This window comes from Notamacropus eugenii, chromosome 4 (genome assembly GCF_028372415.1).
Source record: "Notamacropus eugenii isolate mMacEug1 chromosome 4, mMacEug1.pri_v2, whole genome shotgun sequence".
In the NCBI taxonomy this organism is placed as follows: domain Eukaryota; kingdom Metazoa; phylum Chordata; class Mammalia; order Diprotodontia; family Macropodidae; genus Notamacropus; species Notamacropus eugenii.
In genome coordinates, this window is record NC_092875.1 from 2,994,687 (window position 1) to 3,066,775 (window position 72,089).

At 40.7% G+C, this 72,089-nt stretch overlaps 2 protein-coding genes across 3 annotated transcripts; one reads left to right on the forward strand and one right to left on the reverse strand.

The window, feature by feature from the left end:
- The first annotated feature begins 234 nt into the window (after positions 1 to 234).
- On the forward strand, positions 235 to 9,892 carry LOC140498797 (uncharacterized). Its single transcript, XM_072599583.1, has 3 exons — positions 235 to 686; positions 812 to 1,105; positions 9,567 to 9,892. Exons 1-3 carry the CDS (start codon positions 644 to 646, stop codon positions 9,890 to 9,892), a joined length of 663 nt encoding a protein of 220 aa, XP_072455684.1. The 5' UTR covers positions 235 to 643.
- Positions 9,893 to 33,325: 23,433 nt separating this feature from the next.
- LOC140502797 (galactoside alpha-(1,2)-fucosyltransferase 2-like) lies at positions 33,326 to 51,430 on the reverse strand. 2 transcript variants are annotated; one of them, XM_072606809.1, is made up of 3 exons: positions 51,337 to 51,430; positions 50,662 to 50,739; positions 33,326 to 38,495 (listed from the first exon to the last, which is right to left on the reverse strand). In XM_072606809.1, exons 2-3 carry the CDS (start codon positions 50,669 to 50,671, stop codon positions 37,486 to 37,488), a joined length of 1,020 nt encoding a protein of 339 aa, XP_072462910.1. In that variant the 5' UTR covers positions 50,672 to 50,739; positions 51,337 to 51,430; the 3' UTR covers positions 33,326 to 37,485. The 2 variants fall into 2 exon arrangements, with proteins under 2 accessions (XP_072462910.1, XP_072462909.1); XM_072606808.1 differs by having other exon boundaries at positions 50,662 to 51,402.
- Positions 51,431 to 72,089: the final 20,659 nt, after the last annotated feature.

The following is a 72,089-nucleotide window of genomic DNA, read 5'->3' on the forward strand; positions in this document are numbered from 1 at the left end:
ACCTGAAAATGGGAGGTAAAGGCAAACTGTTACTGGTGTTTCTATTGACAAGAGATGGTTTGTAAGTGACAGTGGATGGTTCAATTTGGTGACCCAGGTCAGCTTGGATTACTGGGTGATTGCTGAGGACAGTGTCCAGAGTAGGGGGATGGTATCTCAAGGTCAGAGCTCAAAGAGATGGGGTGATGGAACCAGATGGCTTGCACATCCAGATACCTTCTCTAAAGTATCTATATTTGATTGTTTTCCTTAAAAAGAGATGAACTGGGGGCTTGGCTCCAGCAGGGGACGCTGTGGGGATGTTATGGGGCACATGATGGTAGGGCATGATGTAAAGGGAAATCAGAAAACTATAGCAAGAGTTGGCATTGAGAGCTCATGAATGCTTGCTACTCCTGCAGCTGTTTCCTGACTGGGCCCAGTGGGGGAACCTTAGGGGCAGGGTGTAGTTGACCCCACCTAGCACAACACTACCTCTACAGGCAGCAGAGGCCCCAACTCAGGGCCCCAGTGAGTTTAATTTCAAGAGTTATTTGCATGAAGGAATGCTTCAGCCTCCCAGGATGGGGTGAGTGGGGAATAAGAGTGACTGGCAGGAGTCCTGCCCAAGTTCTAGGGCTCCAGGAAGCCAATCATCAACATCATGATCTTGACTCCTCTCTTGATCCTGCTCACTCTCTGCAAAGGTTAGAGACAGGCGTTCTGGGCTCTTGGGGGAGAAAAAAGGGTGAGCTGGGCATGAAGAAGGAGGCCTTGGCAGTGTTTCTTCTCTCTCTGTTTCTAATGTATTTGTCTGTCCTACTGATTTCAGGGACCTTTGCTCAGGCTGTGGTCACTCAGGAGCCATCCCTGACTGTGAACCCAGGAGGAACAGTCACCATGACCTGCAGCTCCAGCACAGGGGCAGTCACCTCTGGGCACTATCCAGATTGGTTACAGCAGAAATCTGGCCAAGGTCCCAGACTACTCATGTATAATACCAATAATCTTGCATCAGGTGTCCCCTCCCGTTTCTCAGGGTCCCTACTTGGGGACAAATATGTCCTCACCATCAAGGGGGCCCAGGCTGAGGATGAGGCTGACTATTACTGTGCATTGTGGTATAGTGATGCTTAGCACAATGAGAGACTCACATGAGGAACTAAGACAAAAACCTCCTCTTGCCCAACCTGTAACCACCTGCAGAAGTTATTTGAGATCTAGCAGATCTATAGCTTTTCGTGAACCTTGGGAGTGTTTCTGCATTCACCCTGAAGTCCTCTTTCCTCAGCCTCAAGTATTCCCTTGGTGAAGACCAGGATTGAGTTCCAGAAGGTGGAGTTCCAGGAGACTAAATATATTTGATCTAAAGAGACTTTCTGCAACCTTCAATTCCCAATACCGTTTGTGTTCTTCCTTCACAACCAGGCCATTAAGTCCTGCCAAAACATAACTGCTGTGACACTTTCCTCAGTATCTTGTTTGAGGTAGATCTCTCCCTTTTCATCATGTATATAAGGGTGACTCTGGCATTTATAATCCTAAAACTACAATGTCACTTGTCTGCCCTCTTTAGGATGAATGACATTCCTTACAGGATAAATCTGTAAGCTCTTTAATAACATTTATTCCAAACTGTGGGAAGCATCGACCTGGGTGGTTCAAGACTCATGAGAGATTTAGAGTTGAGACCCTAGAGGACGGTGATTTAAGAGCTACAACAAGGGAAGCAGGGTGTTCATGTGGAGAAATCACTGGTTGTGGAGTCCATGAGCCTGTCTCTGATGTTTGATACTTGTGAGATTTTTATTGTCACTTAACCTCCCTCTATCTCAGTTTTGTAACCTGTAAAATGAAGCAATTCAACTTCATAACCTCTGAAGTCCCTTAGAGGTGCAGATCTATGATGTTTTATGAACAAAAAAACACAAATATAACAACTGATGGTTCTATAACCCCTTGTAAACACAATCTTCTTAAAGACTCAAAAGAGAACCTTGAAGGGGACATATGATGGGTGGAGGAGTGTTAGGATAGATAGTTAAGGACAACAACATCAGAAGATGCTAAAGTCTAGATGTGTCATCTGGCCTTAAGGACCAGTGTCGGGACCCTCAGTCTTGTCTCTTTCGTTCCAGCTTTCCTATCTACTTCATATTAGATTTTGTCTTTGAAAATACCCTGCCCCTGGGCGTGCTCCCTGCCCTGCAATTGGGATGGCCACTTCATGTCAATCTTTTGAAACAAATTTTTCTAGTTTGAATTGTTGGTATGAGTGTGAAGAGTAAAGGAGATCTTTCCTCCTGCAGTGACCCAAGGAGGTCATTCTAACTGTATCTCAGCAAGTCACTTAATATCTCTCTGACTTAGTTTCCACATCTATGAGATTGGGATAATAACCTACCTGAGAGGGTTGTGGTCAGGATCAGATGAGATAGCTTATGAAAAGCATTCAGAAAACTTTCAGGAAGCACAGAATCCTAGCAAGCATTAAATTATTATTATTATCATTATTAGCCCAAAACTCATCCATTTTTTAATTTATCTCTTTCATCAGTTATTGCTTAATGCCTGTGATCTGCCAGCCTCTGAAAAAAAGTGACAATCTCAATTTAAAAGAGCCTGAAGATAGGGTATCAACAATGTCCGACTGTATCTGAGTACTGTGTGCACTCCCAGGTCCACAGTTTTAAAAGGCATTCCATGAAGAGGAAGTCAATTAGGAGAAGGAGAGATTGGAAACAGTATCACTTAAGAAGCAGTTAGATTGAAAGTTGATTTTTTTGCGTTGTCATTCATAAGGTAAAGATTAGGACAAGAGAGGATTGGCCAGTGGAACCTCCAACCTCAGAGCCTTGTCTAAGGGCTGCCAGACCAGCTTCAAGTGTAGGTTGGGGGGTGGGACTTGGTGCTCAGCTTCTGGAAGTGTGTGATGGTGTATAATGAAAGGCCTTGATCTCCACTTCCGAGGATGCCCAGGTATTTGCCAATGTCCCTTAATGTTCCTGCCTTTGGGCATTTACTCCCATTGATTACTCCCAATTTATCCAGTATATAAAGAATTTGTCCATAGCTTCTTGCATGTTCTCTCCCTCAGTGGGTGAACACCTCAAAAACAGGGACTTCTTGCCTTTCTGTTGATCTCCAGTGCCTCACCAGAACCAGAACTTAATATCTATCTAGTGACTGAAGAATTGACTGGCACCAGTATGTTGACCGTGGGTTGACTTGTTTTGTCTCACACCCAGAGAGAATTTTATTGTCACTTCATGATATTGGTCCTTCTCTGGGAATGCCAGACCCACCAAGGTGAAGGAAGGTTTGACTGAGTAAGCCAGCCGAGCGGGCAAGAATGAGTATTCCTGATGCCAGGGTGTCCACTTGGATCCTTGAAGACCCAGTCAATGACCTCTAGGAGTAAGATCTTGGTTGTATAGGGATAAATCTCATTACCTTGAATCTCTTTCCTTCCCAGAATTTGTCCTCCCTTGGTTTCTAATCTCAGTGCTGGCATTCAGATTGGCAGAATTGGAACAGAATTAACTGATGGATCCTGTCTTCAATACACTAAGACATACATTCTAAGAAAACATTTAACATAATAGACCACCAAAATGGCAGTTTAAAAAATGACTGTGGAAAGCCATCAGGGAGAAGAGAGTCCAGGGCAGTACAGTGGGCTTCTCCTATACTGTCATTTCACCATCATGAAATTTCCCAGTGCCAAAGCAAGAAGCAGCCAGTAGATGAGGGGGGTCACAGAGCCGCCTCCTTACCCAAAAAGGGTAGATCAACAGAAGACAGCTTCCCCCAGCACCTGGAACAGTCACAGGCCAATCTGTCGTTGTCTTCTCAAGATCTACTTCTATTCCTGGGGAGCTGTGATGCTCATTGATACTCACCTCAATTCAGGTGGCTGGAGTTCAGATAATAGACTCCAGTGTTGATGGTATTTTAGTTTGAACCTTCTGCATTCATCACGCCCCCCTTCTCCTGTTCACATCCATTTTCTCTCTCTTTGAGGCATTCTCTCTTCTTAGAGGCAGCTAAGTGATACAGTAGATTGACATCTGGACTTGGAAGCAAGAAGTTCAGATCTGGATTCAAATATTTACTAGCCGTGGTCTTGGGCAAGACTCAACCTTTTTTGCCTCAGTTTGCTCAACTGTCAAATGCAGATAGTACATTGCAGTTGTGAGAATCAAAGGAGATGTTTGGAAATTACTTAGCACAGTGTCTGGCACATAGAAGGCACTATATATGACTGTAAGCAGTTATTATTTTGCTAGAGCTTTATCTTATATTCCAGTCATCTTCAAGGTCAATAAATTGGAAATTAGGCTTCCAGGTGCCTCTTGGGGAGAGGTCACAGTTGCACCACGAACAATGAATCTGGGTTCTGCTAACAACACTGAGAGATGATGAGAAAATTGAATAAACATGGCTAGAAGGACACCAAGTGACCCAGGACACATCTGAACAGGTCTAGCCTGTGAGTGACTAGGTGTTTGGAAATGTCTCCAGGAAATGGGAGGCATGGATGGAGAACTGACTTCGTTATGTATTGTGACCTAGAAATTAGAGAAACCCTTGGAGCTCTTCTTTGAAAAGGTCTTTGTTTGAGCCAGTGGAAAGAGAGATTCAAGAGATTTGGGGGTGTCCTATAGATTTCAGACTTTGACATGCTCCAGTGGAATGTATCTTGTAATGCTCACTTTTGAATTTTGATGAAGTGAATGGAAAATGTACAACAATTTCCTGTCAGTAAGAAACATCAAAGATTTGTGACAGTAATCACTACCCAGTCCTTAGGTCCATTTGGTGCCTAAGTGCTGTAAGGTCTAATGCATGAAACTGACACCACAGACTGATAGAAACTTTTATGAGTAAAATGGAACCAATATAGACAGAGGCATAAGTTTTCAAAGCAAGATAAAATTTTATTAACAGGGCTCTGCCTGCGAATAGAGTTGGTCAATGCCACAGTTCAGCCAAAGATCCCAAAGTGAAGATTCAGCACACAACAAAGAATGATATATGAAGAAATCATATTTTTCTATACAAATCTTTCCAGATTCCTGCTAAAATTCCCTTAAAATATGGGTAATTATTCTGTTTTGTAAATGCCTTTCGTAGTGAAATATATTAAAAGTGGGATTGTTCAGTCATTTTTCAGTCATGTACAACTCCTTGTGACACCATTTGGAATTTTCTTGGCAGGGTTGCTGGAATGGGTTTCCCATTTTCTCCTGCAGCTCATCTTACAATGAGGGAACTGAGGCAAACATGATTAAGTGACTTGGCCAGAGTCACAAAGGTAGCTAACATATGAGGCCAGAATTGAATTTAGGGAAACGAGTTTTTGTGATTCAATGCCCAGTGTTCTATGGACTGTCCCACTTAGCTGCCTCATTCAAGGTGGTACCCAGTCATTTAACAATGACTAACTGATCATCTTTGTATCAATGTCTCCTCATCCATCTGGAGTGATTACTCTTACTCACCTTTCCCCACTGAAAAATGAAATGGTATCTTTTAAAAGTAGTAAGTTTCTTAGTTATCTTGGTGTAGAGAGTCATGTTGGAGGGCATGGAGCTAATTCCAGTTGGTCTATCCTTCTCCCCAAAGTACAAATATTTAAGTTGGAATTTAAGCATAAATTAAATAAAATCATTTCTGTTAAAGGTGAGCTTAAAATGAAGAGTCCTTCATCGCAACTAATATTATTTTCCATGAACAAACAGGCAGCCTATGAGACAAGGCAAGCTGGATGTGGTTAAAAAGAAGATAAACAGATCAGACATCAACATCTTTAGTTTCAGTGAACTTAAATGGATGACAATAGCAAATTTAATTCAGACGATCATGACATGTATTAACCTGGGCAAGAATTCCTCAGAAAGAATGGAGCAGCTCTCATAGCCAATGAAAAAGCAATAAAAGCAGTATTGGGGCATAATCTCAAAAATGACTGAATGATATTTCTCAAATTCAGGGGAAACCATTCAACATCACAGTAGTAGAAATGTTTGCTCCAATCGATGATACCAAAGAGGCCCAAGTAGGTCAGCTTTATTTATGTATTTATTTTTTGATTTTGCCATTCATTTCCACAAAGTTTTGAGTTCCAATTTTCTTCCCTTCTTTCTCTTCCTCCACTCATAATACCTTGCATTCTGATTACCTCAATGTGCCCTCCCTTCTATCACACTCGACTGTTCTCTTATCCCCATCTTCTCCCTTTTCATGTAGGGAAAGATAGATTTCTAAACCTCATTATCTGTATTTCCTATTTCCCAATTATATGCAACAACAATTCTCAACATTCATTTCTAATACTTTGAACTCCAACTTCTCTCCCTTCCTCCCTCCTCACTCATCCCCAATGAGAAGGCAAGCAATTCAGTACTGGTTATATATGTGTTGTTTTGCAAAAGACTTCCATAATAGTCATGTTGTGCAAGACTAACAATTTTTCCCTCCATCCTACACTGTTCCACATTTATTCTCTTCTCTCATTTGACCTTGTCCCCTCTCGAAAGTGTTTACTTCTGATTTCTCCCTTCTCCCATTGCCCTTCCTTCTATCATCTCCTTCACCCCACTTGTCCCCTTCTCCCCTACTTTCCTATAGTGTAAGATACATTTTCTTACCAATTCTAGTGAGCTTGTTATTCCCTCCTTAAGCCATATGTGAAGAGAGTAAGTTTCACTTTTCCCCTCATCTCCTCCCTGTTCTCCTCCATTGGATAAGCTTATTCCTGCCTCTTTTATGAATGATAATTTGCCCCATTCCATTTCTCCCATTTCTCTAAGAGTTATATGTATATATACATACATATATATGTATATATATATGTGTGTGTATATATATAACTGATTCAAATTTCCAAGAATAGAAACATCTTTGCAACCGACAAATCATCAGACAATATGAATAGGTTGTTGTCAGAGGACAAAATGGGACCTATCCATAGCCATGTAAGCAAATCCTCTGAAACAGAGCTGCGAGATACATGACCAGCAATACTCCTGAGAGAAACTTCAACCTCGTTGAAGCAAATCAGGAAATCTTTAACAAACCATATGTGATGTAAATATGTGGCTTTCTATGTATTTATAGGATCTCCAGGTACACTTATGCACAGTTTAGTGGTCCCTGTTTTATTTCTGTTTGATGCCAGTACTTTAAATCACTGTTACTGGGAAACATGCAAATGTATATGTCTCAGATCCCTAAAACTTATCACATTGACAAAGTGGACACATGAGGAAAATGAGGGCTTGTGGGTAATCATCTATGTTAACGTTCTATTGGTGGAACAATGACCTGGTCCAGCCTTTCTGGAAAGCAGTTTGGACCTAAGCTCCAAAACTATGAAAATCTATAAACTTGTTACCTGATCTCAAAGTCCATTGGTACAGGACTGTCTTCTAACTAGTGGAGATTAATGCCTTAAGGTCAACGAAAGAGGAGGAGCACAGACTGGCTGAGAGCAAGAGGCAAGAGCGATTCAGTCTCTTCAATCTCTTTGGCCTCTTCTGGTTCCCAGCTTTGAAAAACATCAGTGAGGCCACACTGTGTTCATGTCACTGAAGGGAGAAAAAGGTTCAGAAGGAGCGAGCATGAGAAGAGCCTGCAGTCCTCATCCCCAGCTTGGGATACTAGGGGCTTCAGAGAGTTTTCCTCTTGAGGAAGATTTGGGACTCTTTTTGATGTTGCTGTGGATTTATTGAACCAAAACTCACAATCTCACTGATTTTGTTTATTGTGGAACGGGGGTCATGTGGGAGATGAAGTCAAGTTTTAGATGTAAACCTTTGAGTTCTCTTTCATCCGTTAATGCAGAGCAGTAAGGTTCAAGAAATAGGCTGAACCTGAAAATCATCCACCCAGGTGAACTATAATTAAGGGAACAGATGGATGGAGTTCTACCCCCTCTCTATCTGAAGAAAGGATATGGGGGCTGGGGAAGCTACTGAGCATCAGAATTAGGAACTAGTATCCCTCAGGTGACCTTAGTAGCCCTCAAGTTAAGTATCATCTGCCTCTCTGGGGATCCACACTGTGAGTGATAGCTGGGTCAGTGCCCTCAGGGCAGGTCTCACCATACTTTTCTATGCCGCCTCCAGGAAGCCTGAGGAGGGCAGAGGTTGGTACCCAGCTCTCATGACTGGAAGGAGCATGTGTAATACACTTGCCACCTTCCATCCAGGCACCTCCCAGGGGGTAAGGCCAGGTTTCTGTCCAGTCTGTAGGTGACATTGGACAAGGGACTTTGTGACAAAGCAGAGGACTGAGTGTGCTGACCTGGCCTCTGTGGAGAGGACAGAAGCCAGGGATTCCAAGGGAAGGACTGGGCAGTTCAGTTCCTTTCTGTGAAGAGGACTGTGTCCAGAGGAGGGGGATGGGATCTCAAGGCTACAGCCCAAAGAGATGAGATCAAGGAACCAAATAATTGACACACTCAGGAACTTAAGTTAGTTGTCCTTGGTGGTTTCCCATTAACAGTTGATGGCTCGGGATTTGGTTCCAGCAAGGGGTGCTGTGGGACTGACATGGGTTCATAATGGCAAGTCATTATCACAGAAGGGAAGTCAAAAAAACATAGCCAGAGATGGCATTGAGTACTCATGAAAACTTACTTCCCCTTTGTCTGGCCTAACTGCTGCGGGCTACCAGGTCCTTCTTACCCAACTCAGGTCTTCAGTGATCAGCTGGATAAACGTAATGAGAGAAGAGACCTCCAGAGTCAAACAGAAGTGTAGGCTTTATTCTGGATACCAGCTACATGTCAGCATGCAGGACGAGTTCTCCCTATAAAGCCCCCTTCTCCTTCAAGAGGAGAGAGGAACCCAACCCCCAGGCTTTCCTGTCCCCATTTAAGCTCTCCCAGCTGCATAGTTCACTTATGGACACCGGGCATACTCTCAGCCCCTTAGCCAATTAACGACAGGTGTGCTCAGACCACGGACCAATCTCAAGGGTGGGATGCTCTCCCCAGCAAGTTCCACTGAGAAGAGGTGGAAAAACAAGAAAGCTCGTGTTTCACTCCTCAATTCCCAGCTGTTCCCTGGGGGGCCTCGTGAGAGCTCTGTGGTTTAGAAGCCCTCACCTTTACCTGACCCAAGACTGTTCACGTGAAAACCGAACTTACACCCCAACACCCCTCCAGCTGTATCCTGGGTGGGCTGAGTGGGGGAATCTCAGGGCCAGGCCATAGTTGGCCCAACCTATCACAACATTGCCTCTACAGCCAGCAGGGGCCCCAACTCAGGGCTGCAATTCATGTGCTTTCAAGGCTTATTTGCATGAAGGAAAGCTCCAACCTCCAAGGATGAGATAGGGTAGGTGTATAAGAGGCATTGGCAGGTGCCCGACCCAAGCTCTGTGGCCCCAGGAAGCATAGCATGGACACCATGGCCTTAGCTCCTCTCTTCATCCTGTTCACTCTCTGCAAAGGTTGGGGACAGACTCTCTGAGCTCATGGGGGAGAAGAAGAGGTGATCTGGGCATGAAGATGGAGGCCTTGATACTGTTGCTTCGGTATCTATTTCTGACCTATGTGTCTGTCCTGTTGGTTTCAGGGATCATTCCTCAGGTTGTTGTGACCCAGGAGCCATCTCTAAGTGTGATCCCAGGAGGAACGGTGACCATGACCTGCAGCTCCAGCACTGGGGCGGTCACCTCTGGACACTATCCACACTGGTTCCAGCAGAAATCTGGCCAACCTCCTAGGATGCTCATTTACAGGACCAACAATCTTATATCAGGGGTCACTGCCCGGTTCTCAGGGTCCCTCCTTGGGAACAAAGCTGCCTTCACCATCGAGGGGGCCCAGGCTGAGGATGAGGCTGACAATTACTGCACCTTGTGGTATAATGGTGCTCTGTACAGCGAGAGACTGACATAAGGAACTGAGACAAAAACATCTTGTTTCTCAGACTGTACCCAACTGCAGAGGTTACTTGAGATCTGTCAGATCTCCAGCTTCTGGTATGGCTTGGGGGTGTTTCCACAATCACCTCAAGGTTCTCTTTCCTCATAGTAAAATATTGCCTTGGTTAAGCCTAGGATTGGTTCGCAACCAGTGGGGTCCCAGAGGCCCAAGCTATTTGATTAAAAGAGACTTTCTTCACCCTTCCACTCCCATTGCCTTTTGTGTTCTTCCTGCACAGCCAGGGGATTAGGTTCTGTCAAAAGACAACTGCTGCAACAAGTTCCCCAACATCTTGTTTGATTTTGTTCTCTCCCTTTTCATCATGTATATAAGGGTGAGCCTGGCATTCACAGTCTTAAAACTAAAAGTGCCACTTGTCTATGTGATAAATGACATTGCTGACAAGAGAATACTGCAGACTCCTTAAGAAAATTTATTCCAAACTGTGGGAGGCACCATCCTGGGTGGCTCAAGACCCCCCATACATTTAGAGCTAAGAGACCCTAGAGTCTGGTGGTGTAAGAGCTACAAGCAGGGCAGCAGAGTGGCCATGTGGAGAAAGCACTGGCTGTGGAGTGCATGGGCTTGGAATATTGTAGTTTATTCTCACTGTACTTCAGATTCTTCACCTATAAAATGAGGCAATTTGACTTCAGGACATCTGAAGTCCCTTTGAGCTGCAGATCTATTATGGCTTGTACAGGAAAATCACAACTATAACAACTCATGGTTATGTAACCTTTTACAAACAGGGACCTATCAGAGAATCACAAGAGATCCTTCTAGAGGACATATGATGGGTGAGGATTAGGAAAGGCTACCAGCTTCAGAAGATGTCAAAGTCTGGGTATGTTATCTGACCTTAGGACCAGTGTCAGGACCCTCAGCCTATTCTCTGTGCAAGAGCTCTATGCAGTCAGTTAAAACTAGAGCTAAGAGTGGCTCACATCTTCAACTTCTTCTTGCAAAATTCAGTCTTAAATTGAAGAAAGTAGGGGAACCACTAGACCATATAGGTTTGATCTAAATGGTATACGTTATGAAGATGAAGCAGAGGTGATGTGTAGATTTAAGGGATTAGATCTATTAGAGTGCCTGAAGAACCCTGGACAAAGATTATAATATTGGACAGGAGGCAATAAGAAAAAATTCCAAGGAAAAAGAAGAGAAAGAAATAAAATGGCTACCTGATGAAACTTTACAAATAACAGGGAAATGAAGATAAGGAAAAGGAATGGGGAAAGGAAAAGGTGCTCCTGAATAAGTGAGGAATTCCAGAGGACAACAGGGAGAGATGAGAAATTTTTCTTAAATAAACAATGCAAAAAAGTAGTAGAAAACAGTAGCATGGGGAAGATAAGACATGTCCTGAAGACAAGTGGAGATATCCAAGGGAAGTTTCTTGAAAAAGTGGGCATGGGGGTGGGGGGGGAAGCCAAGATGGCGCAGTAGAAAGATACACATATGCTAGCCCCAAACCCACAGCCCATAAAATATCTGTAAAGAAGAACTCTCAACAAATTCTGAAGCAGAGGAAGCCACAGAACAACAGAGTGGAGGAGATTTCTGTTCCAGAGAGCCCTGAAAAACTGACACAAAAGGTCTGTCATGCACCAGACCCAGAACGGAACCCAGCCCTGCCTTGGCCACACAGCACCAAGAGGAACAGATCCGAGCAGGCTTCATGGACAGAATCTCCAGCAGCCACGCAGCTCCCTCCACCCACAGGCGCCTAAGGTCAGTGAGAGAATGTTTTTGGCTCGCTGGGAGGGGAGCAGAGTGTCCCCGTGGCTCATGCCCCCTCGGGAGGCAGCAGTGGAGGCAGCAGCCTTGATTCATTGTTGAAGGTATCCACATAAACCCCCTGAGTGAACTGAGCCCCATGTGGTGGCCCTGCCCCCACCTGAGCACCTAAACTTAATCTCACACTGAATAGCAGCCCCACCCCCGCTGAGAGCCCTGAGGCTGGAAAGCAACATTTGAATCTCAGACCCCAAGCACTAGCTGGGCCCATCTGGAGACAAGTTAGGTGTGGAGAGGACACTCAGAAGTCAAGTCGCTGGCTGGGAAAATGCCCAGAAAAGGGGAAAAAAAATAAGACTATAGAAGGTTACTTTCTTGGTGAACAGATATCTCCTCCCTTCCTTTCAGATGAGGAAGAACAATGCATACCATCAGGGAAAGACACAGAAGTCAAGGCTTCTGTATCCCAGCCCACCCAATGGGCTCAGGACATGGAAGAGCTCAAAAAGGATTTTGAAAATCAAGTTAGAGAGGTGGAGGAAAAACTGGGAAGAGAAATGAGAGAGACGCAAGAAAATCATGAAAAACAAGTCAATAGCTTGCTAAAGGAGATCCAAAAAAATGCTGAAGAAATTAACACCTTTAAAAATAGACTAACTCAAATGGCAAAAGTGGTCCAAAAAGCCAGTGAGGAGAAGAATGCTTTAAAGAGCAGAATTAGCCAAATGGAAAAGAAGGTTCAAAAACTCATTGAAGTAAATAGTTCTTTAAAAATTAAAATGGAGCAGATGGAAACTAATGACTTTATGAGAAACCAAGAAATTGCAAAATAGAACAAAAAAAATGAAAAAATAGAAGATAATGTGAAATATCTCATTGGAAAAAACAACTGACCTGGAAAAGAGATCCAGAAGAGACAATTTAAAAATTATGAGACTACCTGAAAGACATGATCAAAAATACAGCCTAGACATCATGAAGTTATCATGAAGCTATCAAGAAAAACTGTCCTTATATTCTGGAACCAGAGGATAAAATAAATATTGAAAGATCTCACCAATCACCTCCTGAAAGAGAAACTCCTAGGAATATTGTAGCCAAATTCCAGAGTTCCCAGGTCAAGGAGAAAATATTGCAAGCAGTCAGAAAGAAACAATTCGAGTAGTGTGGAAACACAATAAGGATAACACAAGATCTAGCAACTTCTACATTAAGGGATAAAAGGGATTGTAGCATGATATTCCAGAAATCAAAGGAACTAGGACTAAAATCAAGAATCACCTACCCAGCAAAACTGAGCATAGTGCTTCAGGGAAAAGAATTGTCATTCAATGAAATAGAGGACTTTTCAAGCATTCTTGATGTAAAGACCAGAGCCGAATAGAAAATTTGACTTTCAAATACAAGAATCAAGAGAAGAATGAAAAGGTAAACAGGAAAGAGAAATTATAAAGGACTTTCAAAAGTTGAACTGTTTACATTCCTACATTGAGAGATAATATTTGTAACTCGAGCCTTTTCTCAGCATTTGGGTAGTTGGAGGTATTATAAACATATAGACAGAGAGCACAGGGTAAGATGAATAGGAAGAGATGATATCTGAAAAAATAAAATTAGGAGATGACAGAGGAATATATTGGGAGGAGAAAGGGAGAAATGGAATGGGGCAAATTATTTCTCATAAAAGAGGCAAAAAAAGGCTTTTTCAATGGAGGGGGAAAGGGGAGAAGGCAAGAGGGAAAAAGTGAAGCTTAGTCTCATCACATTTGACTTAAGAAGAGAATGACAGGCACATACACATAGCTCTGAACCCACAAACCACAGAATGGCTAGAGGGGACCAAGCCAGGGCGAATTCTGCACCCAGAGACCACGGAATATTGGAGCGAGGGAGATTTCTGATCCGGAGAGACCTGCAAACCTCTCGCGAGGGGTCCTTCACGCCGTGGACTGGGCGCCGGGACGGGGAGCAGAGTGCAGCCCTGCCGCAGCCACGACACCGAGAGGAAGAGATTCGAGAGGGCTACGGGGACAGGATCTCCAGCGGCCACGCGGGTCCCCCCCACCCACAGAGGGACCTGCAAACCTCTCGCAAAAGGTCTGTCGCGCTGCAGACGGGGAGCCCAGCCCGGACCTGCGGCGGTGGTGGCAGCCGCGGCTCCGAGAGGTACAGATCTGAGAAGGCTCCAGAGACGAGATCTTCAGCGGCGGCACAAGCCCCCCCCACCAACAGGTGACTGACGGGGGTAGGTGAGAGAGTCTCTTTGGCGGGTTGAGAGGGGAGTGGGGTGCCCCTATGGCTCGGGCCCCCCCAGGAGATAGAAGCTGAGAGGCAGCTGCAGACAGGGGCTCCCCAAACGGGCGGGAGCCTGGATCCATTGTGGAAGGTCTGTGCATAAACCCCCTGAGGGAACTGAGCCAGAGAGGCGGCCCTGCCCCTGACCCCAGCACCTGAACTTAATTTAACACTGAATAGCAGCCCTGCCCCCACCAAAAACCCTAAGGCGGGAAGCAGCATTTGAATGTCTGTCCCCAAACGCTGGCTGGGAGGACCAGGAGGCGAGGTGGGTGTGAGGAGAACATTCAGAGGTCAGGCCACTGGTTGGAGAGAATGCCAAGAAAAGGGAAAAGAAATAAAACTATTGAAGGGTACTTTATCAGAGAAAAGACACTTCCTCCCTTCCTTTCTGATGGGGAGGAACAATGCTTGCCATCAGGCAAAGACACAGAAATCGAGGATTCTGTGTCCCAGCCCACCCAATGGGCTCGGGCCATGGAAGAGCTCAAGAGGAATTTTGAAAATCAAGTTAGAGAGGTGGAGGAAAGACTGGGAAGGGAAATGAGAGGGATGAGGGAGAAGCATGAAAAGCAGATCAGCTCCCTGCTAAAGGAGAACCAAAAAAATCTTGAAGAAATTGGCACCTTGAGAACTAGCCTAACTCAGTTGGCAAGGGAGGTGCAAGGGGCCAATGAGGAGAAGAATGCTTTCAAAAGCAGAATTAACCAAATGGAAAAGGAGATTCAAAAGCTCACTGAAGAAAATAGATCTTTCAAAACTGGAATGGTACGGATGGACGCTAAGGACTTTATGAGAAAGACAGATATCTCAGAACATACCACGCAGATTCGAAAAATGGAAGATAATGTGAAATATCTTATTGGAAAAACAATTGACCTGGAAAATAGAATCAGGAGAGACAATGTAAAAATTCTGGGACTACCTGAAAACCATGATCAAAAGAAGAGCCTAGACATCATCTTCCATGAAATTATCAAGGAAAACTGCCCTGAGATTCTAGAACCAGAAGGCAAAATAAATATTCAAGGAATCCGCAGAACACCGCATGAAAGAGATCCAAAAAGAGAAACTCCTAGGAGCATTGTGGCCAAATTCCAGAATTCCCAGGTGAAAGAGAAAATATTGCAAGCAGCTAGAAAGAAACAATTCAAGTATTGTGGAAATACAATCAGGATAACACAGGATCTGGCAGCTTCAACGTTAAGCAATCAAAGGACTTGGAGTGGGATATTCCAGAAGTCAAAGGAACTAGGACTGAAGCCAAGAATCACCTACCCAGCAAAACTGAGTATAATACTTCAGGAGAAAAATACTTCCTCTTTCAATGAAATAGAGGATTTTCAAATTTTCCTGATGAAAAGACCAGAGCTGGAAAGAAAATTTGACTTTCTAACACAAGAATGAAGAGAACCATGAAAAGGTGAACAGCAAAGAGAAGTCATAAGGGACTTACTAAAGTTGAACTGTTTACATTCCTACATGGAAAGACAATATTTGTAACTCTTGAAACATTTCAGTATCTGGGTACTGGATGGGAGTACACACACGCACACATGCACACACGCACACATACATAGAGACAGAGTGCACAGAGTGAATTGAAGAGGATGGGATCATATCTTAAAAAAAAATGAAATCAAGCAGTGAGAGAGAAATATTGGGAGGAGAAAGGGAGAAGTTATATGGGGCAAATTATCTCTCATAAAAGAGGCAAGCAAAAGACTTGTTAGTGGTGGGATAAAGAGGGGAGGCAAGAGAAAAACATGAGGTCTACTCTCATCACATTCCACTAAAGGAAAGAATATAATGCACACTCATTTTGATAGGAAAACCTATCTCATAATACAGGAGAGTGGGGGACAGGGGCACAAGCAGGGTGGGGGGGAGGATGGAGGGGAGGGCATGGGGAGGAGAATGCAATACGAGGTCGACACTCATGGGGAGGGAAAGGACCATAAGAAAATAGAAGTAAAGGGGGACAGGATAGGATGGAGGGAAATATAGTTAGTCCTATACAACACAACTAGTATGGAAATCATTTGCAAAACTAAACAGATATGGCCTATATTGAATTGCCTGTCTTCCAAGGGGAAGGGGTGGAGAGGGAGGGAGCTAAAGAAGTTGGAACTCAAAGTGTTAGGACCAAATGTAATGTTCTTACCACTGGGTAACATGAAATACAGGTTAAGGGGTCAAGAAAGCTATCTGGCCCTACAGGACAAAAGAGAAGACGAAGACAAGGGCAGGGAGGGAGGATAGAGGAGAGAGCAGATAGGTCACAGGGGCAATTAGAAAGCTCGGGTTTGGGGGGGGGGGGGATAAAAGGGGAGAAAATTTGTAAGCCAAAATTGTGTGAAAATAAATGTTAAAAGTTAAATTAAAAAAAAAACATAACAATCATTTTTTGAAATTTTGAGTTCCAAATTTTCTCCCTCTTTCCCTCACTTCACTCCTCCTTGAGTAGGCAAGCAGTTTGATGTTGATTGCCTGAGTGAAGTCATGCAAAACATATTTCCGTATTATCCATGTTGCAAAAGAAAACACAAATAAAATAAAATAAAAATAAAGTGGGGAAAAAGTAAAAAAAAAAAATAAAGAAGAAGAAGAAGAGAATGACATACACACTCGATTTGGTATGAAAATCTATCTTATACTACAGGAAAGTAGAGGAGAAGTGGATGAGTGGGCTGTGGGGGGATGAGAGAAGGGAGGGCAAATGAGAGGGGGAAGTAATTAGAAGTAAACACTTTTGGGGAGGGACAAGGTCAAAAGAGAGAATAGAAAAAATGGGAGGCAGAATAGAATGGAGGGAAATATATTTAGTCTTCCCCAACATGATTATTATGGAAGTCTTCTGCATAACTACACATATATAGCCTATATTGAATTGCTTGCCTTCTCAGTGGGGATGGGTAGAGAGAGAGGAAGGGAAAGAAATTGAAACTCAATGTTTTAGGAAGGAATGTTGAGAATTGTTTTTCATGCAACTGGGAAATAAGAAATACAAGTAATGGAGTATAGAAATCTATCTTGCCCTACAAGAAAAGAGAGTGGATGGGGATAAGGGAGGAGAGGGGTGTGGTAAAAGGGAGGGTAGATTGGGGGAAGGGTAATCAGAATGCATGGTGTTTTGGGGTTGGGGGAGGGGAGAGATGGGGAGAAAATTTGATACTCAAAATCTTGTGGAAATGAATGTTGAAAATTAAAAATAAATAAATAAATTGGAAAAACAAAGAAAAAAACAACTAAAAAATAGTCATCAATGATCACTACAAAAAAATAAAGAAATTATAATTTGAAATTTTATAGTAAAGATATTATATTTCAGTTGCAATTTTTAGTCTCTAATTGGTTTCTAATGCCATAAATTTCTACCAACCAGGGAACAAATTTTCTTCATTTTTTTGTCTGTCTTTATCTCTGCAATCTCCTACTGACCAGCTTTGTGAAGGCAGAGAAGAAAAAAGAATGTTATTGTTTTCCTTCTTATCTCTCGCTGAAAGTCTAATAGAAAGTTAATGAGAATAAGTCCCTCCTTAATATCACTGATAGCTGGGAGAGTTGTTCTGAGACTTCAACAGTCTTTCCCATCATTATCAGCTTCCTTTATGGGCTGTTTCAAAGCAATTTTTTTGATAGGTGAAGAAGAAATATATTGCCCTTCAAAGTTCTCCAAGGCAAAAAAGATTTTGTGTCTGTTACAGAACTTCTGAAGGAGAAGTCTCATCAAGCCCACCTCACTGCTTGCCAAATACCAGTTTTCCTCATGGGTCATCCCAAGTAAATGAATGTAAAATTTGGGCAACTTGTGGTGTGGGAACAAAAGGAGGTACTGGGGTGGTAGGGGTGGGGGGGGTGGGGCAAGTGGTCCAGAAATCCAAGAAGTCATCTGGGATTGGGGAGGGAGAAGTTTGGTGGTAGGTTTTGATGACAGGGCTGGATAAATCAGAAGATGGTTTCCTGAATCTTTTCTGGGCAAATCCAGGGATCAAAAATGGGGAGGAATGTTCACTTCAAGGATCTGAATACTGAAGCCTTTTCTTATTATCATCTCTAGAGGAGATGATGGAATTAATCTTTGTCTTGGTGGCCTCCTCATACCACAAGAAATAACTCTTCATTTCTCTGGAGTGTTTATCCTCAGTTTCCTGCCCCCGCCCCAGGTGAACAATTTGGTTAGGTCAAATGACCCTTCCTTTGGAAATTACAAGGCCAGATCATCTCAAGTATAAAAATGTCCTTTAGATGAATACCTATTGGCTTATATGCCATATAATTTAAACATTTTAGCTGGGGGCTTCCCTTGGGCTGGCTTAGATTGGTCTGAACTCTTTTTGTAACACTACACGGATTATACATAGAAACAAGACAGACGAGACACAGATAAGTTTCCAGGGTTGCCCTGAAATCAAGGCAGCAGGCCTTACTGCCCTGACTGGGTAAAGATTTCATAGAATACCAGAGGCATTATTGCTAATTCTTTCCCTGTCCGAGGTATCCCATGGCTTAGCTGTCCCTTAATCTTTGCTTTCCATTGACTCTCAGTCAAACTGACCAAGTGGATGTGGTTGTCTTTGGAAGCCTAGTTACAGACCTAGTCCTCAACTTAGAAATCTAAATGAAACTCAGGAAACCCTAACAGGGAATCCTTTCTGGCAGTCCACAGCATTACGGTTGGTAGCCCTTGCTATCCTGACCGCTATTCTCAAGACAGTCTCAGGAGAGCTGCTGTGAATCATAGTGCTAGGACGGCAGGACAAGTGGCTAGTTTATGCCTGAGGAATGTTAATGGGATGGTTAGGGATTCACAGTGCAAGGGGAGACAGACTCAAAACACCCTCAGAGACACAAAGCAGACAGACAAATGAATACTTGTTGGAGAAGTCAATTGGTGAAACACTCAAACCTCTTCTTCAGCTGATCAGGCTGTGGAGACTGTCATTCATGGATCAGGGTGACTAGGCTAGTTCTAATTTACCCAAGCAGCAATCCCATCTGCTTAAAAAAATCAAATAGAAAGAAATTCTACTCACCCAATTCCTGACTCCTATCAGGGGTGCAGGCATCACAACTCCTAAATGATCCAGTGACTCTGTCCACTTGAATCTCACTGCTACCACCAGCTCTGGGTATAACAAGAATAACTAGATCCCAGAGCATCAAAATTGTCTTGGGGTTTGTTGAGTTCGCCAACAAGGGAGCCCTATCTACATGAGTAGAGACTATCCAAAGGAACAAAAGGACAAAAGCTATATGTGCTTAAACCTTAAAGGAGAAGGAAAGCTTCAGGCCAAAGGAGACTGGAAGGGAATATTGCCAGAGCTAGCTGATTAGATAAGATACCTAGAGCTGAATGACCAAGCTGATTTTTGAAATCAGGGAATCTTTGAAGTCTTCCTTAACAGATGTTATAATACAGGATGTCCCTGTGGAAGGGTCATTGGGATGGGGAGTTTGGCAAGGAGGTCCTTTAATGAGTGAACTAATGCTAACACAAGATGGGGCAGTTGTGCTCAGTTCACTGAGATGGAGAAAGTTGTGCTTAGTTTGTGATCCACAGAACTTACAACGGAAAAAAGAAATATAAATAACTAGGTATATACAAGATAGATACAGAGTAGATAGAAATTGCTATCACAGGAAAGGTCACTAGCAGCTCAAGAGACTGGAAAAGGCCTCCTCAGGGATGCCAATAGCTAGTTGATAGAAGGAAAATTATCCAACAAAGAAGACTGAGAAAAAGGGATTGGAGACAGATTGGAGGAGGACCAAGAGAGAACAATGTCACAGAATAGAGGAGATAATGTCTAGAAGAAGAGCCTGCACAACCATGTCAAAAGCTGTAGAGAGATCAAGAAAGATGAGGACTGGGAAGTGACTGAAAAAATTGTGATATATGAATGTAATTGTATAGTATTGTGCTATAAGAAATGATGAGCAGGCAGACTTCAGAAAAACCTAGAAAGACTTATATGAACTGATGCTGAGTGAAGTGAGCAGAGCCAGGAGAACATTGTACACAGTAATAGCAACATTGTTTGATGACTAATTTTGATAAACTTAGCTCTTCTCAACAGTGCAAGGACAAAAGACAACTCCAAAAGACTCATTTTCATGATGGAAAATGCTATCCGCATCCAGAAAAAGAACTATGGAGTCTGAATGCAGATTGAGGCATAATATTTGCTCTCTTTTTTTCTTCTTTCTTGTTCTTTCCATTGATTCGAATTCTCCTTTACAATATGAATAATGCGAAAAATATGTTTAATAGGAATATATATATATATATATATATGTAGTTTATATCAGATTGCATGCCATGTTGGGGAGGAAGGGGGAGGGAAGGGGAGAAAATTAAGAACACAAAATCTTATGGAAATGAATGTTGAAAAATAAAAATTAAATTAATAAAAAAGGATGAGAACTGAGAAAAATCATTGCATTAAATAATTAAGGGATTGTTGGTAACTTTAGAGAGAGAGCAGTTTCAATTGGACAGCAATGACAAGGAGCCAGACTGCAAGAGATTGAGAAGTGAGTTGGAGGAAAGGCAGGGTATATAGACAGCACTTTCGAGGACTTTGCGAAAGAAGGAAGAGACATCAGACAATTTCTGCAGGGGATTTTAAGGCACAGATAGCATAGGCATGCTTATAAGTATCAGAGAATAAAGCCAGTGGATGAGGAAGGATTGAAGATGAGAGAAAGAAGGGAATGATCAAGAAATGATCCCCAATTACAGTGGGAGGATGCAAGAGATGGAGTTAGGGGCACAAATGAAAGGGTCAGTGTTGGCAAAGGGAAGGTCTCTCCCTTTAGAGATGGGAGCAACAGAGGAAAGAGAAAGAATGACCAAGGTTGCTTCCAGCCTTTTAACAGTCCTGAAGATTTGTGTTGCATCCTGGTATCCTCTCCCCCACCATAGACTTTTTCTGTGATTCTGGACAGCTTTCTGCCTCTCTTTGGTCCTTCAGGATCTCCAAGGTTACTTCTACTGTAGGTCTGAGATTCTTTGATTTTGGAGACTTGGGAAGGGAGAAAAGAAAGACAGAGACAAACAGAGAAAGCCACTAGGTGTTCGGAGTCATAGAGTATCAGAATCTCAGATTTGGAAAGTGTCACAGAAGCCATCCAGTCCGCACCTGAAGAATTCTCTTTACATTGTACTCAACAAGAAGTCACTTAGCCTTTTTCCTAAATACCTCCAATATTTATTGGATATTTATTGAATTTTTATTTGAGTAGTTATTAAATTTATTGAGTAGGATAACTATCTTCTTGTTGGGTATGATGTAAAGAGAATTCTTCAGGTGCTACATGTTTAGGCTGGATGGTTTCTAGGATTCCTTCCAAATGTGAGATTTTTACACTCTAGGACTCCAAATATTTGTGACTTGGGTGATCTTCTCATTCTCCCTGCTTTTCTAGAAGAGAATACTCTGGCAAAATTAGTCAATGTGTTTATTGTTGTTCAATTGTGTCCAATTCTTTGTGACCTGTGGACTATAGCATGCCAGGTCCTTATATTCTCCACTATCTCTCAAAGTCTGTCCAACTCAATGTTTATATTTCCCATGGGATCATGTATCAATCTCATCTTCTGCCATCCCACTTTCCTTTTGTCTTCAGTCTTTCCAGGATCTTTTCCAATGAATCCCATCTCCTCATCATGTAGCCAAAGTATTTAAGCTTTACCTTTGATATTTGATCTTCCAATGAATAGTCTGAATTAATTTCTTTAAGTATTGACTGATTTGATCTCCTTGATGTCCAAGGGACTCTCAAAAGTCTTTTGTGGTACCACAGTTCCAAAGTGGCAATTCTGCAGGGCTTAGCTTTCCTTATAGTCCAACTCTCACAGTCATTGATTGCTACTGGAAAAATCATGGCTTTGACTATAGGGGCCTTTTTCAGCAATGTGATGTCTCTGCTTTTTAGTATTTTGTTCAGATTTGCCACAGCTTTCCTTCCAAGGAGGAAGCATCTTTTACATTCATAGCTACAGTCATCATTTGTAGTGATCATTGAATTCAAGAATATAAAATCTGACCCTACTTCTATGTCTTCTCCATCTATTTGCTAGGAATTGATGTGACCAGTTGGTAAGATCTTAGTTTTTTTGATCTTAAGTTTCAAGCCAGCCTTTGTACCCTCCTCTTTAACCCGCATCAAGAGGCTTCTTAATTCCTCTTCACTTTCTACCATCTGAGTGATAAAATCTATGTGCCTGGGATTGTTAAGATTTCTCCTGGCAACCTTAATTCCAGCTTTTGAATTATCCATCCTGGCATTTCACGTGATGTACTCTGCATGTAAGTTAAATAAATAGAGTGACAATATATAGCCTTGTCATACTCCTTTTCCAATTTTAAATCAATCCATTGTTCCATTTGGGGTTCTAACTGTTGCTTTTTTGCCTGCATACAGGTTTCTCAGGAGACAAGCAAATGATCTGGTACTCTCATGTCTTTGAGGACTTGCAACATTTCATTGTGATCCACACAGTCCAAGGCTTTAGTGTAATCAATGAGACAGAAATAGATGTTTTTCTGGAACTCTCTAACTTTCTCCATCATTTAGCAAATGTTGACAATTAAGTCTCTAGCCAGTTCCTTTGCCTCACATTAGAGTATATGTAGAATGGAGGTCACCTAAATCTCTTATGTCCTCTCTTATATCCATTGCTCCATACTTCCTAAAGTTTTCCAATTTTCTCATCTTTTTATTGTAATTGGTACTTTAAAATACCTGAGCAGCTAGATGCCATAGTGGTTAGAGTGCCAGGTCTGTAGTTAGCAAGACTCATCTTTCTGAGTTCAAATCTGGCCTCAGATATTTACTAGCTGTGTGACCCTGAGCAAGTCACTTAACTGTTTGCCTCAGTTTCCTGGAGGATAAAATAACAAACCACTCCAGTATCTTTCTACAGAAAACCCCAAATGGGATCACAAAGGATTGGACACAACTGAAATAACCAAACAACAAATTTTAAAACAATATTGTTGTTTAAGGCGTAGATTGATGTTGTGTCTCACATGGAGACAAGAATAGATATTTCTAGCATCTCCTCCACCCTTCTCCAAGGAAGACTTTGATTCCTGCCAGTTAGGAGAGAAAGAGGTTGAAGCCAGACATTGGCCACTCTGCTTTCCTCAGAACAAGAGGGTACCAGAATAAAATTATACCTATCTGCTCTCCTAAACATTGTTAGTCTGTGAGAAATAGTTTTTAGGTTCAAGCCACAGTCCTGGTTGTTGTTCCTTAATGGAAAAGGAGACCCCCAAGCTCTATATTCAAGGCTTGACTCCCTTCCCACCATATGCTAGTTTCACAATGAATATACAGAGAACAGCAAATAAAGCAGAAATCAGAGAAAGTGTACACAGGAGAATATGTACCAAAGAAAAGGGAGTGAATAAGCTCTCCAATGGGGGCAAGATAATTCACCTCAATTGGGAGTTTCAGATTTCACCTAAGGAAAAATTCCCAAAGTCATTAGTGTACCAAGCTGGAGAAAGGCACATGATAAGAGATTGCCAACTTCCTCGCAAGTTGGTTTCTTTCCAGAGTGTTTCTCTCCATTCAGGATTTGAAGAGAACATGGAAGCCAGAAAAGGCCAGAATCTCACTTCTCTCTAGTTCTTATCGTTCCAGCCTTCTAATTAGACATCTAGATGGCTCCTTATTGAGTGTGATGGGAGGGTTGCATCAGCTCTAGATCTATGATTCTATGACTTCCTGAGGACTGAGGGTCCTCTGTGTTCTTTCTTTTAGAAAAAGACTGTATTTTATTTTTTTCCAATTGCATGTAAAGACAATTCTCAACATTAAGGTTTTTTTAATTTTATTTTTCATTTTTAACACAATTTATAACAGATAAAACAATTCAAACTTTTGGTCAGGTGATACTTCTTTTTAAAGCATTTACAATATGGACCACAAAAGAATTTTTTTTTAGACATTAACCAGCTGAGACACAAATAATATTCATGTTGCTAACTTCACAAACTCTTGATCTAATTGTCTCCACAGTATTCCTAAGAATTAAAGGACCCTAACTTATTGTTGTTGGTCTAAAGTCTATACCTAATAGCTTAATTTTAGACTTAACCTTGGATATTCCACTACGAATAATCTATAATTTCACAGATCTGATATAAAGCTTACAAACCTTTTGACTATAGGAAATTGCCACCAAGAGTAGGGACATTGCAGGGATACAATATCTCCCCAACTTCATGTCAATTCCAGGCAGGATTAGATTGTTCACTTGCATTCGGTCAGGTTTAAAGTCTGCCATATGTCAGTGGGATAATTGAGTCAGAAGAATCCTACCTCAGCCCAGGCTGAACAGCCACTCTCCCACCCTTCCCATGAGATCACCTTCTGCAGTTCAAACCAGTATCTCACAGGCTTACTGGCATCATGGATTGGAGGCTCAGACTGCCTTGCTTGTCATCCATACCTGGGGTTAGACTCAGAAGAAGAGTCACTTAATAGTCCCATAGCATCTAAAAATGGCAAGTTCCAATAACCAGGTTTCAAATATGACTACGATTTCACTTTGGCTAAGGAACACATTTTGAGGCAAGTCTTAAGTAGCTTCCGTGCCTTTCTATGCATGTTCTAGTTCCTGATTAAATAGCAATCATAAAATCAAATTTACCATTAAAAGCTTAACTGTTCCATCAATGCCAAATTTTACCTGAGGTTACCTTCCTCCAGGAAATTTAGACTAAAATTCTTTCCCCCAAACTAAAGATGTCATTGATTTATTCTCAATGATTAATTTAGTCAATTGTTTTAACGCTAATTGCTTTTACCTCACTTTGTAACATGTCCAATTTTTCTCCCCATCATTCCCCTCCCCCACTTCCTAATATCTTGCATTCTTATTACTCCTTCCCTCAGTGTATCCTCCCTTCTATCACACCCCACCCTTCCCTTATCCCCATCTTTTCTCTTTTTTGTAGGGCAAGATAAATTTCTATACCCCATTCCTTGTATTTCTTATTTCCCGATTGCATGCAATAAAAATTCTAACCCTCCGCTGCTAATACTTTGAATTCCAACTTCTCTCCCTCCTTCCCTTCCTCCCCAGCCCCACTGAGAAGGTAAGCAATTCAGTACTGACTAAATATATGTTGTTTTGCAAAAGCCTCCCATAATAATCATGCTGTGTAACACTAATTATATTGCCTTCTGTTCTACTCTATCCCTCCTTATTTTGTCCCCCACAATTGACCTTGTCCCTTCTTGAAAGTGTCTATTTCTAGTGACTCCCTTTTCTCATTTACCTTCCCTTCTAACATTCCCCTCACCCCACGTGTCACGTCCTCTCCTGCTTTTCTGTGGTGTGATATAAATGTCCTTGTCAAATTTAGTGAGCATGTTATTCCCTCCTTCAGCCACATGTGGAGAGAGTAGCTTTATTTTTCCTTTCTCCCTTTTCTCCTCCATTGAACAAGATTTTTCTAATCTCTTTTATGAGTTAGAGCCTGCCCCGTTCCATATCTCTCTATCTCTTCCCAGTATTTTCCTCCTTCACCCCTTTATTTTTATTTTATTTTATTTTGGGTGTGTGGATATCATCTCTTCTGATTCAACACACTCTGTACTCTCTATCTACATATGTGTATGTGTGTGTGTGTATGTACAATCTCTCCATCTATCCAAATACTGAGAAAAGATTTGAGTTATAAATATTTTCTTTCCGTGTAGTAATGTAAACAGTTCAGTTACAGAGATTCTTTTATGATTTTTCTTTCCTGTTTACCTTTTCATGCTTCTCTTGATTCTTGCCTTGGGAAGTCAAATTTTCTATACAAATCTGGTCTTTTCCTCAATATGAATGATTGAAAGTCCTCTATATCCATTTATTCTCTTGAAATATTATACTCAGATTTGCTGAATAGGTGATTCTTGGTTTCAGTCCCAGTTCCTTTGACCCCTGAAATATCCCATTCCAAGTCCTTCAATCCCTTCATGTTTTTTTTCTTTTTTCTTTTTTTAAATTTATTTATTTATTTAACTTTTAACATTCATTTTCACATAATTTGGGGCTCCAAATTTTCTCCCCTTTTGTCCCCTCCCCCACCCCAAAACACCGAGCATTCCAATTGCCCCCATCACCAATCTGCTCTCTCCTCCATCATTCCTCTCTGCCCTTGTCTCCATCCTCTCCTCCGTTCTGTAGGGCCAAATAACTTTCTATACCCCTTTACCTGTATTTCTTATTTCGTAGCGGCAAGAACAGTACTTGAAAGTTGTTCCTAAAACTTTGAGTTCCAACTTCTTTTCCTCCCTCCCTCCCCTCCCCCTCCCTTTGGAAGGCAAGCAATTCAATATAGGCCAAATCTGTGTAGTTTTGCAAATGACTTCCATAATAGTCATGTTGTATAAGACTAACTATATTTCCCTCCATCCTATCCTGCCCCCAATTACTTCTATTCTCTCTTTTGATCCTGTCCCTTCCCATGAGTGTCGACCTCAAATTGCACACTCCTCCTCATGCCCTCCCTTCCATCGTCCCCCCCACCCTGCTTATCCCCTTATCCCCCATTTTCCTGTATTGTAAAATAGGTTTTCATACCAAAATGAGTGTGCATTTTATTCCTTCCTTTAGTGGAATGTGATGAGAGTAAACTTCATGTTTTTCTCTCACCTCCCCTCTTTTTCCCCAAACTAAAAAAGTCTTTTGCTTGCCTCTTTTATGAGAGATAATTTGCCCCATTCCATTTCTCCCTTTCTCCTCCTATATATTTCTCTCTCACTGCTTGATTTCATTTTTTTAAAGATGTGATCCCATCTTATTCAATTCACTCTGTGCACTCTGTCTCTATGTGTGTGTGCGTGTGCATGTGTGTGTGTGTAATCCTACCCAGTACCCAGACACTGAATAGTTTCAAGAGTTACTAATATTGTCTTTCCATGTAGGAATGTAAACAGTTCAACTTTTATAAGTCCCTTATGACTTCTCTTTGCTGTTTACCTTTTCATGCTTCTCTTCATTCTTGTGTTTTTAGCTCTGGTCTTTTCATCAAGAATGCTTGAAAGTCCTCTATTTCACTGAAAGACCAATTTTTCCCCTGAAGTATTATACTCAGTTTTGCTGGGTAGGTGATTCTTGGTTTTAGTCCTAGTTCCTTTGACTTCTGGAATATCCTATTCCATGCCCTTTGATCCCTTAATGTAGAAGCTGCTAGATCTTGTGTTATCTGGATTGTATTTCCACAATACTTGAATTGTTTTTTTCTAGCTGCTTGCAATACTTTCTCCTTGACCTGGGAACTCTGGAATTTGGCCACAATATTCCTAGGAGTTTCTCTTTTTGGATCTTTTTCAGGTGGTGATTGGTGGATTCTTTCAATATTTATTTTGCCCTCTGGTTCTAGAATATTAGGGCAGTTTTCCTTGATAATTTCATGAAAGATGATGTCTAGGCTCTTTTTTTGGTCATGGCTTTCAGGTAGTCCCATAATTTTTAAATTGTCTCTCCTGGACCTATTTTCCAGGTCAGTTGTTTTTCCAATTAGGTATTTCACATTATCTTCTATTCTTTCATTCTTTTGGTTTTGTTTTGTGATTTCTTGGTTTCTCATAAAGTCATTAGCCTCTATCTGTTCCATTCTAATTTTGAAAGAACTATTTTCTTCAGTGAGCTTTTGAATCTCCTTTTCCATTTGGCTAATTCTGCTTTTGAAAGCATTCTTCTCCTCATTGGCTTCTTGAACTTCCTTTGCCAATTGAGTTAGCCTATTTTTCAAGGTGTTATTTTCTTCAGCATTTTTTTGGGTCTCCTTTAGCAGGGTGCTGACCTGCTGTTCATACTTTGCTTGCATGTTTTTCATTGCTCTTCCCAGTTTTTCCTCCACCTCTCTAACATAATTTTTAAAATTTTCTGAGCTCTTTTTGAGCTTTTCCATGGTCTGAGGCCATTGAGTGGGCAGGGATACAGAACCCCTGACTTCCGTGTCTTTCCCTGATGGTGAGCACCGCTCTTCCTCATCAGAAAGGAGGGGAGGAGAAACCTGTTCACCAAGAAAGTAACCCTCTATAGTCTTGGTTTTTTTCCCTTTTCTGGGCATTTTCCCAGCCAGTGACTTGACCTCTGAATACTCTCCTCACACCCACCTCGCCTCCAGATCCTCCCAGCCAGCGCTTGGGGTCTGAGACTCAAATGCTGCTTCCCAGCCTCAGGGCTTTGGGCGAGGGCAGGGCTGCTAATCAGTGTGAGATTAAGTTCAGGTGCTCAGGTAGGGGCAGGGCCGCCTCACGGGCTCTGTTCCCTCAGGGGGTTTATGCAGAGACCTTCAACAATGGATCTGGGCTCCTGCCTGCTTGGGGAGCCCCGGTTTGCTCCCACCTCCGCTGGTGCCTCCTAAGGGGGCCTGAGTCATGGGGGCTCCCCACTCACCTCTCGACCTGCCAAAGAGACCCTCTCACTGACCCTTGTCACCTGTGGGTGGAGGGACCTGCGTGGCTGCTGGAGATTCTGTCCCTGAAGCCTGCTTGGATCTGCTCTTCTCGGCGCTGAGCAGCCAACGCAGGGCTGGGCTCTGCTCCACGTCCGCAGCGCAAAGAACCTTTTGTGAGAGGTTTTCAGGCTCTTTGGAACAGAAATCTCATCCGCTCCACTGTTCTGTGGCTTCTCCTGCTCCCGAATTTATTGGCAGCTCTTTTCTACAGATATTTCATGGGCTGTGGGTTCAGAGCTAGCGTATTTGTGTGTTTCTACTCTGCCATCTTCTCAGTCCCCTAATGTTGAAGCTGCCAGATCATGTGTTATCCTGATTGTATTTCCACAATACTCAAATTGTTTCTTTCTAGCTGCTTGCAGTATTTTCTCCTTGACCTGGGAACTCTGAAAATTGGCCACAATATTCCTAGGAGTTTCTCTTTTCAGGTCTCTTTCAGGAGGTGACTGATGGATTCTTTCAACATTTATTTTGCCCTCTGATTCTAGAACATCAGGCCGTTTTCCTTGATAATTTCATGGAAGATAATGTCTAGGCTCTTTTTTTGATCATGACTTTCAGGTAGTCCCATAATTTTTAAATTGTTTCTCCTGAATCTATTTTCCAGGTCAGTTGTTTTTCAAATGAGATGCTTCACATTATCTTCTATTTTTTCAAATTTTTGGTTTTGTTTACTAACTGCTTAGTTTATCTCATCGTCATTCATTTCCCTGAACTCAGCTCTCTGTTTCAATGAGTTATTTTGTTCAGTGAGCTTTTGAACCTTCTTCATTTGGCTAATTCTGCTTTTTGAAACCTCCTTCTCCTCATTCACTTTTTGGACCTCTTTTTTGAGTTAGACTCTTTTTAAAGCTGTTATTTTCCTCAGCATTTTTTTGGTTCTCCTTTAGTAAGCTGTTAACTTGTTTTTTAAGGTCTTCTCTTGCCTGAGCCCAGTTTAAGTTCCCTTTGGAGGCCCTGGAGGCAGAGGCCTTGACTTCCTCTGTCAGTATGCCTTGTTCTTCCTCATCTGAAAGGATGGGGGAAGACACCTATTCCCCAAGAAAGTAACCTTCTATGGTCTTATTTTTTCCCCCTTTTTTGAGCATTTTCCCAGCCAGTTACTTGACTTCTGAGTTTCCTCTCCACAACTACCTCACCTCAAGTTCAGCCAAGCCAGCACTGAGGGCTGAGATTCAGATGAGCTGCTCCAAAGCCTCAGGGGCTTTAGGCAGGGACAGGGCTGCTCAGGAATGGGCAGGGCCGCCACACAATTCCCTCAGGGGGTTTACAATGAGACCTTCAACAATGGATGTGGACTACTGCCTACTTTGGGAGCCTGATCTGCTAGTGCCTCTACCGCTGTCACCTAAGGAGGCCTGAGTTATGGGGACACCCTTCTCCCTTCTCAGCCAGCCAAAAAGACCCTCTCACTGACCTTTGGCGCCTGGGAGTTGAGGGATCTGTGGTGCTGCTGGAGATCCTGTCCCTGAAGCCTGCTGAGATCTGCTCCTTTCAGTGTTGGGTGATCAAGGCAGGGCTGGGCTCTGCATCCAGTGTGTGACAGACCTTTTCCATCGGTCTTTCAGGTCACTCTGGGATAGTACTCTTCTCCACTCCGTTGTTCTGTGGCTTCTGCTGCTCTAGAATTTGTTGAGAGCTCTTCTTTACAGGTATTTTATGGGCTGTGGGGTAAGAACTAGCATATGTGCCTCTTTCTACTCTGCCATCTTGGCTCCAAACTCCCCCCCCCCCCACAACATTCAGTTTTACAAAATGTTGAGTTTCCAAATTTTTTCTCCCCTCTGCCCTATCCCTTTCCTAAAATAGAAAGCCGTTTTATATAGGTTGTATATGTGTAATCGTGTAAAATATTTTTCCATATTAGTCATGTTGTAAATGAAGAAACAGAACAAAAGGGAAAAAATCCTACAAAAATAAAATGAAAATGCATTCAGACTCCATCAGTTCTTCCTCTGGATATGGATAGCATTTTCTGTTATGAGTCCTTTGGAATTGTTTTGGATCATTGTATTGCTGAGAAGAGCTAAATCATTCATAACTGATCATCACACAGTGTACTATGTACAACGTTCTCCTGGTTCTGCTCACTTCATTTTGCATCGGTTCATGTAAGTCTTTAAGGGTTTTTCTGAAATCATTCTGCTCATTGTTTCTTATAGGACATTAGTATTCCACTGAAATCATATACCACAACTACTTCAGTCATTTCTCAATTGATGAGCATTCCTTCAATTTCCAGGGGTTTTTTGCCACCACAAAGAGAGCAGTTATAAATTTTTTTTTTTATGTGTGGGTCCTTTCCCCTTTTTTATGATCTCTTTGGGATATAGATCTAGGAGTGGTATTGTTGGATCAAAGGGTATGCACAGTTTGATTGCTTTTTGGACATAGTTCCAAATTGTTCTTCAGCATGATTGGATCAGTTCACAACTCCACTGAGTGCTTTAGTGAGTGTCCCAATTTTCCCACATTCTCTCCAACGTTTATCATTTTCCTTTTCTGCCATATTAGCCAATCTGATAGGTGTGAAGTGGTACCTCAGAGTTCTTTTAATTTTCATTTCTCTAATCAATAGTGATTTAGAACATTTTTATATGACTATAGTTTTGATTTCTTCATCTGAAAACTGCCTGTTTATAGTCTTTGACCATTTCTCAATTGGAGAATGACTTGCATTCTTATAAATTTGACTCCATTCTGTATATATTTGAGAAATGAGGTCTTTTCAGAGACACTTGCTATAAAAATTTTTTCCCACCTTTCTGTTTTCCTTCAAATCTGGGTTGCATCGGTTTTCTTAGTGCAAAACTTTTAAAAATTTGCTATAATCAAAATTATCCATTTTACATCTTGTAATGCTCTCTATCTCTTGTTTGGTCAAGAATTCTTCCCTTTTCCATAGAATTTGACAGATGAATTATTCCTTGCTCTCCTAATTTGCTTACAGTATCACTCTTTACATTTAAATCATGCACCATTTTGACTTTATCTTGGCATATGTTGATCTAACCTAGTTTCTGCCATACTGTTTTCCAGTTGTCTCAGCAGTTTTTATTCTTATTCCAGAAAATGGCATCTTTGGGCTTATCAAGCACTAGATTGCTGTAGTGATTTAGTATTATGTCTTGTGTACCTAGTCTATCCCACTGGTCCACCGATCTATTTCTTAGCTAGTACCAGATAATTTTGATTATTGCCACGTTATAATATAGTTCAAGATCTGATATGACCAGGCCACCTTCCTTTGCATTTTTTTTCATTATTTCCCTTGGTATTCTTCACCTTTTGTTCTTCCAGATGAATTTTGTTATTATTCTTTTCTAACTCTACAAAACAGAGGTTTTTTGTAGTTTGATTGGTATGACATTGAATAAGTAAATTCATTTAGGTAGAATTGTCATTTTATTGTTTTAGCTTGGCCTACCCATAAGCAATTAGTATTTTTCCAATTGTTTAGATGTGACTTTATTTGTGTGAAAATTGTTTTGTAATTGTGTTCATATAGTTTCTGGGTTTGTCTTGGCAGGTAGACTTCTAAGTATTTTATATTGTTTACAGTTATTTTACATGGAATTTCTCTATCTCTTGCTACTGGGCTTTATTGGTAATATGTAGAAATGCTGATGACTTATGTAGGTCTATTTTATATACTGCCACTTTGGTAAAGTTGTCAATTATTTGATTCCCTAGGATTCTTTATGTATGCCACCATATCATCTACAAAATGTGATGGTTTTCTTTCCTCATTGCCTATTCTAATTCGTTCAATTTAGTTTTCTTCCCTTATTGCCATAGCTAGCAGTACTAGTACAATATTGAGTAATGGTGGCGATAATGAGAACCCTTGTTTCATCCCTGATCTTACTGGGAATGTTTCTAGCTTATCCCCATTACTGATAATGCTTGCGGATAGTTTATATGCTACTTGTCATTTTAAGGAGAGTGCCACTTATTCCCATGTTCCCTGGTGTTTTTCATAGGAATGGGTGTTGTCTTCTGTCAGAAGCTTTTTCTGTATCTATTTAGATAATCATATGATTTCTGTTGGTTTTGGTTTGGATATGGTCAATTTTGCTGATAGTTTGCCTAATATTGAACCAGCTCCACATTCCTGGCATAAATCCCCCTTGATCATAGTATATAATCCTTGTCATATATTGCTATATTCTCTTTGCTAATATTTTATTTAGATTTTGGATCTATATATTAGGGAAATTGGTCTATAGTTTTCTTTCTGTATTTTGGCTCTTCCTGGTTTAGGTATCAAAATCAAGTTTGTGTCACAAAAGGAATTTAGTAGGACTCTTGCCTCTGTATTCTCTTGTCTCTTATCTCTACATTGGCCCAGAATTTCTTCTTATCCATAACCCATTCATAGAAAAATCAGGAGTGAGGACTGAATAGCTGGATCCCTGAGTGCGTGAGTACTAAGAATCCAGATGCCTGGGTCCCTGACAAATTAGAGGGCTTATAAGGCCTTCATACTCCTTCACACTATCCAGTTTCCTTCTATGTAGGAGGAGAAAGCTATTTCTCCCAGAAGGTCCTGAGGTAGTCTGGTCAATCTATAGATGCTCTTCCTGAGGGACTCAAGAGAGATTTCTGACCCTAGAGATGCCCTAAAGTAGTCTCATTTTTTAAAATTTGGGACAATAAGCTGGAGTGGGAGACCTTAGCCCCTAAATGTAGGGAATCACAGTGGAGTGTGTTTCCAGGCTATACTACTACCTTCTATTAGTTCCTCTGGAACTTCCACCTTGTAGTACCTTAGACCCAGCTGATTGACTGGGACCCCTGATAGGTAGCATAACCTGTTGTTGCTTTATGCAGAGACAAAAAAGACAACAGAGACTTAGAGAAACAAAGAACCAGGGGGACACAAAAGTAAAATTCAAATCAATTCAACAAACAGTAAGTATCCACAATGTACCTTGAAATTCACTGTGTTAAATTTAGGGGCAAGAAAGACAAAAAAAGAATAGACCTGCCCTTAGACTTCAATAAGATCTAATCTTGGGGCTTTCCCCAAAACAGTCAATATATCTTTTGATTCATATACTCCCACCCAGCGTTTTACTGTAGTGAAAGTTTCTACAAACTTAAGTACAGAATTCCCAGCTCCTATACAATCACTCAGGGTAACAAGTGCATATTGAAAAGAACATCCCCCTCCCCAGTCCTTCAGAAAACGTTTATTAAGTGCTTACTATGTGCCAGACATTGTGCTAAGTGTTGGGGATAAAAGGGTAAAAATAGACTTTACCTTGAAGCTCACAATCTAATGGGAGATAGTATATAAATAAGTACATTCTATCTATCTATCATTTATTTCTTCATTTATCACCTGTCTACCTAGAGAATGAGAATGGGAGGCGATCTCAACAAGGAAGGCACCAGTAGCAGGGAGCAACTGGGGAAGACCTGCAAAAGGTGGAATTCAATCTGAGTCTTTAACAGAAACTAGGAAAATTAGAGGAGGTAAAGAGGGAGATGATTCCAAGCATGAGGGATATTCATTGAAAAGGCATGGAGACTCAAGATGGAGCATTGTGCTTGAGGAGCAGCAAGTAGGCTAATGTAGCAGTTTTGTAGAGTTGGTGGAAGGATCTGTTTCTTCCAGAATTAATTGACCTTACAGATAGAAAGAGTCTAGTTTTTTAAGAGCTTTAATTGACAGAGGATTTTGTATTTGATACTGGAGGTAACTGGGAACCCTTGGAGTTTTTAATAGGCAGCTAGGTCGCATAGTGGATAGACTACTGGACCTGGAGTTAGAAAGACCTCAAGTTTAAATCCAGCCTCAGACACTTGGTAGATGTGTAACCCTGGGAAGATCACCTAAGCTTTGTCTGTCTTAGTTTTCTTATATGTAAAATGGAATAATAGCACTTACTTTTAAAATGAGATTATTTGTTGAGCTTTTTGCAAACCTTAAGATATGGTATAAATGTTGACCAGTACTATCATTATTGTGTAGATAGGTATTATTGAGTATATGGATAAATAGATAAACTATTTAGTAAGCATTTACTATGTTCCAGGTCTTGTGTCCCACTTGGGATACAAATGCAAAGTAGAAGGGTATGTCTATCCTCACTCAGCATTCTAACATTCTGCATTCTAATGGAAGAAGACAATACATAAAGAGGTACAGGAAAGAGAAGGAGGGGGAGGGTTCATTTGTGGTGGCATGATCTGGAGACAGTATGGAAATGAGGCAAGGTCATGGATCCTGGCAAGATAAAAGCTATATTTCAGAACCCAGGGTGGTTCCAGCTGTGGAGTCTGATTTTCTAATGGGGAGGAGGTGTAAATGAAGGCTAGTGTGGAGATGGTTTGGTTTGAAGTTGATTAAGAGTGATGTTATTAGATCTATGGTTTAGGGAAAAAAAACACTGGCAACCAAGCATTCAAAAGCTGCAAAGGACTCCCAGGAGCCCATAAAGATATACAGTAAACATATAAAGGAGATTAAAAAGTGACTCCCATGCTTGTCTTGGAAGAAAATTGTATTTGAAGTTATCACAGTGTAGAAGAATAAGAGACCCAGATAGGAAAGAAAGTAGAGGTACAGAGAGTCTCAGTCTCAAAGAAAAAGACTCCCAGATGGAGATATTAAGGTCTAAAGAGTCAGAGACAGATACGGAGATAGATCAAAGGGAGAAAGAATCATTAGGAAAGAGAGAACTACACAGATCAAGTCCCCAAGAGAGATTCAAGGACAAAAACAGAGGGGGAAGCTGATAGAGACCAAGAAGGCAAGAGATCCGAGACTGACCCAATTCTGGGTTTCCTGTTGGTTTCATAACTGCTCCTCACCATCTAGACTGTGTGACCAGGATCTGCCTGTGGGCTGTCTAGGATATTTCTCCGCTCAACTGATTCTGAAAATGCCTGTTTTCTGAGAAAGAAAATTTTTTTTCTCAAATTGATCTTTTATCTTTTGTTTTCTTAATTTCTGACCCTTTAATTTGGCTTTCTACCTCCCCACCCACGTCCCTCAAGATAGTCAAGCAGGTTATTACTGAATGTGAGTGCTTTTCTTTTTCTGAGAATAAATTAACTAAAGAGGATCTCTGAACCCCATTAATGGTCTCAGATTCTGTGATTTAGACCCTTCAACAAATCTCTGCCTCTCTCTGGGCTTTTGTTTCCTTCTCTATAAAATGAAGGATTCTCTAAGGCTTATTCTGACTCTGAGATGCTATCATTATGGATTTGTTGTGTGATCCTGGGTAGAACCTTTTGATACTTATTAGATTTGTGACTCTGGGCAAATCACTTAGTGCCTCTATGCCTCAGTTTCCTCATCTATAAAATGAGATCACACTTGATGGCTACTAAGATCCCTTCAGCTCTAAATTTGTAACCCTATGAATAAGGTCATTGCTTCCCAAACTGGTGTCCAAGAATTCTGCAGTGCAATGTCATTGTGGTCATTTGATGGGAAGCATATTTTCCCATCTGGAACACTCAATCTCCATTTGTGTTAAAATCAGAAAAAAAGAGGAGAGAGTGGTTCAAGCTCCCTCAGGGATCCAGACATCTCCATCTCTAGTTCTAACCTCCCCAGAGTAGATGGGGGCTGACCTGGAGTTAGTTGGACAGGAGAGGAAGGAAAAGACCTAAAAGGAGGAGACCCTGAGTTCAGTGATAGCTATCACTAGATACTGGTGCTGATTAGGGAATTCGAAAAGGGAAATAAAATGTGGGTGTTGTTCAGGTAATGAAGGTGGATGAGATGGGAAAGGAATAAACATTAAATCTCTACTATGTACCCAGCACTGAGCTATGCAGTTTTATGAATATTTTCTCAGCTGACCCTCAGAACAACCTTTTGAGGTAGGTGCTATTATTAGCCTTATTTTACAGCCGAGGAAACTGAGACAGACAAAGGTTAAATGATTTGTTCAGGGTCACACATCTCGTAAGTATTTTAGGTCAAATTTGAGCTTTGCCCTTCCAGACTCCAGACCCAGTGCTGCCCACAGTGCCACCTAGCTACCTGAAACCAGTTGCTTCCTCTTGTGAAATCACTGCCCACTATTCCTCTCACCTTTGTGGGCCTCAATTTCATGGGCACTTAGAATCTCACCACTGTCTGGGAGGTTGACAATATGTAGTACAAAATGATTTCTTCTGGAGAAATATTCATAGTTCTTCCAAATTACCCTCCCATGACCTGGTCTCCAATTTTCTTCCCAATTAGGTTAGAATCTTTTACCCACTCCCCAGCTTGTCATTGTGTTTCAGAAAATGTGATCCCATAACTGGAAATAATCTTCCACCTCACAAGGTCAGAAAAGAGTGAAAACATTTCTCTTCTTGCATCTATTCCCACAAGCTGAGAGAACCTCAGCTTTCTGGGCTGCTGTAGATAGGGGGGAGGGTCCCTGGATGTTTTAACTTTTCCTTTTGCCCCATTCCTCAGGGAAGCAGAAGATCCTGGCAGATGAATGAAGGATGCCCATTCTTACTTCCCTCTAACTTGAACTAATTCCAGACCTATCAGTAACGAATCCCCTCTTGCAGACAATGTTGAGCACTAGCTAGCTCTGTGCTTTGTGAGGTCTGCCCTTCATAAACCTGGGGGGAAGTCAAAATGTCTTTGCTTCATGCCCTAAACACAAAGGGATTTCATGGACAGCATTTATTAAAACACTTAAGAGTCCATTGAAACAGATCAGCCTGGCCCTTTTCCCAAAAGCCCCCAGTGTAAACATGTAAACATCCAACTGATGTATGTCCACCTCCACTGGGTTTTACGGACACATTAGAGACACATTAGCCCACCTTAGATAATCTCCAAGCTCTCCTCTTCAGATCTGCTATGGTACCCAACCACACTGTGTAGATCCACTCTTGGGTGATTGGCAGAGGGTGGAATGAGGTAGGTCATTAAGTTGAGGCCTCTGTCTTAAGATATGGATAGATGGTGAGGATAGGAGAAATGGTTCTCTGCTGTCCTCCAAGCCCTACTTCCATAGAACATTGATCTGCACCATAGTCAGACTCTGGGGTGAGGGCATGAAAAAAGAACCATGTTCAGTTCTTGAGGAGAGGTGACAGATCAGCTGGGATCCCTATCCATTCAGGCAGGAAGGCAGCCTCAGGCTTGAAGACTTTGAGGAGAGGTGAGTCTGGAAGGGTGTAGTTGGCCAAATAGATCGTCTCACCACCTGCCAGGTAGGCAGCCCAAATGCCAAAGGTGCCAATGGTCATGATGGTGTGGTTGCACTGAGTCAGCAGAGCAAAGTCTTTCTCAGGAGAGCGCTCAATCCCATTCCCTGCAAATATTACATCTCCCTTCGTGGTATCAATGTTCTCCCGGCACCATGCCATCCCATTGCTGGTGACGACAAAGACAGCATCGCTGTAACGAGCTCTGAACCAATTCATTGCTTGTTCCAAATAGCCCTTGTCCGCTACCACTCCTTTCCAGATTTGGGGCATGACATGAACGTAGTCACCTCGGCGGACATGGACCCCCACAAAAGTGGCTGGGTTTTTCCGTAATCCCCGTAGGTAGGCCTGAGCCTCCTTTCGGATATGGTCGTGTAGGGAGAATTCACGACGGATCTCTTCTCGGAGGTGGTGGTAGAAAGTCCACGAACAGAGGAAGCCGGCAAGATGGATATAAGTACCATCAATATGGCCATATTCCTCTGACATCCAGTCATGTAGGTGGTAAGTACGCCAAGGTATGCGCTTGGCTTCACTGGCTGGGAGAACAGGAAGAGTGATCTGGAAGATGGGAGCGAGGTAACGATGCATCTCAGGTAAGATGTATGCCTGATGTCCGTTGAGTTTGGCCAGGGCATAGAGAGTGGCATACTCACCCATCTGGTTTCCTAGACGGCCTAGAGAATTCACAGTCCAGATGCTCTTAGGGTAGGAAGTCGTAGGGGCTGAGGTCTTAGGGACTGGTAGCTGTTTCCATGTTCTGGACATCTTTGAGAAACGAAGTTGAAGGTGAAAGACTGTTGAGGTCACAAAAATGAAGAAGAGGAAGTGGAGGACTGGGAGGGAGAAGAATATCAGGGGGCCTGACATTACTGAAGGGAGGAAAAAAAGGGAAAAAAGTTAGTAAAGTCATTAGGAGTTCGAGGGAGCTGGATATTTCAGTAACTGGGAATGATGAAGGTAGATAATTTGGGTGTCCTGGAGGTGTAAGGAACTCCATTTCCGGGACCTAGGTGGTACAGTGAACGGAGCACTGGGCCTGAAGTCAGGAAAACCTGAGTTCAAATACAGCCTCAGATACTGACTGTATGACCCTGAGCAAGTCACTTAACCTCTGTTTGCTTTAGTTCCTTCATTTGTAAGATGAAAATAGTAATGGGACCTACCTTCCTAGGGTGATTGTGAGGATCAAATGAGATACTTGTATTTATTTTATCTTGTTTTTTAATTTTTAAATTTATTTTAAGCAAATACAAAGTAAGAATTGCCATATACATAGTAGAATACAGGATAGGGTTCAATATAAATCAATAAATGTCCGATTCAAGAAAACCTACATAAAAAATACCATACATTGTTTTCAAAGCTGTCCAGCGTTTCTTTGCTTCTTTGCAGGTTTCCTTTTCTTCTCTGCTGTGAATTTTTACTTTATTTTTCCCCTGCCTCCCCCTATTCCCAACAAAGGCTTCAGTTAAACATGGGAAGATATAGAAATATACACACACATATACACACACAGACACCCATATGTATTTATATATATATATATATATATATATACTCACATATATACATATACACCTAGTTATCCATAAACATCCATATATATTTGCATATATATACCACAGACAGATTCCAGCCCAATCACATTCTATCTAAGAGAATGTCTATGAAAGTTTCCCCCAAATTTCCTGTAACAGCAGGGACATGACTATGAGGTCAAGCATGCCTCCTTGGGAGCCCAGCCGGGCAGAATATCCCCTAAGTAAATTGTACAGAATTCTATATCATGAAGACAGGACAATGGATCATAAAAGTTAAATATTGTAAGGGTTGTAAAAGTTATACATTGTGTATCTGTGTGCTCTCCCAGGAAATGTATGTTTGTGTCTCCTTATCTTGGGATGTAACCAGGACATCAATTTCTAAGTAGAAGTTGACTCCTGAAGGGCAGTCGCTTGTTCCCGATCCTGCCCAGGCTATGCCTTGAACAGTTTGATGTCTGCGTGCTCTTTTCCATTCCCACATGTGCGCCTATCCCCTTACAGGGGACCCCTGTTCAAACTCTGCTGCACGGGATGCAGCACTTGGCTGCATAGGTTTTATTTATACATGACGATTTTAGTTAAATTTTAATTTAAATCAAAATTATCCATTCTATACTTCAACCATTGATTAAAGGGGCCATCCCCTGAGCAGCTACTTAAAGAAGCCTATTCATTGAATGGGTGTATCTTGCTCAAAGTAAAAATGTTATAAGGCCTTAGCCTGAAAGGGGCAGGGCATTGCATCCTGGGCCATCTTCAGATGTCCTGATAAATATCAGGCCACTGGACCCAGGTGGCTCAGAAGAAAAAAGTGAGGTTGGTAACCTTGCACAGTTCTCCCTCACACAAATGAAAGTCAATTGCAAGTCATGTCTTCATCTTAATGTCATGGTCCTCTTTGAGAAAGAAGGACAAATACAACCTGTGAGTGAGTAGCAGCTCTCCTCCTCTTCTTTCTCCCCACTCAACATATTCAACACATTCAAAATTTTAATCTGCTATCAGATAGATAGATAAATATAGATATATATGTAGATATATATTTAGATATATGTATAGCATACAAGCTATAGTATGATAGCCATTATTATTGTTATAATCCTAGAGGGTCTGGGATGGGACTAAACTCCAGAGTCCCCAAGAAGCTAGATACCTAAAGTCTAATAGTTGAGACTAGACACCTTAGGCCTCCAAAGGACAGTATACCTGAGTTGCTGAGGATTAATCAGTAATAACCATAGCTAACATTTACATGGCACCCCAAGGTTTACCGAAGTGCTTTGCTTTCATTATCCGTTTGATTCTCCAAACAGTGAGATTTGCACTACCTGCCTGAGGAAGTAGTCACTGTTACCAGTTAGCAGGGACATGGGGTTGGATGAGGCCCATGTGTGGCCACTGCACTTCTAGCCTGGGAAATAGAGAGACCCAGTCTCAAAATAACAGGAACAATATACAAATCACATGCTTGAAAAAAAGATGTTTTTGAAGACAACTGATTTCTTCTTGTCCTCCATTCCTGAAGAGGACCAAAATGACATCACTATGTTGGGGTCAAGGTACGGTATGTCCAACTATGGCTGATCTGACCAATATGAGCTTGGAAGGCACTACCACGGGTAGACACAAATATCCACGTGAACACTTGAAGAAGACATGTCTCTAAATTTACTCATCTCGTGTTTCTTTTGAGCTACTGCAATTCTTCTTTGCTCATACAGCACAGTGCCTTCTTTGATGCAGGCACACCATACTAGATGGTCCTTTGCCAATGTCTCCCATGTCACAAATTGATTCCAAAGTTCTTCAGAGAGACCTTGAAAGTATCTTTGTATAGCTTCTTCTGACTATCATATGAGTATTTGCCTCGTGTGAGTTTTCTGTGGAATAGTCTTTTAGGCAAATATACAGTCATGTACATTTGGCATTTGAACAATTTGGTCACCTTATCAGAGTTGTAGTCTCTGCAGTAGAGTTTGTACGCTCAGCAGTTCAGCTTGAGAAAGGACCTCACTGTCCGGTACCTTATCTTGCCAGGTGATCCTCAAAATCTTCCCAAGAGAATTCAAATGGAAGCAATTCAGTTTCCTGGCATGGCACTGGTAGACTGTCCAGTTTTCACAGACATACAACAATGAGGTCAGCACAATGACTCTGTAGATCTTCAGTTTGATAGGCAGTCTAATATCTTTTCTCTCCCACACTTTCCTTCTGAGCCTTCCAAACACTAAGCTAGCCCTGGTAGCTGGTGTGGCAACCTCATCATCTATGTGTACATCCTTGGAAAGTATACTTCCAAGGTAGGTAAATTTATCCACAATATTCAAAAGTTCTCCATTTCCTGTAATCAGTGGTTCCACATATGGATGGTGTGGTGTTGGCTGGTGGAGAACTTGCATTTTCTTGGTGTTAATTGTTAGGACAAAATTAGCACAAACTTCAGAGAATCAATCCATACTTTGTTGTATCTAAGCCTCAGAGGCTGCAATGAGTGTAGAACCATATGTAAACAAAAAGTTATACAACAACACTCTCTTCACTTTGGACTTGACGTGTAACCTTTTTAAATGAGTTTACAGTCAGTGAGGTAGCTGACCTTTGTGCTGTTTTCATCTTCCTTGAGGGCTCCTGACAACATTGCTGAAAACATCATGTTAAAAAACGCAGGAGCAAGCACACAACCTTGCTTCACTCCGTTGGTGACTGGGAAAGTGCAGGAGCATTGTCCATTATCCAGAACCACGCAAGCATGCTTTCCTGAAACTGACATACAATATCGATGAACTTCTCTGGGCAATGAAGTTTTGCCAGAATTTTCCACAAGCCCTCAAAATTGATAGTATCAAAGTTCTTGGTCAGATTGACAGACATTGTATATAGACCTCAAGTCGGTTTCTAGAATTTCTCCTGTGAACACCATACTGACCATTCCTTGGCTCTTTACATAGCCACGCTGGCTCTCAGGTTGATGATCATCATTCAGGTGAAGGATTAGCCGAATAAGGAGGACTCTGTCAAGAATCTAGCTAGCAATGACTAAGAAAGACAGCCTCCTGTGATTGTCACAGGACAGTCTATTTCCTTTACCTTTATACAAATGAACAATGGAGGCATTCTTGAATTCCTGGGGCATAACCTCCTCTCGTCATATAACCCAGAAAATATCAGTCAGCTGTTGTAAGAACAGTAGGTTCCCTGCCTTGTAAATCTTAGCTGAACAAAAGAATCAGCACCAGAAGCTTTGCCACAGGAAATGATTCTAATGGCCCTCAAGACCTCTTCTTCCGTCGGAAGTTCGGCTAGAGAGTAATTGACTTCAACCTGAGCTATATGGTCAAGGACTTCAGCCTTGATTGATTGCAGTGTGTTGAGAATACTATGGAAGCATTCAGCCCATTTTTCCGGATCTCCAGGATCTTGTGTTTGAAGACAACTAAAATCAGATGTGCTACGCATCAGAGATTCAGACAATGAATGAAGCAATCACTACTTGAAAGGAGTTTTATCAGTATGTTAGAATTGAACACAGCACTCCAGATATGATCTGACCTCATTATCATCTCTTATCCTCTGCTCCTTTTCTCCAGTTTCTGATGAAGAGATGATTCTCTTTACCAAAGTTAATCCCTCTTCTTATATCTTTGATACCCCCTGGTATCCATCTCCCTGCTCCCCCAGCCCCTTCAGCAATTACCTTTTCTTTCTTTAATTTTCGATCTTGGATCTCTCTCTATCTACTAACTCAAATGTGCCCAGGAAACACCTATCCTTAATAACAAATGAGGAAACAAACAAGCCAACAAACAGAACCTCTTCCCTTGAACCACCATCTCTTACAGTTGTATTTCTCCTTCATTTCATAGCCTATTCCTAGAAAAAGTTGTCTATATTCATCCTTCCTTCTCACTCCCCTCTCAATCCCCTGAAATCTGGCTTCTGACTTTATCTTGGAATTGAAATGGCTCTCCTCAAAGTTTCTCAGCGATCTAATTGCCAAACACAGTGGTCTTTTTTCAGGCTTTATTGCTTTTCCACAGCTCAGCAGCTCCCTGATAGGACTGCCCACTGACTCCCTCTGGGTCTTCTCTCCTCTCTGTATTTTTGTAGTACTGCTCTTTCAGATACGTCTCGACATTTCTTCTTCTTCTTCGTCTTCTTCTGCTTATGTGACTGTGGAGTCCTTCACTTTTTTAACATTAACATTTAATTTTAATGTTTTCTCAATTACATTTAAACAAAAATTTTAACATTTGTTTTTTAAAAGTTTTGGGTTCTGAATTCTCTACCTCCCTTCTGTCCCCCCTCCTTGAGAAGACAAGCAATTTTATATGGATTATACATGTGTAGTCTTGCAAAATATTTACATATTATAAAAGAAAACATACATAAAAAACCTTAAGAAAAATAAAGTTTTTAAAAAGTGTATTTGATCTGCATTCAGACTCCATCAGTATTTTCTCTACAGTGACTAGGTTGTTTCATCCTAAGTCCTTTGGAATTATGTTGGATCATTCTATTGCTGACAATGGCTAAGTCGTTCATAATTGATCATCATACAATGTTACTGTGTACAATGGTCTCCTGGTTCTGCTCATTTCATTTTCCATCAGTTTATGTAAGTCTTCTCAGGATTTTCCAAAAGCGTTCTAATTGTTATTTCTTACAGCACAATAGTATTCATTTTCATATAGCACAACTTGTTTAGCTGTTCCCCAACTGATGGGCATCTCCTCAATTTCCAATTCTTTGTCTCCACAAAAAAAGTCGCTATAAATATTTTGTACAAATAAGTCCTTTAATCTTTTTTTTAAAAAATCTCTTTGGGATACAGATTCAGTAGTGGGATTGCTGGCTCAGAGGGTATGTATGATTTTACAGCCCTCTGGGCATAAATACAAATTGATTTCAAGAATGGTTAGATTAATTTACAACTCCACCAACAGTGTATTAGTGTCCCAATTTTTCCATATCCTTTACAACATTTATCATTTTCCATTTCTGTTATACTGGTCAATCTAATAAAAGTAAGGTAACATCTCAGAGTTGTTTTAATTTGCATTTCTCTAATCAATAGTGATTTAGAGCATTTTCCCCATATAAATAGTTTTGATTTCTTCTGAAAACTGCCTTTGACCATTTATCAATTGAAGAATGACTTGAATTCTTATAAATTTGATTCAGTTCACTGTATTTGAAAAATGAGGCTTTTACCAGAGAAACTTACTGTAAAAGTTCCTCCCTCCTCCCCCACTTTCCTGCTTTCCTTTTAATCTTGGCAGCTTTGGTTTTGTTTGTTCAAAACCTCTTTATTTTGATGTAATCAAAATGATCCATTTTATACTTTATAATGTTCTCTATCTTTTGTTCGGTAATAAATTTTCCCCTTATCCATAAATCTGACAGGTAAAATATTCTATGCTCCCTAATCTGCTTATGATACTACTCTTAATGCCTAAATTAAGTACTCATTTTGACCTTATCTAAGTGTGAGGGGCAGCTAGGTGGTGCAGTGGATAGAGCCCCAGTGCAGAAGTCAGGAGGACCTGAGTTCAAATCTCATTTCAGACACTTGACACTCACTAGCTGTGTGACCTTGGGCAAGTCACTTAACCCCAATTGCCTCATCCTGGGTCATTGCTAGTCATCCTGATGAATATCTGGTCCCTGGATTCAGATGGCTCTGGAGGAGAAGTGAGGCTGGTGACCTGCACAGTCCTCCCTCACTCAAAACAAAGTCAACTGCAAGTCATGTCATTATTTCTCTGATGGCATGGTTCTCTTTGGCAACAAAGGACGAACACACATCTAAGTGTGAGATGTTTATCTATACCTAGTTTCTGACAAACTGGTTTCTAGTTTTCCCTGAATTTTTTATCAAATAATGATTTCTTGTCTCCAAATCTTGGATCATTGGGCTTGTCAAACGTTAGATTAAGCTGGTCATTTACTCCTGAGTATTATGTACCTAATCTATTTTAGTGATCCACCACTGCCAGTACTAGCTTAGGTGAAATGGCTGGGCACCATTTGGGAGAGACAGGAGTCAACATGGACCAGGCAAACTACCACCATAGCAATGAACGCTATCTCCCCTCAGTCCTGGTGGAGATATTCTAGGCCTCTGGACCCAAGAGCCATGAAGATAACAAGGCTTCCAGCACAGTACCCTCAGCAATCATCCTGGGAAGCAACACCCTTTAGCTGCAACCTGGCAACTGCTCCTTCAGGTGCTATAGTCGCAGCTACTCAAGCAAAGGTATTGTCGACAATGCTAAGCACTTCAGAGACAACACTTTGCTTTGATGGGTCTTGAGTTCTCAGCATTGCTGACATCAGAAACTGATATGATTTTATCAGTAGAAGTGACATTAAAATAGAATAATTAACATCTGCACCCTAAGGACCATGGACCTTTCCATTTGGCTTGAAGTAGATCACTTCCATATGTGAGTTACTTGAGAGGATGGACAGTCTTACTTTTCTCTTTATATACCTGGCACTTTGCATATACTTGTAGCTTAATAATAAATACTATGTCCAGGCCTAGTCTCTCTCTCTCTTACGTTCTACTGCTACACCATAAATTACATATTGAACATTTCCATTTTTATGTTCCACGGGCAACTCAAATTTAACTTATTCCCAAATAGTTCCTATCTTTTCTCTCCCCCAAACCACCCCTCTTCCAAACTTTCCTGTTTGTACGATCCTCCTTCTAGTCACTTGAGTTTGAAATCTTGTAGTCACACTCAACCTTTTATGCTTCCTCACCTCCACTATCTTGTTGATTCTACCCGCACAAAATGTCCACACCCACAGCCTTCACCCTGGCTCAGGCATGGATCATCTGCATTATTATTGCTCAGTTGTTCCAGCTGTGTCCCACTCTTCATGACCCCATTTGGGGTCCTCCTGGCAGAGGTACTGGAGTAGTTTGTCATTTCCTTCTCCAGCTCATTTTACAGATGAGAAAATTGAGGTAAACAAGGTTAAGTGATTTGACCAGTGTCACACAGCTAATAAGTATCTAAAACTCAGATCTTCCTGACTCCAGGCTTGACACTCAGTGCACCACATAGCTGTTCGATTATTGCAATAGCTAATTAATTAGTCTACCTGCCTCCGTCCATCTTCCACAGTATCCAAGTGATCTTCCTAAGCACAGATCTGACTATGTTACTTTCCTGCTCCAAAAGTTTCGATGACTACCTATTGCCTCTAGGACAAAATACTTTCCATCCTTCCCCCATTCCTCCCTCCCTCCCTTCTTTCTTTCTTTCTCTCTCTCTCCCTCCCTCCTTTCCTTTCTTTTTTGTTTCTTCCTTGCTTCCTTCCTTCTTTCTTTCCTTCCTTCCTTCCTTCCTTCCTTCCTTTCTCTCTCTCTTTCTTTCCTTCTTTCTTTCTTTCTTTCCTTCTTTCTTCCTTTTTCCTTCCTTCCTTCTTTCCCTCCTTCCCTCCTTCCTTCCCTCCCTCCTCTCCCTCTGTTCATACATGGAATCATACACTTACCTGCAGGTACTCTGCCCAAAGGAATATAAATTTTGATTGCTGAAACCTTACAAGATGTCCTGGGGTTTGTGGGCTAGATTTCTTTTTCTAAGGACCATGCCTTAAACCTAAATCACTCTAGCTGTCATTGACTGACTCACAATAGGTCCCAACCTACATCCCACTAGGTAGGGTCTGAATCAAGTTTTCAAGGAAATCAGAAAAACTGAGGCAGAGGTGAGGAAGAAAAGCATTCCAGACAGGGAGAAGACAGTCAGTACAAAGTACAAACTGAGTGTTACATGCAGAGAATTGAAAGTAAGCTAGATCCCAGGCAGAGGTTCTCAAAGTGAGTGATACTGCCCCTTTCGGGGTGCTGCACTGATCTAGGGGAGCTGTAGTGTCCTCTGGTGCATTTGAGGTGCTTTGAATGAAAATAAGGGGGCAGTGGATGCATTAGGTAAGAAGAGAAGATAAGAAAATTTTGAAAAACCGTTTGTTCATGTTTCACCTGCTGTATAACAGAGTTAAAGTCATAGTGTTACATTATTTTCCAAATACACACACAAAATACAAGTTATCACTGATAAGTGGTCAAATCCCCCAACAGGTCTTAATAAGCAAGTATTGGCATGCAAGTGTGTTGTGTATTGTCAGAAAGTTCAGCATGAATCAGCAGGAATATGTGCATGTAATAACTTATTTGCAATATGATACTGTATGTCTACATGATGCAATATTGTGTCATCAAAATTTCAGGACAGGAAAAATCCCACAAGTTTACAATAAATTATTAAATTTAAGATGCGTCATTTAGAAAAATACTTTATATTTTTTGGTACTGATGCAAATTTCAAGAAACACATTAAAGGGTTAAAGAAAGTAGATTGGGTGGTAGGGTGCTGAATAGCTTTTTCTAAAAAGGAAGTGGTAGGCTAAATAAGTTTGGGAACCTCTGTCCTAGAGAGTGTGTGGAAGGGAATAATGTGTTAGAAGATGGGAAACATAGAAAGGGGTCAGATCATCAAGAACTTTAAATGTCAAACAGAAGAAATAGTATTTGATCCTAGAAGTCACAGGGAGTTGGAGTTTACTGAGTAGAGGGCTGACAGGGTCAGACCTATGTTTTAGGAAAATCACTTTGGCAGTTGTGTGGAGGATGGATTGGAGTGGGGAAAGACTTGTGGCCTGGGGTTTTCTTACAGTAAGTACAGATGAGAGGAAATCAGAACCTCTGATTCTCTTAACCCAGGGCCAGAGGATACGAGATAGATTTCAGATAATTCATGAACTTGGATAGGAAAATAAATTTTTACATCTTTATTTTCACTAACCTCTAATTGAAATGGATAATTTCCTTCAATTATTTAAAAACATTGTTGTGGGAAGGAAAATGTCCGTGGCGCACTGAAAAAGTTTAGAACTTGGACTCTAAACTAAGTCTTCTTTCTGGTTTATACACTAAGCCTCATCCCATTTTGGTAATGCATTCATAGTGGGGAGAAGGGTGAAGGGGATTTGGGAGTTAGAGAAAATTGTGTGGCAGTAAAGAACCAATTAGTGGTCTAGCTCTCTTTAGAATGTCCACAATTCCAAATACCCCTTCTGACACAACTCATAAAAATGGCAATTTATTGAAGTATTTGGAGTTTATAGTATAATGGGGTGGAATGGGGATCACTGGCACTGGAATCAAAGAACCGAGATTCAGATCCTACATTTGATGATTACTACTTGTGAGACATTGGGGAAGCCATGTAAGCTCTCTCTGTCTCAGTTTCCTAAACTGTAAAATGAGGTCTACATAGCCTTTGAGGTCCCTTCCTGTTTGTGATCTCTGTCTGTCTGTCTGTCTCTTTCTCTCTCTCTCTCTCCTCCTCACCTCCCTCTCTCGTCCCTCTTCCTTCCTTTATGCATTTGTATATGCACATGTATGTATATACAGCAGTGTGGTAGATTGGATGCAAATCTGACCTCCAAACTAGAAGGACTTGCTGGCCATTGAGCTACCTAACTCCCAGAAGCAAATATACTCATTTTAACCTTTTATTATCTGGTCCCCATCTACCTTTCCATTATTATTTCTCTCCTCTATTATTTTAAATATTATTTAATTATGTTATAATATTTATTAAATGTTATAATACTTAAAATGTTATTTACATAGCATAATATACTTATATTATTTATTATATATTAAATATTATAATATTTAGAATATTATTTCAAATTTCTGTATTATGACTCCCCTCTTCTATAAACTTTCTATTTCACTCAAACCAGTTTCCCACAAACTGTTTCCCATACATAATCCATCAATCAATCAATTAATAAACATTTATTAAGTGCTGACTATGTGCCAGGCACAATGCTAAATACCGGGTTTACAAAAAGAGGCGAAAGACAGTCCCTTCCCTAGAAGAGCTGACAATCTAGCTGGGCAAACAGCATGCAAACAAATACATGTAAACAACCTATATACAGGATACAGAGCAAAAAATGAGCAGAGGAAGGATCCTAGAATTAAGAGAGGCTGGGAACAGCTTCCTATAGAAGATCGTGTTTTAGTTGGGAAAGCAGTGAAATAGCAACGTCCATCTGCTTCCATGCAATGGTGTTCCCCCTATGCCTTGAACTTTCCCTCAAGGAATTCCCCCTTCCCAGCCTCTTCAGGTGGCCTTTTCTGACTCCCTCCCCCACCTCTATCCCTCTCTTTACTACCAGAATATTTTCCCTCTTGAAATTACTTTGAATATATTTTTAATTTATACATGTTGTATCCCTGAACCCTGGTCTGTAAATTCCCAAAGGCAGTGACTGGTTTTCTTTTTCTTTTCTTGCCTGTTTCCCCAATGTCTATCCCGATGCCTTGAGCACAATAAATGTTTTTTTGAATTGTACTGCACTTAATTTGGTGTAAAAAAAAAAAGGAAACTCAGCAAATGTGCTCTGAAAACCTTGAGGAGGGAAAGATTTCTTTCCCCTGGGAGAAGGGTTAAGGAAGATTTCGCAGTGGAGAATGTGACTTCAGTTGGGATCCTGAAGGAAGAGACTTCCAACTGGTGGAAAACAGGGAGAGCTGTGGGTAAGGAAAGAATAAGTAAATTGGGACCAGACTGTGAAAGAGCCTGGATGCCAGGGGACAGAATTTTAAATATTTTTTAATAGGTAGTAGGGAGCCTTGGGAAATCTTTGAGTACAGGAGTTGGTATGACAGGTAGATGAATTGGGGGTATTTTTTGTGTGCATTTTGCATGATTGAAGAGGGAGTAGACTGTACGTAAGAAAATCAGGTAAGAGATGTATTTCTAATCATTCAGATGAGAAGAGAGGAAGGCGAATATGACTGTTGCAGGGAAAGTTGCTTGGGATTTTAGAAGAAACAAAAAGGACTTGGCAACTGATTGGATATGTCTGTGTGTGGGGGGTGGAGTAGGAACAGGAGAAGTATGGAATCAAAGATGACTCATTAGATTTTCTGAACTGGGATCACAGTTGGTGACCTATTGTATAGTATGAGGTCTGTCAATATAATGTGAGGCCGCTGTGGAGGTTGGGTGAGGTGGAGGAAAGAATAAGAGGCACTTTTGGAAATGTGAAGTTGAGGGGTTGGGAAATATTTGGAAATATGCAACAATCAGTTTTATCCATTTCAATTAGACAAGATGGGAACGCTAGATTGTGAGTTCAGTTGTGGGACTCTCCACTAGAATTTCAAAATCAGAAGAGACTTTAGGGATTTCTAATCTGAGGGTAGTTAAACTTTTTTATGCCATAGACCCCTTTGTTAGACTGGTGAAGCCTCTGCACCTTTTCTTAGAATAAGGATTTTCATTACATAAAATAAAATAAAATAGATATGGTAGCTTTTACACAGTTGTCAACATACAAACAAAAGATTGTTTTTTTTAAATCACAGACCCCAGGTTAAGAACTCCAGATTTGATTCAACTCCCTCATTTTACAGAAGAGGAAACTTAACCCATGAGAGTGCTTGGCTTACCTAGGTTCATACAGGTAATGAGTTGCAGACTGAAATTCAAGCCAACTCCAGCCCCAGTGTCTTCTCGTTTCCAAGATGCTGGACACAAAGCAGGGGCAAGATAAATATTGGTTGAATTAAATTGAATGTGAAAATTGGGAGGGTCCCTCAGAGTCATTTCATTTGGGCTCCTCCCAGGTCCTGCTGAGAGGTGGAATGAAGAAGGGTAGGAATCCCAGAACAAGAAATACCGGTCCCAATATTGACACCATCTGATCCCAACACTTGGTCTCACCTTAAGTCCCTAGATCCTAGAAACCTCAGTCTAGGAATGGTCCTGGGGGTTTGCCAAGGAGAACCAGACACCTGTATTCCTGGAGGAGGCATGAACTGGTGCCTAGACTTCTGGGCTCCTGAAAGTACTTTCAGGCTTGGATGTTGAGATCTGGGGCGTTGATCCATGGGATCTATGAAGGCGTAAGATACCTAGATCCCTCAGGGGTGGGAGCTATGGACCTGGATGCCTGATGCATACTCAGGTATGACTCTGAGTCCCTGAGAGGATGGTGGTTGGGACATCAAAAGCCTGTAATCCCAGAATAGGCACAACCCGTGGGTCTCTAGGGGGACTTACACCAGGGGTAACACCCCCATGGGGTAAAGGATGCAGGATCTCTGAGGAAACCCAAGGCTTACCTGGATGGCTGCTGTCAGAGCTGTGGAGTCTCGAGAGAGAGGAGTCTAGCCTCTAAGCTTCCTTTTCAAGTATAGAAAATCCAATTGCTAATACTAGTTGCTCAGAGGCCCCGCCCCTTCATCTGTCCAACCCTTTCCCTCCACATACACACACACATACATCGTGGAAAAGGTTGGCTAGACGCCTGTGTCTTGGGGAGGAAATAAGGGAACCCATCCTTTATTCACTCCCTGATCTCCTACCCTCACTTTCAGGAAATTCCATCTTTGCATTCTACCTGAAACTCTATTCCCAAGGGGTTTTAGGACCCCAGCCCCTAGTCTTTTAGGATCCCAGATGTGGGTTGCTGTCCCAGTCCTAGTCCCAGTTGTTACCTCAGGGAAGATAGGCATAGGGCTCTGAGGGGACTCAGGGATGATTATCGAGGGGGGAATTCCATTGCACCATACTTCTTGACCTCACTGAATCAGGCCTATAGGGATGGAGAGGAAAATACCACACCCTATACTTTTGAGAGATCATCCATGAGATGGTTACATGGAGATCTAAAGGGAAAGCAATAGGAGGGTATATGAAAGGAAAAAAGCCTAAGAATTTAATTTTACTTTTTTTCATTATATGACTTTGAGGAGGGGAGTCCTTTTCTTTCCCCTGACCCCAGTTTCTCCTACATAAAACTGAATAGAGATAGGGTGTTGGACTTCTAGAGCTCTAAGATCTCTAGCTGACCTGATGTCTCCCTGACTTGAAAGTCACTCAGCACAGAGCAGGTCAGGTGTTTCCAGAGATTATCATGCAGAAGCCTCAGGTATGACTGGAAGTGTTTCCAGGGCCTAAGTCAAGTTAACACACTTAGGAATGGATATATATCTTTGTACTGATGCCAATTCAGTGTTCCAAAGCACTGATCAAGTTCTTGGGTGCCTGATGCAACTCAGGCTTGGGACAACAAAAGAACCAGATGGGGATTTGGCTCCCATCTAGGATTTTTCCCAAGGTCTGGGGAAAGAGAAGCACAGATTTAGAGATCTGAAAGGTACCTCAGTGGTGCTGTGAAGTGATCCATAAATGAACAGAAACTTAGTATAACTGAGTAGTGGTAGTCTGGAGCCTTGGGCTGGAGTTCTAGAAACCCAGACTGTAGTTGGCTCTACCCTGTTGTCCTTGCATGATCCTGTATTCACTCCTTTCTGAGCCTCAGTTTCCTCCTATGCACAATGGGTAGGTTGAACTAGATTTCTAAGGTCTCTTGAGATTACACAGTTTTAGACTAATTGGGTCTCCTTCTTGGGTCTTAATTTTCCACTTTGTACAATGTGCACTCAAGTGAATCTTTCTCCACCCATTTTCTGGTCATCAACCTAAAAAGAGCTACATCAGACCTGGAATTCCCATAGCCAAGCCATCCCCTACTACATCTCACCATCTCCATGCCTAACTAACCTGAACCCAGTCATTTCAGTAAGGGCACCCCCTCATTCCCTGCTTCCATTCTTGGCAAAAGTCATTCTCTGTCTTTCTGCTTCTGCCTGACTGGGTCATCTTCTCATTCCATTTCTCTCTATTTCTACCTACTTTTTGACACTGTTGACCACCACCTTCTCTTGGAAGCTCTTTATCCCCTTTTGGCTTCCATAACATTGCTCTCTCCTGCTTCTACTCCTGCCTATATGATTGTTCTCCCTTGTTAGTCTCCTTTTCATGATTATGATTCATGTTCCACTTTATAACTAGGGGGATGCATGTCCCTCAAGACTCTGGCCTGGGTCCCCTTCTTTTCGCTCTCTGTAACCTCTCTCTTGGTGATCTCATCAGCTTCCAGGGATTTAATTATCACTCCCATGCAGTTCAGTAAAACCAGTCAAAATCTCTCTACTTCCAATTCCACTTGCTTGCTGGTTATCCCCACCTAGATGTCTCCCTGACTTGTGTCTTGGTTTATTAGCTTTACTTATACTTGTGATATTAAAAGTCAAACTGACCGTACCTCCCTTTCCAGAATGATTTCTTATTACTTCATTGTACTCTGTGTTCTAGCCAAATTGTACTTCTTAATATTCTCACACCAGGACACTTCATTTTCTCTTTCTATCCCTTTGTATAGGCTGTTCGTCTTGTCTGGAACATTCTCCTTTCTCACATCCATTTCTTAGAATCCCTAGCTTCCTTCAAGGTTCAAACCAAAGTGCAACTTTCTTTATGAATTCTATCCCATTTAAGTTGTACGCACTCCCCAACCCACCTTAAATTTTATGTATATATGCATACACACGCACAACCATACATGTGTTTGTATATGTATGTATATAACACATGTATATACACATACATATACACAGGTGTCCATATAAATACATGTATGTATGTATATATGTATATGTTTGTGTGTGTATTTATGTGTGTGTGTGTGTGCATGTGTGTGTTTATGTATTATGTATATAGAGAGTGCAGGGGCACTCTCAACTCATATAATGGGATTTGAGAGAAGGGTATCTACCCTGGGCTCAAGTGGGTTTATACCCACTTAGGACCACAATTTATGAACTCTGAACAATTCATTTGTTTTTAATAGTCAGCTAATGAACACAATTAGTTCAAAGCAAAAACATAATGAAATGGCACAGGAGAAGCAACAAAACATTTCCCCAATAAACCTCAGGCATAGTCTCCTACAAATACACATGCCATCACTAGGAAGAGTGGGCATATATAGGTAACATTTGTGGAGAGCAACACTGGCTGTTTTGATGTTCATCATACTCAAAACTTCATCTCTCCACTCCTACAGGCTGTCCTCCATGCCTGGAATGCTTTCCTTCCTCATCCTCTAAATCTCGTACATACATGATTATCTACTCTTTGGTTCCTCCATTAGAATGTGAGATCCTTGAAGGCAGGAACTGTGTTTTTGTTTTTCTTTATATCCTCAACACTGAGCCACTGCTTAATAATTGTGTGATGATGATGATGATGATGATGATGATGATGATGATGATGATGACAGGTACATGTGTAAAGAACATGTGAAAACAGCTATAAGCAAAGCCTCAAAGAAAAATTCAATTAGGCCCAAGTCAAACAAGAACTCCTGGAAGAGTTCAAGAAAGACATGAGTGGTTGAAGAAAAATTGGGAAAAAATGAGTGATGCAAGAAAATTATGGAAAGAGAATTAATAACTTGATACAAGAAGCACAAAAAGTACTGAGGAAATAACACCTTAAAAAACACGGAATTGACCCAATGGTAGATAAGGAACAAAAATTCACTGAAGAAAAGAACTTCTTAAAAGTAGAACTGTCCAAAGAGAAAATAAGATATAAAAGCTCACTGAAGAAAATAACTTATAAATTAGAGTTGGGCAAATGGAAGGTAATGACTTCATGAGACATCAACACATAATATAAAGTCAAAAGCATGAAAAAATAGAAGAAAATGTGAAATATCTAATCAGAAAAACAAATGACCTTGAAAACAGATCAAGGAGAGATAATTTAAGAAGTACTGGATTACCTGAAAGCTGAGAGAGACAGAGAGAGAGAGAGAGAGAGAGAGAGAGAGAGAGAGAGAGAGAGAGAGAGAGAGAGAGAGAGAGAGAGAGAGAGAGAGAGGGAGAGGGAGAGGGAGAGGGAGAGAGAGGGAGAGGGAGAGAGAGAGAGAGAGAGAGAGAGAGAGAGAGAGAGAGAGAGAGAGAGAGAGAAGAGGAAGAAGAAGAAGAAGAAGATGAAGAAGAAGAAGAAGAAGAAGAGAGGGGGGGAGGGAGAGGGAGAGAGAGTGTGTGTATATACATTATGTTTCAAGAAATTGCCAAGGAAAACTGACCCAATATCTTAGATCCAGAAGATAAAATAGATATTGAAAGAAATCATTGATGACCTCCTGAAAGAGATCTCAAAATGAAAACTCCCAGGACTTTGTAGATAGCTTCCAGATCAAGGAGAAAAAATTTCAAGCAGTCAGGAACAAACAATTCAAATATCATGGAGTCACAGTCAGGATCACACAAGATTTAACAGCTATCATATTTAAAAAGCAAAAGACTTAGAATATGATATTCCAGAAGGTAAAGGAGCTGGGATTGCTATCAAGAATAACCTACTCAGTAAAATTGAGTATAATCCTCAGGGGGGGAAATGGATATTTAATGAAATAGAGGACTTTCAAGCATTCCTGAATAAAAGACCAGAGTGGAATAGAAAATTTAACATTCAAACACAAGACTCAAGAGACATAGAAGAGTTATCATAAGAGACGTAATAAAATTAAATTATTTCTATTCTTATGTGGAAAGATGATCCATGTAACTTTATCATTAGTAGGACAATTAGGAGTCTGCATAGACAGAAGTCATAGGTATTGAGCTGATTATATTGAGAGGATCTCTAAAAAAAATGAAGGGGTGAGAAAGAAGGATGCACGAGGAAACAGGGGAAGGGAGAAAAATAATGGGGAAGTTTTTATTTTATAGTGGAGGGAGAGTTGAAGGTGGTGGTGTCAGGCAATGCTTGAACTTTACTCTCATCACAGTTGGTTCAGAGAGAAAAGAATGAGTATACACACTCAGCTGCTGTAAGAAATCCGTCTTACCCAATAGGGAAATGGAGAGAAAGAGGATGAGACATTGGGTGGATAGGAATGATAAAAGCGAGAGTGGATTAAGGAAGGCAGTGGTCAGAATCAAAACAGACTTTTGAAGAGGCAAAGGATAAAAAGAGAACAGGGTAACCAGAAGAAAATAGAATAGACAGAAATACACAGTTAGTAGTCATAACTGAATGTGAATGGAATGAGTTTTCCCATAAAATGGAAGTGGATAGTAGAATGGAGTAGAAAGCAAAATCCAACAATACATTGTTCATAAGAGACAAACGTGAAACAGAGAGACACAGGCAAGTACAAATAAGGAGCTGGGGAAAAAATCTATTATGCTTCAGCTTAGGTAAAAAAAAAAAAAAGCAGGGGTAGCAATCATGATCTCAGACAAAGCAAAAACAAAAATAGACCAAACAGAGATAATCAGTGAAACTACATTTTGCTAAAAGGTATCTCAGGCAATGAAGTAATATAAAAAAATTTTACATTAAATTTCTCTGAAGACTTTATTTCTCAAATATATAGAGAATGGAGCAAAATTTATTTTAAAAAAAGTCATTTCCCAATTGATAAATGATCAAAGGATATGAACAGGGAGTTTTCAGATGAAAAAACCAAAACTATCTATAGCCATGTGAAAAATTCTCTAAATCATCATTGATTAGAGAAATGCAAATTAAAATAACTCTTAGGTGCCATCTCACAACACATTAGAAATGACACACTGGAAGGTATGAGAGAAAATAAGTAGACTAATAAACAATTGGTGGAGTAATGGACTGGTCTAATCATTCTGCAGAATAATTAGGAACTATGCCCAAAGAAGTATAAAACTATTTGATCCAAGGAATACCACTACTAGATTTGTATTCCAAAAAGATCAAAGGAAAAGTACCTATATATACAAAAATATTTATAGCAGCTCTTTTTGTGTTAGCAAAAAAATTGGAATTCAAGGGAGTGTTCATCTTCTGGGGAATAGCTGAACACTTTGTGGTATATAATCATGACTGAGTACTATTGTGCTATAAGAAATGATGAGGGGGGTGGTTTCAGAACAAACATAGCAACACCTATATGAATTGATGCAAAGTGAAGTGGAAAGAACTGGAAGGACATTGTGCACAATAATTGTAATATTATAGTGGGAAGACTTACGTGAACTGTAAGTGATGTGAAGTGAAGCAGATGAAAGGTGAAGTGAGCAGAACCAGGAGAACATTGTACATAGTAACGGCAACATTGCAGGATGATCAACTATGACTGACTTAGCTCTTCTCAGCAATACAATGAGACAATTCCAAAAGACTCCTGATGGAAAATGCTATCCACATCTAGAGAAATGGAGTCTGAATGCAGATTAAAGGTACTATTTTTACTTTCCCTTTTTGCTTTTTTCCCTTTAGTTCTGTTTCTTCTTTCACAACATGACATATGGAAATATGTTTTACATTATCACACCTATATAACATATCAAATTGCTTACTGTCTTAGGGGGGAAGAGGAAAGAAAGGGATGAAAAAAATGGAACTCAAAATTTTATTAAAAAATGAATGTTGAAAATTGTCTTCATATGTAACTGAAAAAAATAAAATACTATTTAAAGAAAAAAATAAATGCTTCTTTGCTGACTTATAAAGAGGGAATATTTCTGGAGCATTTTGTACTAGATAAGCTCTGAGCCTCCTAAATCTAAGAATTTTGGGATCCTCAGACTTCAAATGATTAGATGCTTTCTCTTTGACATCAGAGCCTGTGTTTTTGCCTTTCTTTGTCTCGCCATTGATAAACACAGATCCTAGAACATAGTAGACACTTAATAATTGCTTGTTGAGTAACAATCTAGACTAGACATCTGCCGGTCCTGTAGTAATTTTGGAGCATGTGTGGTGGTTTGGGTTTTTTTGGTGGGGAGGGGCAATGCTCCCATTTTTGTCAGAAGTTTTTGTGTGCAGTAATAAATCACAATGATTTCTCCCCTTAATGACTTGGAGGTAGGCTGGAAATAGGTTTGGTGGTTTGGAAAGCATTTCTATTCCTAAGGTTATTATGTTTAGAATCCTGGGCTTTCTCCACTAGGGTCTGAGGAAAAATGGTGGTCAAAATGATGGTCCTTTGACTTGTCTGGCACCTGACACCTCCTGTCTCTCCTTCTGAATGCCTTATGGATTCAGTATGGCTAGCTTTCCTGCTCTCTGTGGCACCTGGTTGGCAGTCAGCGTCTTCAAAGAGAGAGAAAATACCCATGCAGGAAAAAATCAGACACAAAACTCCTAGGTTTTAGGAGACAATGGCTCACATATAACTTGTTGGGTCAGGTTGGGGCTGTGTGAGTCATTACATCACTTGGCAACCACATCAAACCTGCTATTTGATTCATTATCACATTAATTCTCTTAGGCATATTAATGTATATAAGTATATATTTATTGGCTTACCATAATAATTGTCAGCATTTATGTAATATACAACAATTCAAGGTTTACAAAGGGATCTACATATGTGATTTCGTTTGAACCTTACAGTAACTTTGTAAGGTGTTATTATCTCTGTTTTACATATTCAAAAATTGAGGCAGAGAGGTTAAACAACTTTGTAAGATCACGCAGCTAATAAATGTCAACGGTTAAATTGAAAGTTAGATCTTTCAAGCTCCAAGTATAGAACTCCAACCACACTATACCAACCAGCCTCAGGAAAACAACCAATATGCTGCCCACATTGTATTGGAAAACTATTTGTATTACAAAGATGGAGTACGGCTAATGCCTATGTAGTGTTCAAAAGCTGCCACTCATGTAACATTGTAAAGGTGGATACTTTCACATTTGGGCTGATGGCATCTCTTTCACATGGTCCTTAGCTGAGAATTCTTGCAGAGCTATCCTTGATTCTAGCTTCAAGTTAGCTTCCTCTAACCACAGTCAGTGTCATATTGTTGAGGATTCAAGGTCAGGCATCACACAGATTAATGATTACTTTCAGAATGACTTCCATAGGCTACTTCAGAGCTCATTTTTTAAAATAATTTTCTTGGAAGCCATGGCAATACCCAACTGTATTTTCAAAACGACGGGTTATACGTTTGTTGAACTAGTTCAAAATGCTCTTGTAGAATATTCATATTATGGCAAAGTCAGTCAGATAACTGAGCCCCTAGTGGTAGACCCTGGTCAATTATCAATCTGGTGAAGTCTGAGGGGTCCTAGGTGAAAAGAGAGAATAGAAGAAATGGGGAGCAGGATAGGATGGAGGGAAATATTGTTAGTCTTACACAACGTGACTATTATGGAAGTCATTTGCAAAACTACACATATATAACCTATATTGAATTGGTTGCCTTCTCAGTGGGGATGGGTGGAGTGGGAGAAAGGAAGGGAAGTTGGAACTCAAAGTTTTATGAACAACTCTTGAGAATTGTTTTTGCATACAGCTGGGAAAAAAGAAATACAGGTAATGGGGTATAGAAATCCATCTTGCCCTACAAGTCAAGAGAGAGGAGAAGGGAAGGGAGGGGTGTGAGAGAATGGAGGGCAGATTGGTAGAAGGGGCAATTAGAATGCTCAGAGTTTTGGGGTGAGGGGAGATGGGGAGAAAATTTGGAACTCAAAATTTTGTGGAAATGAATGTTTAAAACTAAAAATAAATAAATAAACATTTTTTTAAAAATCAAGTTAAATTGGTGGAGGAAAAATTGGAAAGAGAAATGAGAGGAAAGCAAGAAACTCATGAAAAACAAGTCAACAACTTGCTAAAGGAGCCCCAAAAAATAATGAGGAAAATGACACCTAAAAAGTTTTCCAGACCCAGTGGTAAAAAAGGTCAAAAAGCTAATGAGAAGAATGCCTTAAAAAGCAAAATATACCAAATGGAAAAAGAGGAACAAAAATTTACAAAATAAAAAAACAGAAGAAAAATTGAAATTGAAAATTGAAAAATAAAAGAAAATGTAAAATGCCTTATTGGAAAAACAACTGACATGGAACATGGAAATAGGAGAGATAATTTCAGAGTTATTGGTCTACCTGAAAGCTATGATAAAAGAAAAGAGCCAGAACAACTTTTTTCATGAAATTGTCAAGGAAATCTGCATTAAGGTCCTAGAATCAGAGAGTAAAACAGTCATTGAAAGAATTCACTAATCATCTCCTGAATGAGACCCAGAAATGAAAACTCCAGGGAATATAGCAGCCCATTTCCAGAATTATCAAGTCAAGGAGAAAATACCACAAGCAGGCAGAAAGAAACAATTTAAAAATCAGGAAGCCACATTTAGGATTTTGCAGAAACTAGCAGCTTCTACATTAAAGGATTAGAAAACTTGGAATATGATATTCTCAGAGGCATTGGATTGCAGGCAAAATGAACTACCTAGCAAAATAGAGGAAAATGTTTCAGGAGAGCAGATGGACTTTCAATGAAATATGGGACATCAAATTTATCTGAGGAAAAATTCAGAGCTTAGTATAAAGTTTGACCTTCAAATACAAGACTCATGAGAAACTTAGAAAGCTATAGAGCAATGGGAAAAAAGCACGTTATTCAATAAAGTTAAACAATTTACGTCCTTACATGGGAGAATGATACTTGCAATTCTTGCAAACTAAGTCTTTAGTTTGACATTTAGAAAGGGTATACATAGTCAGAGGGTATGGGTATGAGTGAGTCTTGATTTTATGGTTAAAAACATTAATTGAGGAGTGAAAAAAGATTGGAAAAAAAAGAAGAAAGGAAGAGGCAGAAAAGGTTAAATGACATCACACGAAATGACACAAAGACCTACTACAGTAGTGGGAAAGAAGGGAGGGAGGTGAGCATTGTTTGAAACTTATTCTCATCAGATTGACTCAAAGAGGAAAGAGTATACACATTCACAGGTTATAGAAATCTTTCTTACCCTACAGGAAATAGGAGGGCAAAGGGGAAAGAAAAGGGAAGATGTAGAAAGAATGAAGGAAAGAAGGGAGGGAAGAAGTACTAAGGAAAAGGGGGAAATAAAAGGGAGAGGGGCTGATAGAAGGGAGGGCAGACTGAGGGAGGCAATGATCAGAAGCAAACATTCGTGAGGAGGAAAATATTGAAAGGAGAGAAAAAGCATAAATGGGCAGAGGGAAATAGGATGGAGAGAAACACATAGTTAGTAATCATAACAGTGAGTGTGAATGGAATGAATTCTCCCATAAGACAGGAAAAGATAGCAGAATTGATTAAAAACCATAATCTTACCATATTTTTTTTTACCAGAAACACATATGAAGCAGAGAGACAGAATGAAGGTAAAAGATAAGAGCAGAATATTTTATGCTTCAACTAAAGTAAAAAAAAAAAGTGGGGAGGGGTAGCAATTCCATTGTCAGATAAGGCAATGAAAAAATAGAGCTAATAAAAAGACAAGAACAAGGAAACTACAACCTGCTAAAAGGTACCATAGTCGTAAAGTAATATCAACATTCAACATATATGCTCCAAGTGGTGTAGAGGAAAAGTTAAGGGAGTTACAGAAAGAAATAGACAGTAAAATTATACTTGTGGGGGACCTCAATCTCCCCCTATCAGAACTAGAAAAATCTAACCACAAGAAAAACAAGAAATTCAGGAGTCAAATGGAGACTTAGAAAAGTTAGACATGGTAGACCCCTGGCAAAAACTGAATAGGCATAGAAAGGAATATACCTTTTTCTTAGTAGTACATGGCACCTACACACATACACACAAATTCACCATGTACTGGGATATAAAAATGTCATGATCCAAAGCAGAAAGACAGAAATATTAAATGCATTCTTTTTATATCATGATGCAATAAAATTACATGTAATAAAGGGCCATGGAAAGATAGATAACAATTAATGAGAAACTATATAATCTAATCTTAAAGAATGAGATCAAATAAAATTAACAGAAACAATGAATAACTCCATTCAAACTTGTAGGATTTAGCAAAAGCAGTTCTTGGAGAAAATTTTGTGTTTCTAAGTGCTTTCATGAACAGAATCGAAAAAGGAGAAGTTGATGAATTTGGAACACAACTAGAAATGCTACAAAAAGAACAAATTAAAAATGCCCAATTAAATACCAAATTAGAAATTCTGAAGATCAAAGGAGAGATTAATGTAAAATTCAACTAATGTAAACTGAGGCATGTGTTTTCAAAGCAAGATAAAATTTTATTGACGAGGGTTGTACCTGTCAATAGAGTGGGTCATTGCCACAGTTTAGCCAAAGATGCCAAACTGAAGATTCAGCACAAACTAAAGAACCATATATTACTAAACTATACTTTTTTCTACAAATCTTTCCAGATTTCTACTAAAAGCTCCTTGAAAATAAACATAATCATTGTGAAATATAAGTCTTTCTTAGTGAAATGTATTAAAGGTGGCATTGCTCAGTAATTTTTCAGTCTTGTACAACTCTTCATAATGCCACTTGGAATTTTCTTGGCAAGGATGCTGGGGTGAGTTTGCCATTTCTTCTCCAGCTCATCTCATAGATGAGGAAACTGCAGGCCTACAGGGTTAAGTGACTTGTGTCACTTAACCAGAGTCACAGAGTTAGCTAATATGTGAGGCCAGAATAGAACTTAGGAAGATGAGTCTTCGTGACTCCCTGCCAAGTGTTCTATGGACTGTCCCACCTGGTTGCCCCATTAAAGCTGGTACTCAGTCATTTAACAATGAGCAACTTATCTCATTTGCATCAATGCTACGTTTACCCACCTTTCCCCATTGAGAAATGAAATACATATCTTTGAAAGGCAGGAAGTTTCTTACTTTACTTCAGAAGTAGTTCAGGAGGGAATGAGAGGGTGACATTATTTCTCAACTTCTCTGGAATGTTAATCCCAGAGTTTTAAATTGCATACTATGATCTCCTTCTCATTCAAAACATTTATGAATGTTTCCTCAAAATGTCTTGGTGTCTCACCAGTGCTAGTTGGGGAAGTAATGTTCATTGGATGTGAAGAGAATTGAGGCATTTGAAGGCTGTTCATCCTTGTGGAGCAGTGGGGACACTGCAGCTTTGGGGGAAGGGTATTTCATGTAAGCCCCAGAGCAGCTATGGAAAGGCCAATGTTCCTAGAAGTGGGGCATACCTCCCCCTGGTGGACAGCTCAGATAATGGACTCCATCTGAGGAATTAAAGTGACCTTCTGCCTACTAGTAGCCTTGAATTAATCAGCACACAAACTGACATGGGTTACTGAGACTCAAGTGTCAGCTGGGGGACACATTGAATGACTGGGACATCACACACTGTCACACATAACCTTATGCTATGATGCCTGTCTGTGGACCAGCAGGTGACACTGTGACACTATGTTTGGGGACTGGGGATATTTTTCTTCCAGTGGGGACTCGATTCCACCCCCCACCACCAACCCACATACCTGCATTAAAATCAGGGGGCTGTAAGATGGTCCAGCAGCTGCCTCCTCCCCAGGGATTCCCAGGGGCCAAAGTCAGAGCTTCTGTATTGTTGCCCATCCTCCCTCTGCCTTCAGTCCTCCCCTGGCTGTACTTCCATTTTCGGGGCCATAAAGGCGTGAGAAACAAGGAAGTAGAAGATTTGCATGAAGGGCTTGGGGAGGGATAAGGGAGATAAGAGAGACTTGGCAGAGTGGAGCACCAACTGAGGGACCTCAGGGAGCAGAGATTTGGGGTATCTCCACCATGGCCTGGACTCCTCTACTGCTCAGCCTCCTCACTCTCTGCCAAGGTGCCAGTCTGAGAGATCATAGAAAAAGGGAGCCCTCAGGGCATAGAGGGACCATCTCCTCTCTCCCTGCAGGGTGAGGATGGTAGAGAGAGAGGGTCCATGCCTCTCACTCACAAATCTCTGTCTCTCTTTCCAGGAGCTTGGGCTCAGTTTGTGCTGACTCGGCCAGCATCAGTGTCAGGGTCTCTGGGTCAGTCACAATCTCCTGCACTCTAAGCAGTGGCAACATTGATGACACTTACGTGGAATGGTACCAGCAGCACCAGGGCCAGGCCCCCAAGCTCATTATCTATAGTGACAGTGACAGTCCCTCAGGAATCCTAGAGACATTCTCTGGTTCCATAGACACCTCAACCAACTCTGCCTCTCTAACCATCTCTGGTCTTCAGCCTGAGAATGAGGCTGACTACTACTGTCTATCTGATGACTCTAGCAGCAACAGCACAGTGATCCAAGCCTATGGGGAAGTGAGACAAAAATTCCTGGGCTACACTTCTCTGTTCCATCCATGATGCAGTTACCACCAGGATGTGAATGCTGCTCTCTGCAGGGGGAGCCAAATCTGACCCCTGGGAGAAGGAGAGAAAACAGGAGACACAAGGACAGCTTCCTGGACCAAGGAATATATGAGGCACCTCCTCTGTGGAAAGAAGTCTGGTGTGGCACAGTGGGGAAAGCATGGATTTTAGAATCAGAAAATCTTGGTTCACATCTTGTCTTTGATGTTTACCAACCATGTCCTTAGCCTAATTTTTATCCACTTAATGCCTCATTCTCATTAATAAAAAAGGAAAGATTTGCATTGGATGGCATCTGAGATCCCTTCACTGCATCAATGTTCCCATGAAATATCAGTCAAACAGCATCCACCCACCTCGCGACTCCTCTCCTTGGTCTCATCCCTCTTCAACACCCTCTTTTTCTCAGTGACCTCCCCTCTGAGATCTCTGAGACCATCACCCACATCTGCTCTAGTTTCACTTTCTTCTCTTCCAGTGGGAACCCTCTAACGTGTTCCACTTCACACCCTGCTCTTTCAAATTCTTGACTCCCTTTCCCAATGGTTGGTCATGTCCTGCCCAACCTCTGTCCTGGATGATTCACCATCTCCCTTCAGCCCTCCTCACATGTGACCACTGAGCACTGCTAGAAGAAGTCTCTGAGCAGAGCAGATGGGGTCCTCTACCAATTGATGTCATCTGCCCCGACCTGAGTCCTCAAAGCCACTTCACCATTCTTTGGGAAATCTTTAACTATTTGCAGTCCTCACAGAAGGTATTCTAATTCTTCCTTGCTCAGTCTTCCCACATCCCCTCCTCCTCCCTTACAGTTAAAAACTTAACCTCTCTCTGAGGAAACAGAGAACATTTACTCTGAGGTCCTGACTTATCTTCTCTAAACCCCTTCATACTGTACCTCATTCCCTCCTTTGAGTATCTTCTGAAGAGGTAATCTGAGCTCTCTATATGTGGATCAAAATCTCCTGGGCCCTAGTCATACTTCCAAATAAATCTGACATGAGAAAATGCCCTGAATAAATGGACATCTGTCCATCCTTCCATGCTTATTCCCAAGGGGGCTGGCACCACATGTAGCACAGGCTCTGAGGCCTTGTAAGCTAATTCAAACTGACACTGAGGAGGCCCTGACGTGGCTTTCTATGACCTGGAAAAATGATTCTCCAAGCGTGGTCCACTGATCCCTGGAGGTCCCTGACATGCTTTTAGAGAATCAATGAGGCCAAATCATTTTCACAATAAGAAGACTCCATTTACCTTTTCAACTCTCATTCCCTCCTAAGTGGGCAGCAGAATTTTCCACAGTCTCCATGACCTGGGAGTAAAAGCTTTAGTAGCAAATAAAAACAGTCTCATCTACAGAACTGGATTCTGTCTAATGGATGGAGGAAATTAGAGGCAAGGCTGCACTTGCTTCTGTGCTGTTACTCTTATCTCAGTTCCAGCTAATTATCAGAGATTTTTTCTGAATTCTTGGCCACACCCACAGCTGGTTCTAAAACATCCCAAGTATTGAATAACTGTTGGATCTCAAAGTTTATTCTGGAGGAATTGTGTTGACATTTGCAGTGCTAGTTCAAAACCCACAATGGATAAAGCACCTCGTGGCTTAGCACCCATGAGACAGTGACACCAAATCCTATTAAGGTTCACTGGAAACTTCACTACAATACAGTCACAGTTTTTTAAACTGTACCTTTAGAATGTCCTGCATGAAACAGTGAGCATGATTCATTAGATTAAATCTCAACCTTTCAGCTTCTGTCTTTCTAATATTCTGGGATGAAATGGGAAGGAAGTCTGAAGTCTCTGCTCCCTCCTCACAGAAATGGTTTTCTGGAAGAAAGTGTGGAGTAGCTGTCCCTTGAGAATCCCAGAGAGATTATCTGGCTCCAAAGACATCTCACCCAGCTCTGCTTCTCTGATTTTATCTGGTCTCCAGCCTGAGGATGAGGCAAATTGTCATTATCAATGGCAGCAGCGACAAGTCACTCGGTGGTTCAGACCCATGAGGAAGGGAGACAAAAACCTCTGAGCTCCCCTGCTCTGCTCCATCAAAGACTCAATTACAGTTAGGGTTTGAGGACTGCTCCCTGTGTGTACAGTCACAGTCAAATCCCTGGGGGAGACAGATAAAACAAAAGATACATGTCCAGTTTCCTGGACCAAAGTTTACAAGAGATACCTCCTTTATGAAAATTAGTACAGTGTGGTACAGTGGAGAAAGGATTGGTTCTAGAATCAGATTATCTGGGGTCAAATCCTGCCTCTTTGATGGAATCAACTATGTGAACCATATCCAAGTTTTTTACCCTCCTAAAGCCTCAGTTTCTTCATCTATAAAAGGAGAGGCTTCAACTAAATGACTTCTGAGGTCCCTTCCAGCCCTTGAGCTATATCCCTAGAAAATCTCCTTCAAGCCACATGAACTATCCATCTCTCTCTTTCCCTCATTCCTCCTCAATGTCCTTTCCAGTGACATCCACTCCATTCTCCCCTCAATGATCTTCCAGACCACCCCAGGATGATCACCCAAACTTGCTCTGGCTTCTCTTTCTTCTCTTACAGTGGGGACCCTCAATTCCTGTTCAGTTACACACCCTACCCTCCTCTCAAAAGCTTGGTACCTTTTCCCTAGGAAAGGTCATGCCCTGCCTAACCTCAAATATGGATGACCATCACCATCTCACTTTAGTTCCCCTCTCCTATGGCTGCTGAGCACTGTTGGAGAAAATCACCGAGCTGAGCTGCTAGGTCCTCTACCAGTTGATGCCATCTCATCTGAAATGTCCTTCAAAGCAGAAAAACAGGATTTTAGCTCCTCTAATTAACTCTGTTTGGCATTCCCACAGGAGTTACTCCAAGGATTCTCTTCTCTAGCCAACCTTCTCACATCACCTCCTACCTGTCCCTCACAGTCAAGAACCTCACATCTTCTCTGACAAAACAGAGAACATTCACTCTGAATTTCTGACTTACTCTCTCTAATCCCCTTCATACCATAACTCATTCCCTCTTTTAGTATCCCCTGAAGAGCTTGACTAAGGTCTGTACATGAGGATCACAACCTAGGCCTACTCTCCCAATCCCCTTTCACATTTACAGATGGAATCAACATGAAAGACACTGAAAAACTGTCGTCCATACAACAATAGTCTACAACAGAAAAAGAACAAATGATAGTGAATACTCAAAACTCAGGTATCCAGCAACAAAATCCCATGTGAAGAATCTCTCAGGAGCATCCTTCCAAAAACTAATGGTCCAATGCTTATTCCCAAGCAGGCTACCACCACATGTAGCACAGGCTCTGAGGTGTTCTAGGCCAACTCTCATGGACACCGATGAATCCTCAAGTGTCTTTCTATGAACTACAGCAATGTTAAAGTGTGGTCTATGGATTCTGGGGCATCCTTGAGACCCTGTCATAGATTCAATGAGCTCACAACTATTTTCAAAATAATAAGACCTATTTGGTCATATCAACCAACAGGCAACTATTAAAGTTTATTCTTTGTAACATACAATCACCAGAATGCATATTAGGCTATAGGCTGAATACAGGCATGCAGGTAGACATTGAGAGACACTACAAAATTCCCCCAAGTCACTCCAACTTTTATGCCCTTTTTCAAAAAAATTCTGACTTCTCTTTGCTAAACATTGTTCCTCCATTGACATCATATTGAACCAAGGTCTTTTTTTATCCAGAAGACATTCTCCTTTTGAGAATGTCCATGGGTCACCAGTGCAAATAATCCTGCAATTCTTCAGAAACTCCGTTGCCTCCTTTTCCTCTTTTGCAGCCTTGTGTGTTAGAGCTAGCTTTAAAATAAGCAGAGTGAGAAAAGGAACATCAAACAACTCTTCCAGATCCATTGCATAGCCTCATAGTAATTCAGAGAGAGTAGAATAATATAAAAACAAGATTCATTATGAGAGAAAATAACATTTTTACCTGCTATGGTTAGAGATGTGTAATGAACGGAAGAAGGGTTGTAACAATATTAAGACTTCCTCTAAGCCTGAACCTAATGACAGAGAGGGACAACATTAACATAGGCATAACAGCATAAAGTATCCTAAGTTCTGTTTGATTTCTGCTAAGAGTCTTAGGTAACTTTTTAAAAAGACATAATCGTATATTGAAGTTCTGCCTTATTCACAGTTTATATTAGCCAGCCTGAGGATTAACTAGGTGGGAAACATTTCTATTCAAAAAGTAAAAAGCACAATGGGGAAATGGAGTCAATAGGATTCTGTAATTAAGACCATCTTGTCAACCTTCCCAGGCACAGACATTGCCCTCTAGCAGTTCATGGATCTCACATCCTTTGCTTCCTTCATGGAATTTCCCTGGAATGGTGGATTATTGGTTTCAAGATAACTCCGACAATTATACCTGAATTCAAAATTCAGAACAATATCAAGTTATATTCCCAAGAGACTGTATTTCAAAGAGAAACTTGCACTAATCACACCTTAGAGTTAGGTACAATCATTATTGCTTCTCTCAAGCTGTTGCAGTAACCGTTAAAAACAAAACGTTCAACAGATCTTTCCAAAGTAAAAATAAAAATATGCTCAACAATTTTTTCTTTTTTCCCATGTAGTACAAACTCATCCTGCTCTAAAAAATTAATAAGTAGCATTGACTAGAATAATCATATTCTGAAATTCTACATATGTAATGAATATATGGCAATTCACTCAAAATCCACTAAATGCTGAGTACTTACTGCAAGCCTTTAGACTAATAGCTGGGCATCTCTCTCTTGAGGTATTGAATCCCCTAAGGCAAAAATTAATCTGTAAGACTACTGTATGTTGAGACTAAGTTGACACAAGATGTAACATATATATATATATATAATTCTAGATTTAACTTCGTAATTTCATAGAAATGGCTTCTATAAATGGCTTCTAGACTCTACAGTAATGTGGAAGTCCCCCCTCACCTCATTTTGGTTTTGTGTGTTTGTGAGAGAAGAAAGGATCCTAGTTCATTGGAAAACCAATTCGTTGTTTTAGCATTTCATGATACTTAGTGACTTCTTTCTCTATGCCAGTAAAATTTCATTAATTTACCCAAGTAGAAGGTTCTGAGGAAGATAAAGAGACTTTTAAAGGCCTTATTTTTCTAAAAAACAGCTTTCCCCTACCAATTAAATTTTTCTTTCTTGTAATACAAAATTTACTCAATTAAATACTTGATTGGTTTCAACATCATGAAAATAACTTCATGCAAAAAATAATTTCATAGTGTCCAGATGTAAACTGTAAAATGATATGGATCAATCATTCCTTTAACATTATTCCTTAGGCAATGGTTTCCCAAAATTCACAATACAAAGTAGTTTAGGATTAAAATAATAACATAGGCAATATGATGAAATTAAAGGACATCAATTCTGTTGAATGCATCTCCAAACTGTCTTACATTGAAAATCACTTATATTATCAGTGTGGGCCTTCTATTCTGATTTCCTTCAAGACTTGTCTAGAGTAATTTTTATCCAATTATACTTCCAACAAACTTAACTTTTTCAGTTTCTTGACATATTGTCTTACTGGCAAATTTCAGTGTTTTTCATTAAGAGTTTATGAACTTATAGAGGATTGCAGATTACAATTATCCTAATATGAGAACTCATCTCACTTAAAATGAGAATTTAATGTATTAATCACCTCTGGATCTATATTCACAAATAGTATCATTCAGAATATCAATTTTTTTCCAAAGCCATTTATTGCCAGCACTTGGAATTACATGACCCACTATTTTTAGCTAGTCTACTACCAATGATTTCAAGTGGCAGTCTTTTATACTCTCTGTCTGATACTTCTTGGCATCCATGATAATACTCTGAAACACAGACACTATACAAATAACCTCTATTAGGAAGTAATGAAATTGTGAATGATTATTCCTCACATGACTGATATGTGACTTCTAGAGGTCCTTCAAATTCAGAATTTTAATATGCTCTCCTCAAATAATTCCATGTTGCAAATTTATCACTCTGGTTTCCATTAGGTAAATGTTGTAACTGGTGAGAATACTGTCAAAACAGACACTTTGGGTTTTTTCAGAAAACCTTCACATCATCATTATCTCAACAAGAACAAAAATATTCCTCAAACCTCTTTCCAAACTCTGAGCGCTTTAGTTTCTAACCTTTCATTCTCACTGTGAATGCAAACTGGTGACAGCTTTCTTTAAGCTTTCACTCATCCTCCTTGCATCCCTCTTTGGTCACACTTTGTCTCTTTTGTATACGCTTCCAGTGGACTTGGGCAACTCTGTGGTGCAGTGAATAGAGTGTTGGGTTTAGAGTCAGGAAAACCCAAAATCAAATCCAAGTTCACACACCTTCAAGCTGTTTAACCCCAGGTAAGTCATTCAACCATGTTTTTCTCAGAATCTTCATCTGTAAAATGAAGTGGAAAACAAAATGGTAAATCGTTCAAGTATCTTTGTCAAGAAAACCCTAAATATCATCATGAAGACTCAGATATTAGTGCAACAAGTGACCATTAAGTGGAATTTGATTAAACCCCTCCCAAACTGCACCTCCCTTGTTTCATCATCTGTTTGATCTGACACTACACTTACAGTCTTCTACTTTCTCAATTCCATCTCATGTTTTATAACCATATTCCATGCTTTCTACAGAATTAACTTTCACTCCACTGAATGTCTCCTTTGCAAATAAAGCAAGTTTTCATTATTCAATACCAATGAATTGTAATACTCTTGCTGTTTGGATTTAAGACACCATTCGTTCCAGTTTCTTTTAGGTGACTTTGCATCTAGTATACCTAAACAATTAAGTCCTGTTATGTCATTCACAGAAAAAATATAATTGTTTTATGAAACATTCTACAAAATTAAATTTTACTTGTTTTCAAACTGCTCCCTGATTTAAACAAGCCTTTCTATTTTCATGGTCAGGAAAAGAAATAAGAACAGGTGGTTCTTTCTGAGTTCCAATTCCATAGTTCTTTCTCTAGATGTAGATGGCATTTTGCCTCAAGAGTACTTTGGGAATGTTTTAGGTCCTTGCATTGCTGTGAAGGGCTAAGTCTACCAGAAAAATGCCTCACTTTTACACAACACTGTGCCTGTTACTCTATAAAATGATCTACTGATTCTATTCCTTTCACAGCATCAATTCATATAAGTCCTTCCAGGCCTCTCTGAAGTCTTCCTGTTCATCATTTCTTATAGCACAATAGTATCGCATTACATTCTTATACCACAGCTTATTCAGCCATTCCACAATTGATGGGAATCTCTTTGCTTTCCAATTCTTGGCCACCACAAAGAAAGCTGCACAAATATTTTTCTAAATATATAATTAATTTTTCAGTTCTGAACATTCACTTCCACAAGAATTTGAATTCAGAATTTTCTCTTCCATCTCTCCCCACTCCTAGTCCCAGGACATCATTCACCCCATCCACTCCTACCTCCAGTCTATCCTGCCTTCTATTATCCACCATTCTTCCATTCCTTTCTCCCTCTATTTTCCTGTAGGGCAAAATAGATTTCTGTACTCCATTGCCAGTATATCTTAATTTCCAGTTGCATGCTAAAACAATTTTTAATCTTCATTCTTAAAGCTTTGAGTTTCATATTCTCTCCCTCCCTTCCCATCAACCCTCACTGAGAAAATAAGCAATGTAGTAGAGGTTATACATATTTACCAAGGCAAACAAAGCACTTCCATAGTATTTAGGTTGAAAAAGACTAACCACATTTCCCTTTGTTCTATCCTGCCCTTCGTTTATTCCATTCTCTCCATTGACCTGCCCTCCCACAATAGTGTTTATCCCTTTTTATCCTGATTATCCCTTTCTCAAATTTGCTGCCCCTTCTATTATCTTCCTTCTCCTATCCTCTTCTCCCTTGCCTTCCTGC

Coding starts and splice junctions, on each gene's coding strand:
- LOC140498797 (XM_072599583.1), top strand. CDS start 644: ATGATCTTGACTCCTCTCTTGATCCTGCTCACTCTCTGCAAAG. Junction 687..811: donor CCTGCTCACTCTCTGCAAAG/GTTAGAGACAGG, acceptor TACTGATTTCAG/GGACCTTTGCTCAGGCTGTG. Junction 1,106..9,566: donor TTACTGTGCATTGTGGTATA/GTGATGCTTAGC, acceptor TGTTGGTTTCAG/GGATCATTCCTCAGGTTGTT.
- LOC140502797 (XM_072606808.1), bottom strand. CDS start 50,818: ATGACTCTGAGGGACCCTCCCAATTTTCACATTCAATTTAATTCAACC. Junction 38,496..50,661: donor CATTACCTGTATGAACCTAG/GTAAGCCAAGCA, acceptor TCCTCCCTTCAG/TAATGTCAGGCCCCCTGATA.